The sequence below is a fragment of the Cajanus cajan genome, chromosome 6 (assembly GCF_000230855.2).
Source record: "Cajanus cajan strain Asha chromosome 6, NIPB_CcT2T_4, whole genome shotgun sequence".
NCBI classification, from domain to species: domain Eukaryota; kingdom Viridiplantae; phylum Streptophyta; class Magnoliopsida; order Fabales; family Fabaceae; genus Cajanus; species Cajanus cajan.
This window is the reverse complement of record NC_138522.1, coordinates 37,670,104-37,742,192: the sequence shown is the minus strand read 5'-3', so window position 1 is coordinate 37,742,192 and position 72,089 is coordinate 37,670,104. Positions and strand designations below refer to the sequence as shown.

The following is a 72,089-nucleotide window of genomic DNA, read 5'->3' as shown; positions in this document are numbered from 1 at the left end:
GAAGAGGTTAACTTTGATGTGTTTGATGCCATGCACTACCCCAAGGACAAGAGCAGTTGCTTCTGGGTTGATGTCATTGATGAACTTGTTGAAGACTCCAGGAAGCATATCTCTTTCACTAACTCTTTGGAAAAAGTCTTAGTCAATATGGTTGAATACCTCCATGAAGAAGAAGATAGAGAGGTTGAGGCATGTTTGAGGAGCCTTGACTCATATAAGGAGGTGACACCGGACTCAGTGCACATAGAAGATTCGAAGGATGATGGGGAGGAGATCACCCCGAAGCTAGAGTTGAAGATACTCCCTTCTCATCTAAAGTATGTGTTTCTAGATGAAGGTGGAAGCAAGCCGGTTATCATAAGTAGCTCCTTATCCCCATTGGAGGAGGAGAAACTTGTGAGAGTTCTGAAGTTCTACCAAGGGGCAATTGGTTGGTCTATTTCTGATCTCAAGGGAATTAGCCCAGCCTATTGCATGCATAAAATATTTATGGAGGATGAGTACAAGCCGGTTGCTCAACCACAGAGGAGGCTTAATCCTGTGATGAAAGAGGTGGTGAAGAAGGAAGTGATTAAGCTGTTAGATGCCGGCATGATCTACCCTATTTCTGATAGTGCATGGGTGAGCCCTGTGCAAGTAGTTCCAAAGAAGGGTGGCATGACGGTGGTTCGGAATGAGAAGAACGAGCTGATTCCTTCTAGAACGGTCACGGGGTGGAGAATGTGTATTGATTATAGGAAGCTAAATAAGGCTACCAGGAAGGATCATTTCCCACTCCCATTCATGGATCAGATGCTTGAGAGATTAGCTGGTCAAGCTTATTATTGCTTTCTTGATGGGTATTCAGGTTACAACCAGATTGTGGTGGATCCGGAAGATCAGGAGAAGACCGCTTTCACTTGTCCTTTTGGTATCTTTGCTTATCGGAAGATGCCATTTGGATTGTGCAATGCTCCTGCAACATTTCAACGATGCATGCTAGCTATATTCTCTGACCTGGTGGAGAAGAGCATTGAGGTCTTCATGGACGATTTCTCCGTGTTCGGGTCTTCATTTGACGAATGCCTGATTAATCTTGAAGTGGTGCTTAGAAGATGCTTGGAGACCAACCTTATACTCAACTGGGAAAAATGCCATTTCATGGTGACCGAGGGGATAGTTCTGGGGCACAAGATTTCTCACAAGGGCATTGAAGTTGACCCAGCCAAAGTGGAGGTAATAGAAAAACTTCCTCCACCCATCAATGTCAAAGGTATTAGGAGTTTCTTAGGGCATGCTGGCTTTTACAGGCGCTTTATAAAAGATTTTTCAATGATAGCCAAACCCCTGAGCAATCTCCTAAACAAAGACACTCCTTTTTGTTTTAATGATTCTTGTATGAAGGCTTTTGAAGCTTTGAAGGCTAGACTCACCTCTGCACCCATAATCACTGCACCAGATTGGAAACTGGATTTTGAACTCATGTGTGATGCTAGTGATTATGCGGTTGGGGCAGTCTTAGGCCAAAGAAGGACTAAAATTTTTCATGCCATTCACTATGCTAGCAAGGTTTTAAATGAGGCACAAATCAATTATGCCACTACTGAAAAAGAGTTGCTAGCCATAGTGTTTGCATTGGAAAAGTTTCGGTCCTATTTGATTGGTTCCAAAGTGGTTGTGTTCACAGATCATGCAGCCATTAAATACTTACTCACCAAACCGGATTCCAAGCCAAGACTCATTAGGTGGATTCTTCTGCTTCAAGAGTTTGATTTGGAGATAAGAGATAAGAGTGGCAAGGAGAATCTGGTTGCTGATCACCTCTCGAGGCTCATAAATGATGAGGTGACCCTGAAGGAGAGGGAGATCTTGGAGGAATTTCCTGATGAGAAGCTGTTCATGGTGCAAGAGCGACCCTGGTTTGCTGACCTGGCAAACTTCAAGGCAGCTGGAGTAATCCCTGAAGATTTCACATGGCACCAGAAAAAGAAGTTCCTCCGTGATGCTACCTACTACGTTTGGGATGACCCTCACTTGTTCAAGATTGGTGCAGATGGCCTATTGAGGAGGTGTGTCTCAAGAGAGGAGGCCAAGAGTATTTTGTGGCACTGTCACAACTCCCCCTATGGAGGTCATTTCAATGGAGAGAGGACAGCTGCCAAGGTGCTTCAATCTGGATTCTATTGGCCAACACTCTTTAAAGATGCCCATAGTCACACCAAGCAGTGTGACAGTTGTCAAAGGGCCGGAGGAATCACAAGGAAGCATGAGATGCCCTTACAGAACATGCAGGAGGTTGAGGTGTTTGATTGCTGGGGCATAGATTTTGTTGGTCCACTGCCTTCGTCCTTCACAAATGAGTATATTCTCGTGGCGGTGGACTATGTCTCAAAATGGGTTGAAGCCATTGCTACACCCAAGGCGGATGGCAAAACAGTGGTGAAGTTCCTCAAGAAGCACATATTCAGCAGATTTGGTACCCCCAGGGTACTTATCAGTGATGGAGGTTCACACTTCTGCAATACTCAGTTGGAGAGGGCTCTAGAACATTATGGAGTCCATCATAAGGTTGCCACCGCCTATCACCCTCAAACCAATGGGCAAGCTGAGGTCTCTAACAGAGAGATCAAGAGGATTCTGGAAAAGACTGTTTCAGCTTCAAGGAAGGACTGGTCTACAAAGCTTGATGAAGCTCTATGGGCTTATAGAACCGCCTTCAAATCTCCAATTGGTCTCACTCCATTTCAGTTGGTGTATGGAAAAGCTTGCCATCTTCCTGTGGAACTGGAGCACAAAGCTTATTGGGCTTTGAAGCTGTTGAATTTTGATCCTCTCAGCACCGGTGAGAAGAGGAAGCTGGAGCTGCATGCTCTTGATGAATTGAGGCTCCAAGCCTATGAATCATCTAAGCTCTACAAGGAGAAGGTCAAAAGCTATCATGACAAGAGAATTCTGAAGAGAGAGTTCAGGGCAGGCCAGTCTGTGCTTCTGTTCAATTCCAGGCTCAAACTCTTTCCTGGAAAACTGAGATCAAAGTGGTCTGGCCCTTTCAGAGTTAAGGAGGTGAAACCCTATGGTGCCATAGAAATTGAAGATCCTGAGGCACAAAGAAGTTGGGTTGTGAATGGACAGCGGTTGAAACCCTACTTGGGTGAAGAGGTCGAAAGACTTTGCTGTATCCTTTCTTTTAGAGACCCTTGAGGTCTCTTCTTGTCAGGCTCGGGACAGTAAACAAGCGCTTCCTGGGAGGCAACCCAGAGATCTGAACTTTGTTTTTATGTGTTTTGCAGTTACTTATTATTTTTAATTTTTATTGTTTATTGTTGTGTTATAATTGTTTGTATTACTGGTTCTAGGACTTGTTGTGTGGATATTTATGTTCTATGATATGTATGTTGTATTGTGTTGTTTGTGTTTGATATTCTGTGTTGAGTGTGTGAATCATGCTTGAGTGGATAGATTTAAGTTGAATTTGTGAGGAGTGTGAGGAGTGAAAAACCTAGGTGAAAGCTTAAGAGTTAATCACGCCGGGCTTGTCTTATCCACGCCCAGCGCACCTAGAGCATTGTGGTCTCTGTCAAGACTCACGCCGGGCGCAATTTATTTTTGCGCCCGGCCTAAACTTCATTGTAGCACTGGAACGACCACGCCCGGCACATTTATTGGCGTGCCGGGCGCATTAATGGTTAGGTGCTCCAGGGGTTAGCCAAGCCCGGCGCGCATAGCGCATTGACCACTGGAAGGTTTGAGCATTAATTGCGCCGGGCTTACCATCTGCCACGCCCGGCATCACACCAGAAAGGGCAAACCTTTGATTTTTACTGATATGGCGCCCGGCGTGGGTAATTTCACGCCCGGCGCGACCGCGCGAATGCCTTAACTCAACTTCCTCACCCACGTTTCTCATTTCACTCAGTTTTCTCAACTCTCTCTCAACTCCTACTCATCTCCTTCAACCTCCGTTTTTCCCAACCCTCCTGCCACGCGGCTTTCTGTCTTCCTCCACGCACTCCACCTCCAGTAGGTTCACACTCAACCTTTTCTTGCTTTTCCTCTTCTTTTTGGGATTTTTGGGGTGTTGTTTTGGGTGCAATCGAGCCCGGCGCGGTACCCAGGGCTGAAGCTGCGAAACGGCCCGTTCTGGTTCCAGAACGGCCCGTTTTGGACTTTGGAACGCCCTGTTCCATTTCCAGAACGGCCCGTTTTGGACTTTAGAACGCCCTGTTCCATATCCAGAACGGCCCGTTTCGGAATTTGGAACCGGCCGTTCCAATTCCAGAATGGCCCGTTTCGAATTTAAGAACGGCCGTTCTGATTTTGGAACAGCCCGTTCTGGCCATTTTTCTGAAAACGCGTACTCGCGCCCGGCTTAATTTATTTTTGCGCCCAGCGCAATTGGTTCCAGAGCGTACACACTATTGTATGCGCCCGGCGCAATTATGTTTTGCGCCCAGCGCACGCGCTTCCAGAGAGCTTTCTACACTCTCTGCGCCAGGCGCATGAATTCCTAAGCCCGGCGCAATTCACCTCTGAAACCCATATTTAGGTTGTTTTTAGTTCTGTTTTAAATTCCATTTCCAGTCTAGGGCTAGTTTCCTCTTCGGTAAAATGCACTGGTCATCCGTATATATTTTTATACTCATTCTATCTGCCTGGGATTTCTATTGTTTAATTTCTACAGATGGCATCTTCCAGCAAACGCCCGCGTCAGAGCAAATCAGGGCAAACTCCGCGCAAACCAGCTCGACCCTATTCTGATATCTTCCTCACTGAACGCAACGAAAAGCATTTTGAGTCAGTGAGTGCAAAGAAATTCATTCTTGAGAGAAGGGTCGAGTTAGAGCCAGGTGAGGCCCCTGAGTTTCAAGCAGAGATACGCCGACGCCGATGGGGAACGCTTGGGTCTTATCCACTTCCGGCGAACATAGCTGTGGTCAAGGAGTTTTACACTAACGCTCTGCGACAGGAGGGGCTTGCCCCATTCACCAATTATGTTAGGGGTGTGCATGTCCCCTTTGATGCTCGGACGATAAATGAATTTTTGGGGACCACACTGAGGGATGATGAGCAAAACGAGTATGGCAACTACAACCACACTGCGATGGATCCTGCTGTGGTCGAGGCTGCCATTTGTATGCCAGGACGTGGGTTCCATAGGAACCGAGCTCAGCTACCTCTGCACGTGAAACGCAGAGATCTTCTTTTGGTGGCTCGCATTTGGTCAGCTTTGGTGCATGCCAACATTCTCCCGTGCTCCCACGTTTCTGACCTACACTGGACCCGGTCCATGCTTATGTATTGTATCATGACTCAGCGGACCGTGGATCTGGGGGCCATCATTTGCATGGAGATAGCTGGCTGCGCCAACTCCGCACCGGGGTCAGCACTAGGACATCCATCCCTCATCACCCAGTTATGCCAGTTGGCAGGTGTGGATGTCCACTCACCACCATTTGAGGGTCCTGGCAGGGCCATTGACAGCAGATACATCTCTGCCTATTGCCAGGACCGCGCGCCAGCAGCAGCCCCTGCCCCTGAGCCTATTCATATTGCAGAGCCCCAGGAAGACGTCCCCCTGGATGATGCTGCTACCTCCGACCCTCCACTCACTTTCCATCAGCTACCATCTTTCTTCTTGACTAAGAGTACGGGTGCTCCCAAGGGTGATACACTAGGTCTCACAAACCTCTTCTCCAACAAGTCTTCTATTTGTTTCTTAAGCTCCACTAACTCTACGAGTGACATCCTATAAGGTGCAATAGAAATAGGTCCTGTTCCTGGTACTAAGTCTATGGAAAATTCTACTTCTCTTCTAGGTGGTAAGCTAGACATATCATCAGAGAAGACATTCGAAAAGTCACACACAACAGGCAGTGTTCATTCACGAAAACATTACTCTCAGAATTCAAAGAAGCTAACAACATGTACACTTGGGCATCCTCTTGTAAAGATACCTTAACTTGGTTGGCAGTCAAATAATCCTTACTCACTTTTTCAACAGGCTCACCAAAGACAATATATTTATCAGCACAATTCAAAAGGACATGATTGGAAGATAACCAGTCCATACCCAGAATAACATCTAGCTGACTTAGAGGTAAACAAATTAAGTCAACCATAAAATCTCTACCATCAATAATCAAAGGACACTTTAAACAGACATTAGAAGTAGACATTGAACCACTAGTTGGTGTCTCTACTATTAATTCAAAAGACAAGGAAGAAACAGGTAATTTTAATTTGGACACACACGCATGTGATATAAAAGAGTGAGTCGCACCAGAGTCATATAAAACAATTAGAGGAGTTCCATTAATGAAACACATACCCTGGATTAAGTCTTTGGATTGTGAAGCTTCAGCACCACTCAAGGCAAACACCCTTCCTGTCGCTCGAGGTTTGCTAGCACTCCCTCCAACATCTGTTGTTTCTTTTCTATTCTGGGGGCATTCACTAGCTTTGTGTCCCATCGCTTGACATTTGAAGTATGTTATAACTCTTTGCGTCTGACACTCAACTGCCCTATGACCTGACTTCCCACATTTAAAGCAGTTGTTGTGTGGAACAGAACCCACACTTCCCCCTCTAGAAGTTTGGTTAGCCGTTGGGGCTTGGCTCCTTTGTTGCAAAGAACCTTGGTTATTCACCTTAGAACTCGAATCTCCAACAAACTTGGTGTAAGGCTTACCCTTACTAGATGAACCAAACTTATTATTCCTCATGGGTCCTCCACTCTTATAATGAGTTACCCTAGCACGGTTGTCCTCATCATATACTCGGCACTTGTTTACCAATTCATGATAGTGAGTGATCCCTTGATAATTGAAAACTTGTTTAATCTCAGGACGAAGACCACTCACAAACTTCACACATTTTTCCTCCTCATTGCCCACACCATCATACATAGGACAAAATCTGACCAAGTCTTCAAACTTAGTCACATACTCAGCCACATAATTTTCCCCTTGCTTCAATTCAAGGAATTCCACCTGTTTCTTATGTCTCACATCTCGGGGAAAGTATTTCTCCAAGAATAGCTGCTTGAAATTCTCCCAATTCACTTGGGTACCTGCAGCTATCATTCTTTGCAGAGCATCTTGCCACCAGATGCCAACCTCTCCAGAAAGCATGAAGGCAGCCAAAGTCACCTTCTGTATCAAAGGACATCCCATAGCTTGGAATATCTTTTCTACTTCAAAAATCCAGTCAGCAGCTCCATTAGGATTATAACCCCCACGGAAGCTTGGCGGATTATTTCGCTGGAATCTATCCAACCAATCTATCTCTGGTCGTTGGTTCAAATTACTAAGAGCCTGAGCCATCGCTTGTAGAGCATCAGCGATTGCACGATCGTTCCTACCTCCTGCCATTACTTTTCTAATCTCCAGAAAAGTTGTCAATTATACTATAAGTAAACAACAAACTTAATCAATCATAACACTAACATATCAACAAATTCCACAATCAATCATTCCATCAATTATCTATCAAACAAGCATAGTAGACTCATAACTCACGGCCGATTGGATCGACCTGCTCTGATACCACTAAATGTGACACCCTTACTATCCCAACACATATATTGTAATAATGAAAACTTACAAATAAATGTTTTTCAATTTCGGTAAAAGGGTTCACATGAGAATCTTCAAAATTATCCTTCAATAACCACAATAATAAAAATGAAACGCAAGAGTTTATAAATTATCTTCAAAAATAACATTTACAATTCCAAATCCAAATAAAAACATATGTTCAAAAAAAAATCTTCTGCCCCAATGTCACAATATCAGAGCATCCCCACAATTCAACTGTTGGCATTCTAGATGCCACTCGAAGCCGGATCTTCCTCACCTAAAACATCCACAATTTGTACGGTGAGAAAAGAAAACATCCATATGTAAAGCACATACACAACAATGTAATCTCATTACATAATAAAATATTTACAAGCATTTCTATATATCATAACTCTATCAGTCATGCATCATTTTCACATCTCAATTACATCAATCCATCACCATCCACACAAATCTTACAATTAACACTATGCCAAGGCCACGCCACAACTGACATAAGTGATACAGGTTAATTGCCTCACTCATCCCACACCACGCCAAGGTCACGCCCTCCCTGTAGAATCACTTACCCAGGGGTCGTGCCATCCCTGGTCATTGATATGAGGAACCACAATCACATCACAATCCACACAATCTCTTGCAATTAACCCTATGTCAGGGCTGCCATAATTGACATAAGTGGTGTGTGTTAACTGTCTTACTCATCCCACACCATGCTAGGGTCACGCCCTCCCTGTAGCACCACTTACCCAGGGGTCGTGCCATCCCTAGTCACTGATGTGAGACACCACAATCACGATAATAATCACATCCATACAACATCTCATCTCATAATTCAAATTCACATCACGTACACAATTCCACCTCACATACACAACAGATAAGCCTAACAAAATAAGGGTTTACACACCCCTCAAGTAATTCACATCAAGATCATTAATTCTTATCAATCAATACAATAATAACATTCATAAATTAATATAATTTCAACATAACGGTAAAACCCTCAATTGTTCCAAAATCTAGCCCACAGGCACTTTTCTACCGTTTCGTTCTCCCTCTCAGATCATCATTCTTACAATTTAAATATATATTTCTAATCCTCAACACATACAGAATCTAATGGGATCATCAATTTCTCAAACAAAATTAATCCAATTTTTCCAAAACCTAACTTACAGGCACTTTTCTATAATTTCGTTCTCTCTCCTAGAGCATCATTTTTACAAAAAAATCATATATTTGTTGTCCTAAATATATACAGAATCAAATAATGCCAATAATTTTTCAAACAGAAATAATTATAAAATTACTCATAATCCTAAGGGCTCTTCTTCTACCCAATTCTCTCATGTAACTCCACATATAAATAATCCCCTTTTCCCCGTACCTGGATATGTAGACGCTGAATCTAGATATGTAGAAGCTGAATCTACACTAGATCTGGTTGATCTCCCTCGCTGGGTTCCCCTCAGTCTGAAGCAGAAAGTAGAGGAAAGAAGAAAGAGAGCAGAAGAAAAGAAATCAGGAATGAGAGGTGTGCTTTTTGGGAGTGGCAAACAGCTCTATTTATAGGCTTTTTACGCCGGAACAGCCCGTTCCAAATCCGGAACGGCCCGTTCCGGACCCTTAAACCATGGCTAAAAATCACATCCAGAACGGCCCGTTCCAAAACCAGAACGGCCCGTTCTGGTGTGCATTAATTACTCCCAACGACCATAATTTTAAGAACGCCCCGTTCCAAGCCCGTTCCCATTTAGGGTTAAAGGCAAAATTGATAGTCCGGAACGGCCCGTTCCAACTTGAGAATGGCCCGTTCTGGGCTACTAATTCACACTTTCACTGGTAGTTTGGAACGGCCTGTTCCAATTCCGGAACAGCCCGTTCTAAGCTACTAAATCACATACGTTTTGGTAGTTTGGAACGGCCCGTTCCAAGCTACTAAATCACCCTTATCACCTTTATAAAATTACCAAAATACCCTCAATTAAAATAAAATAAAATTGAAATAAGAAAAATTGAAATAATTTTTTTTAGCGACCGATTTTAATTTGGTCGCTAAAATTATTATAAATAATAATTTTTTTAATTTTTTTAGCGACCGATTTTAAATTGGTCGCTAAAATTATTATAAATAATAACTTTTTTATTTTTTTAGCGACCGAAACTGTTCTGTCGCTATTTTAATCAACAATTATTATCTTAGCGACCGATTTTTGCCACTAAAAAATTTGGCCGCTAAATTGGTCACTAAATAAAATTTGCAACCAAATCAAATTCGGTCGCTAATTATGTCTGTGACACCCTCTACCCCAACATACATATATAGTAATTGTATAAAATAATTAAAATAAAATACAATTCTTCAACATAAGACGATCAAATCTCCAACGACATAAGGGTAAAAAGTTCACATTCATAAACTTAATCCAAATAACATGTAGAGAAATTACAAGGAAATGAAACTGAGTTTTTTCTTTTCAAAATGATTTAATAAAAATAACATTCCAATCTAATCCTATTTAAGCCCCGATGTCACATGTCCTATCAGAGCAAATCCCAACATAGAAGCCTAAGCTTCATCACCAACATTCTCAGCCTCATGCTGATAATAACCTGTATGACAGTTAGAGAAAACAACACAAGAGAAAAAGGGAGTGAGAAACATCTCACTCTGACTCACAGTGTAGAAATCTATGCCAAATAGCCAAACACAAACAAAAACAAGTATAACATAGATAAATTAATAATAACATCACACTCATCCAAGACATAAACCATTACTTTATCATATAACATTAAGAATGCATATGCATGGACACGGACTACATATTATCATACATGTGGCGCCAGTAAAACATCACATGGCATATTGCCGCTAGCAACACACGAAGAGTAGTCTAGGAGTACATGCCGGGTCACACCCTCTGCGCACTCTCACTAGAAGGATATACTACCAGAGTCTCGTCGGGATAGCTAAGCCGCGCAAGATACATCCCATGCACACAATGGGCGAGACTGGGACTTCCAAACCGAGCTATCCCCAAGGACTAATCCCCAAAGCTTTTACACTAGGGGGCCTTCTCTGGCGGTGTATTCCATATCGTACCCTTAAAACACTTATGCAAATGATGCATGTCAATCAAGACTCTATGCATTCTCATATCACATTATCATTTCTCATTCCCATATCACATTATCATGACTCATTATCATTTTTCACATCATCTCATCATATTCACATAGTCATCACTTTTCACATCATCTCATCATATTCACATAGTGTCTACAGAGCACTCAAAATCATATCAAAACTGATATATTTTCAAAAATAAACACATATTTATACATCTCATTCAACAAGGAATACATCAGAACAATCAGAAAGCAAAACAGAAAACATTCATATTTTGCCTGTTTCTCATAGCGTTCCCACAGAAACCCACAGAGCACTCTAATTCATATCAAAACTTGTTTATTTTCAAGATTATATACATATTTACACTCAGCAAATATCAAGAAACACAACAGAAAACTCAGAAGGTAAAACAGAAAACATTTAAAATTTGCCTCTTATAATTATTAATGCATTCCCTTAGGGTTTCCCACAGGAACCCATAGAAATATCCATTCATACGATTAATTACATATAAGAAAACAATAGGCAAAACAGATACAATTGGGAAAAACCCCTCATACATAAGCATACAAAAAATGCAACAAACACAGGATTAGGGGCCAATCCCACTACCCAGCATACAATCCCACACCCAGAGCGAGGTTTCTCACTCCCCCCTTACCTCGATAAGCAGGAGCCGAATCTTGTTGGTCGCCCCCTCTAGGTTCCCCTTCGTCTTCAGAGAGAAAGGAGGAAGAAGATTAGAAAATGAAAAAAATGAGTTTTAGAGAGTGCAAAACGCTTTATTTATAGGCATCAGGTCGCGGCCAAAGCGGCCCGTTCCGAATCTGGAACGGCCCGTTCTGGGCACACGGAATACGTACAAAAGCCTCTCCCAGAACGGCCCGTTCCAAAAGCAGAACAACCCGTTCTGGGGTTTCCGGAACGGCCCGTTTCAATGTGGAACGGGCCTTTCTGAGTCAAACTTTGTTCTTTTAAAATCACATCCGGAACGGCCCGTTCCCAAAGTGGAACGGCCCGTTCTGGGTTAAAATTTTACCCATGCATGTTTGATTTGGAACGGCCCGTTCCAGAGCTGCAAAAATCCAGGACTATTAATTAATAAATAATTAATTAATATATATATATATATCAAATTAAAATAAAATATCAAAACAATTTAAAACATGATTTTCTTCAAATAATAATTATAACAAAAATATCATAATTAATAATATTATACAAAATAATTTTCATAAATGATTATTATTAAAAACCTTTAAAAATTCAATCAAACTCATTTAATTAATCAAAATAATTATAAGGAAATAATCTTCATAAATACAAAAATAAATAATAATAATTTGTAGTATTAGTAGAAAAATTTGGGATGTTACAATGTCGCTATTAGCGATGGAAAAAAATCGATCGCTAATTTCAGTGGCTAAATTGATTTTTTTTTGTAGTGCCACTTAGTTGGAAAAAGCTTTTGTTGTTATTGATGCTAATAATTGTTTGACATGTTGCTCCTTTAATCTAAGTAACTAAATTCTAAAAATTCGAGCAAGCATAATTTTGGAATAGAGATAAGTTGGACTGATAATTAAGAGGAAACATAAATAATGTTCCGAGTGAAAAAATAATGTTCTCATAAATATTTGAATATTACTTATGACTTTAATATTCAAACTTAAAAGTGTAAATATACAGTAGTTAAACACAATTTCATAACAAATGACTAAATGTACAATACAAGACTATGAGTTATTATTAGAGACCATTATGTAACAAAAAAATATATTAATTATGGTGACACATAACAAAGAAGTCTGTGACAAAGAGGAGGAGATTCATAATTTAATTTTAAGGTTTTATTAAAATAAGATGGGTCATGATTTAAAAAGTTGAAAGAAAATAAAATAAACTATAGATAAATGAAAAGAGAAAATTAAAGGCAACTCTTGTTTATTATTTTATATTAATATTTATGAAATTTACAATAATAAAAAAAGAAAAAGAAAAAAAGTCAATAATGTATCGCATTTTTCTCTTTATATCTAATATTATTTCATAATTATTTTACTTTTTCTAATAAATTTTAATATTTTAATTATATTTTTTATATTATATAAAAAAGAATTTATGTTCTTCCAATAATGGAGTTTTGAGTAATCATCCCATCACTTCGTGTTTAGGCAACACTATTTATAGAAAGAAGTAATTTTTAATTTTATCAACAATCATTATTTTCGTATTTTTGTAAGAAAAGAATATTCATAAGTCTCTTTTCGTGCAGTAATATTAAAAATAAATCTACAATAATAATTATATAGTTTACGATTAGGTTATTCAAATTAGAATTAGATTAATAATAAAGAGATTAAGTAAGTTATATGAAATTGTAAGAAGTAAGTTTGACAATTAATTTTATTGTCATCAATACAAAAACGAGAAAAACAAAGGGTAACTTTTACTTATAACTATTATTATAAATATATAAAATAAGCAGTAAAAATAAATTGTTGAAATGGATAAGTTAAAGTGCAATGCTTGCTTTAATTTATTCTATTTAGTTCCATACTTCCATAAAGTCTGCATATATAGCTTTTTTATAGTGGATGAAAAAGAAAACTGTAAAGATAAATAGATGGGGTTTAATTATATCCATGCTCCTTATTAATTGCCCTCGTGGAACTGATCATTTTGTAGCCTAAAAATATGTGTATGATCATTTTGTAGCCTAAAAATATGTATATGTAGAATAGTACTTCATTTTATAAAATTAAAAAATATATATTGTTATTAACCTTTTTACAAAAGTTTGGATATTTTTGAAGTCTTGTGAGATTGAAGATTGCCTATGTTTCCAAATTGACAGATTCATAGCACAATTCAACGATATAAGTTTCTATCCACACTCTTATAATTGTATCCCAAGACCTACATAGCTACATATGTCAAAGATAGTGGCTATGACTAGATGCTATGAAGCAACGAATATTGCTGCAATTTAAAGAAAAACATTAATAATATATAATTTATGTATTAATTAAAGGTTAAAGAAGAAGGAAAAGATGGGATTGGGAATTACATGAGTGTGTACATGTGTGACACTTGATTTGGATGGTGAATTCTACTTGACTCATACATAGAAAGCTATCGTTCGCTATTTTATTTTGTACCTGCCAACTGCCGGCACTAGCTAATTTAAGTTTTAACTAAAATTTTGGAGGTTTTTTTAGTTTATGTTGTTCTAGAAGAATGACACACTTTGTAAGCAAGAAAAACTATTTAAAAATTAAGTGGCTAATTGATTTATATATATATATATAGAATTGTTTATTTTGTTTTTAAATTCATTTATTATTGTACTAATATATCATTTTATAATAGATTTAATTTTTTTAATTCTTAAAAATATAGTGTTAAGTTGATTTTACTTCTCTAAATTTTTGTTGATTTTTTAGTTTATAAATTTATATTCTTATTTTTCTTAATATGGTCATGCATTGTCATTATGTAGTAGTAACTTAACAAGCATTTAGTCATGTTACATCAACAACTATATTAAGGTGACATGTGACATGGAATGTCTAGATGTATACTACATATTTGTAAATGTAAATGGTGATAAAGACTATTTAAAAATCTAAATAAATTTATGATGATTAAAATTTTGCTTTTATTTTTTTACAAATAAGCTTAATTTAATATTTAAAAGAACTAAAAAAATGTTTATTTAATTATAATATATCATTTTGGCATCATCTTATATATTATTATATTATAAAGAACATATGAAAAAGTATAACTGTTTTTTATCTCCATTTTTAATGGATTGTTGTGCATCTAAAAGAAAAATCTCTTATATTTTATAATTAATCACTTAAAATCACTCTTAAATTATTTTTCTTTAAGTTTAAAAAATTAAAAGACACGAATACTCTTTTTTTCTATTAGTATATATAAAAATAATTTATTATGTCACATTTTATAACTCGACTTTATTTAATAATACTTTTTACATTTTAAATTAACAAAGATTTTGTTAGACTTGAATTTGATTTAAAGTTGATGTATTTCATTCGTTGATTATCATTGTCATAATTTTTTTATAAACAAAATATATCATCGCAAGTTTTAGTGCATACATAGATGTGAGTTATGATTGGAAATCAACTTGATGAACTTATAATCGAAATTAAACTAATTAAATTAGTTTAAAAAAATATTTAAAATTTGAATCAAACCAATTAAATCTAAATTATTCAATATTGATTTATTCGAATATTAAATTTATATAAAATTTAAATCAAATCAAACTATCAATTAGTTTATATATTATTTTTATTTAATTATTAATAATTATTATGTATTTGTCATTTTAATTATTTTGGAGATATTTTTTGTATTATAATATATAGACTTTTTCATCTCTTTTCTCAAAAACTCAAATAAACCAAGAGAAATTATATTGTAAATATCTATCAACTTAGTTAATTTTTGACAATATATTAAATTAATTAATATTAAAAAAATCTATTTATTTTTGAGAAAAAATTGTTATATATAAGCGTATTCATTTTCACACATCTTAAATGAGTTAATATTTTAAAGATTTTAACAGCATGTCATTGATTTCTTACAATTATGAGATGTCATTTCCTATTCTAATTAAGTATTTTAACTTTCAAATGTAACAATAATTTTTATCTCATTCTCATTTTCAACTACTCTCACATATACGTATACTCACGCATAAATAACAAAAAATATTTATTATTTATGCATAAGTATATCAATAATGGTGAAAAATAGGGTGTGCTATATAAAGAGATCACGTAGCATTTCTTTAGAAGAAAATATATGGAATTGAGTGACATGTAGAAAAATGATAAGTCCTCTATTTTTTTTTTTTAATATTATACTGTTGTATGAAATAAATAAATAAATAAAAATAGCAGCACATAAATCAAAATGAAATATATATATATATATATATATATATATATATATATATTATATATATATTATATATATATATATATATAAGTATTTTTCCTTTATTTGTTGAAAAAATACATGCAGCGAGCTATTGAATAATTGAGCTGTATATTTATCTACCATATAAAATATATTCATTTTGTTTATACATTGAATATTATGATTTGCTTATTATATCCGATTGATCCGCTGCCCGAGGTGGTGAAAATTACAGTTACCATACAAAGAAATAACCTTAATTAAAACGCGTATAATTCATGTGTAACTTAACTAATTAAAGTTATTTAGTTTGTTACATTTTTCTTAAGATATCACATTTTCATTTACTTGCTCTACCTTTGAGTTTCCAAACATTCTAATATAGGTTTTAGTTTTGTATCTTTCCCTATATGTCATCTTGTTATGTATATATATAATAAGGTTTATTGACACTAGCGAGGATGTTTATTTTGCCAATAGCACACTTGTACCATTTACATTCTGTGTTTCCTTTTGGACAAATATAAGTGTGAAATAGATGCCTAAGTCCATCAATTGCTTACGCACGTTTAGCATTAAAGCAAAAACTTATTGAAATATATGGTTTTAATTAACTTTTTTAATAAGAGCTAATTATCTATACATTATCAGTGTAAAAATTTTTACACTAATAATCAATTATATCTTTTAAATTATTTTATTTTATTTTTATTTTATTAAATAAGTAACTAACATTATATTATTAAAAGATATGATTAGTTGTCAGTGTAAAAAAACTTTAAGATGAGTTGATAATTAACTCTTTTAATAATGCAGCCATATTGAAAACACCTATATATTAATTATTCATGGCCTACTAGGCTACTACATTACATATACCTTTTTTAATTTTCACACTCCTGCATTTTGTTGCCATATATCCAAATTGACAGTTATGACATCATTGTTTGATTTCAGTGTCCATTTTACGTCAGACTTAATATTCCAAGAATGGAAAATATTTGGGTAGTTGCAAGATACATAGTATGAAATATATGGATCTACTTAAGCTACGTAGCTGCCCTCCAAATCATGTTTTGAGAAAAAATTTTAATTATATATTTATTTATTCCAATTAATTAAATTTACACGGTAATTGTTTATCTGTTCACTAGGAATGTAAGTAGGTTAGATTAGACCGGATTTAGATAAACTCGTTACTTGACCCGATCAAAATTTAATAAGTTGAGTTGGGTTGAATTTATGTAAAAAAGAAAAAAATTAGAACTCAATCCAACCCAACTTAATCACGAACATGTTGAGTTGGATTGGGCTAATCGGGTTAACATAATTATATTTATTTATTTTTGTAAAAATCTTAATATTTCAAAATAGATGTAAATCATTTGATTCATCTTTACAAATTCTATATTATCACCTTATAAAGAAAACAATGATGCAAATTAAATTTTAAAATAAATTTATTAATTTATTACATTATTATCAACTCAAAAAAACTAACATTAATTAAATACAAAATAAAATTAAAATAAATATACAATATTTTTATAATGTTATCAACCTAAAACACAAAACTTTATTACTAAATAAGAGTAATAGTGAGTATTATTCTAAATAAATGATCATTCAAATATTATTATTATTATTATTATTATTATTATTATTATTATTATTATTATTATTATTATTATTATTACTAGATTGGGTTGGGTCAATAATGGATGGGTTTACGCGATATGTACAATATTAAATTTTGATCGGGTCGAAGTTGATTCAAACACTGAAAAAAATTCAATCCAAATTCATTAGGTTAGTTTGGGTCAGTTCGAGTTCATGAATTACTCATATCTACTTATACCCTTATTGTTCTCTTCATATATATATATATATATATATATATTGTGAAAAAGAAACCAAGTTAAAACGCATTACAATTTAACCTACTTGAATCATAAATAGTAATTAAGGCATCTTGGTATTCGATCGAGGAGAAAAAACAGAAAATAAAGTGATATAAAAAACTTTTTTGTAAATATGATGGATAAAAGAAATTCTTACGAAAATAATAATAATGTTAAGGATAATTGTATCAATTTTTTTTTACATAATTTGGGGGGGGGGGGGGGGGGGGGAAAGAAAATCGTTACTAAGTTTTGTATACCAAATTCATGGTTTGGAACGACTTTATATGTATCTCTACTTAAACATTGTTAGGAAAAAATAATTATTTTAAAATAAAGTTACCTATTCTCAAAAATTATTCCAGCACACGAAATTAATAACCGTGTTTATATAACAATGAGCTAGGCATATTATCAACAAAAAAAAAATTATAATTTTGGCGCGCAATGTATATTCTAAATTCTGAAATCTATCTATTATGAATTAGTTTTCAACCAAAGAAATTGCGTGTTTATAAATAGTATATAGATACGAAACAACAGCTAGCCTCATGAAAAATGAAATGATAATTTTGAAATCTCGAGCACATGCATTCGGCAATACTAACAAAACATGTAATTAAAGTGATATCATTTAAAAACCATTCTGTGTGATTATAATTAACCTAATCGTACCCAGTGGTTCTCGAAATATAAATAAATAAACCACATATATAGCATCAAAAACAACTTTGCTATACCATTTAAACTCTTTTACGAACTTATTACTTTCCTAATATAAGATTCTACAGCAAACACATGCATCAAGGACTAATATTTCGTCATCATCAATCTCGTGAATTATTGAGCAAGGAAGAATTAATGCATGCATTGCATTCATTAAGAAGTTACACCTACACTCCATTACGTTATCCTATTTAGTAATTTATATGTATATATATGCTACGATGACAGAAAAGATAGCTGTATCAGGCACCATTTTTATTCTTCGTGAGAGCTTAGAATCGAAGTTGCCATTACATATATAGAGACAACACATTTCAGTCAATGTCTGCAAATTTTCAATACCACCTTCTGCACTTACTAAATACTCATATATAGAGCTCCAACTCCAAGCCACGCGCAGCAAACGTGTATCTCTCACACTAATCACTACCCTTAACACCTTAACAAGATCATCAACACTCAAGGCTTCAATCCTCAGACGAGGACAAGAAAAATTAAAGTTATGAACAAAATAAGTTGGAAAATTTTCACTCTAAACACAACCTGAGAAACGTCGAAAGGCCTCATAATTACGAGAGCCTTCTGCAGATACAAACTAAACTAGGTACGAGCTAGAGACATGCTATTTGCTAATCGCTAGAATTCATCATAATGGTGGGGTGAAAACTAGAAAGCTAATTAAACTAAAGATCATATAAGAAGTATCATTAACATAGGAAGTTAAATAATTAAACCCTTCATTGGTTGTCATTATGATGAAGAGACACCCACACCAAGAAAATCAATGAAGGGAACTTCTTTGGGCTCGGTATTGGTCTCATCTTCATTTGTTTGTTGATGATCTTTCTCCAACTTTGAGAATGTGGATGAGTTATCCCCGAAACTCATCAATTCCCTCTTTATCCTTCCAATTCCATCATCAGAAGAAGCGAGGAAGCCAAAGGGACTTGGCACAACCCTCTTGTAGTTTGGAAGCGAGAACGCAGGATTCGGATAAATTCTGTAAAGAAAGGACCTATCCGAGGTTCTGGAACATTCCGAGAGATAAATATCAGAAGAAGCACTGTTGAAATAGTCTCTCCCTCCTTTTCTATCCACTACAGTAGAACCGTTTGTGGTGGTTGGCACAGAAGCAAAATTCCAAGACGCCAGAGAACTAGATGGAGTATCTGCAACTATCCTATGATTATGATTATTATTATTATTATCCTTATCCTTATTATTGTCGAGGCTTCGGAAGTCAAAGAATCTTCCATTCTCCAACCCGAATCTCGTACTGAACAATAGGTCTTGAGATTGCGGTGTTCTCTTTTCCAGGAACGAGGAAGTGTTGTTGGAATCGTTGTAAACGTCTTGGAAGCTTCTCTTACCACATAATTTGGACTGTTCCCTTTGTTTTCTCGCCATTATAACATGCCAGTGGTTCTTCACAGCATTATCAGTTCTACCAGGGAAGAGTCTCGCTATGAGTGCCCACTTGTTCCCATGAATGCGATGAGCTGCGAGTAACCTCTCTTCTTCCTCTTCCGTGAATGGTCTTCTGTTGATTCTTGGGTCAAGCTGATTGAACCACCTTAACCTGCAACTTTTCCCTGCAAAACATGATCATGTGATTAAGATTAATTAATTAATCACACACAGATACAACACATGATTTTTATGCAAACAATATAAAGTGCTTAAGGAATCATCTTGGTTCTAGCTAGCTAGGTGCAATAGTATTAATTATTCAAGCTAATTAATTATAAACCCTTGAATTAGATCCTCTACTATTTCACTAAAAATTTTAATTAACAAGGAGGATGGTAATAATTAATCCAACTTAATTAATTTGATTATTTATGTTGGAAATAGTAGCTAGAAAGATCGATGAAGGTTATGAGATGAATTAGTATGCAATATAAATTGAGATTAATTTGTAACAATTTATACCTGATCTTCCTTGGAGCTTCTCAGCGATTGAATTCCAGTTTTGGGCACCATATTGTTCAACAAGTTGTTTAAGCTTTTCATCCTCAGCGGGTCTCCAGTGGCCACGAGGACAAGTCTTGGTGTCTTCACCAGCTGAAGAATCCTCCATGGAATGATCGAAAGGGTACTGTTACTGTGGATGCAGGGTCACGGTAGCGATATTATGGAGGCGACAAATCTTGAGCATCAAGCACACAAGAGAGAAGTCTCGAACAAGATATATAAGAAAGTGGAGGGAGAGGGTTGGTTTAGGGTTGTGGATGGTAAGTCACTTTTGTTGTCTTCACACGACAGTGTACATGTACTTAAATAGAGACCTTATTATATGTCATTGGCCCTTGAACTTCTTTATCAAATTCCTCTTTGCTTTTTCACAAGAATAAATACAAATAAAAAGAAATGAAATTCCTATTGCCGTTCCTTTTCAAATTCCTTCAATTATTATATAAACCATCGCACCACGTTAATAATCAAATCCACTTGTTTGGTTACCGTATAGTTTTTATTAAAGGGACGTCTCTCCTTGATCGAAGACTGTGGTTGATTTCCCACATCAGGTAATTGCGACCTTGATAAAATGAAGCAATTTCTAAGCAATATCGATAGATATATAAAGTTGTTGGAGAATTGTCGATCTTAAAAAGTTATTATTATGCTAAATAAAATCCTTCCAAGAAATTATTTCTACAATGGAGATACAATATAATCAACATGTGATCAATGCGTATTAGTGTATACGTACCCTCTTTTTTTTTTGTGTTTGTACGGGATAGGGTAGCACATTTGTGTCTGTACGTATCTTGAAAATTTTGTACTTCATTCTATTAAAAAAAATTAATATGGCGATTGTAGATTGCAATTGAAACGATATAAAAATGAATCTAATTAGTAATTGGGAGATAATATTCTCCTATATTTTCATATAAATGAAATTGAATTGCCATCAGTTTAACTTTGCCCCCTTTGATTCATCCGGCTATATTAACTCTACGAACTTGTGCAGAGGATGAAAATTAACAAATCACATATTCATTAGTTAATGTAAAAGAAAGTTGGTAAAGCCAAAGTCATCATGTTCTAAATTAGAAACATGACAGTATTGAATTAATCTGGTGATATAAAAGGTATGCACATTTAGGATGGGTGCGGTTTAGATGCACAAAATTATTAAGTATTTTGTTAATAAGTTTTTATTAAATTATTAGAATGTATTTATAGATTAAACAGTGAAACTTTTTGAAAAATTTAAAGAAAGCTTATTAAAATAATTAAAAACAACTTATAAAAATATTGCATATGTACTATTAAACTCTTTCAGATACCCCCAATTACCTCGTCTTGTTAGTTGTATTGTAAGAGCGATTTGCTTGCTATACCTTAGCAAAAATAGATTGAGCAATGATAATCAATTTGTAGGATATATGAAATAATTCAGTGAATTCATTGACAATAAATATCTTGCAGACGGATCAGAGTAAAGATTGAAGTATTGCGTCTATATGAGTAAGTTTTGTTATCAATTTAATTCTTCATGGTAGAGAATTTCTGAATATGTAACCAAAGATGGAACTAATGTGCTGGCGGTGACATATATGAGCATACCTGAGGCACAAAGCACCTCTTTAAAAAGAACAATATTTTCGTACACTTCATTTTTAAATATATCATCATCACCTTTCAATGCTTTCATTATTTTCTATCTCCCTCTTTTTTTATAACTAAAATATTTTTCCCTTGAAAAACTAACATGGTGTTGTTTTTATAAATTTTCTTGAAACATTTAAGACTTTAGATTTGTATGTGAATCCCTAAAAAATCAAATTAATGTAATTGTCCTCTCCTCCCCCTTCCCCTTCCTATAATATATATTTAAATAACCAAAACTATAATATTTAAATTCGTTCTGCCTATGTTAAGCCATTTTTATATATAAAAAAAAGGAGACAGATAATATTCCTTTGATTTTGTTTTCTTATTGTAGATAAGACCTAAACCTTTAAAATTGCCTAATTTCCTTGTCACTTTACAATATTCAATACCCTAAACATTAAAATAGAATAACATCCCCTTAAAATGAATTGTACAAAAATAAATGGCTTCAGCCACTTTAATTCAAATTTTCCTTTCCTCATCTTTATTTCTTCAGGATTTATTGTACCAAGGATCACTCTACGTAATCTGAATTATGCACGTTGTCTCGTATGAAAACATCAAGGATTTGTGAATTGTGATCCAAATATTGAAAGAAAGAAAAAACAATGGACGAGGTATCACAGGAACCAATTGGAGGAGGGGGGTTGCTTATGCTCATTTATAGTATTGCAGAAATTTTATTTAACAGTGCCTTTCAATAGTTTTCTTTTTTAGTTGGTTCAAGCAAGTTTTTCACCGTTAGGTTTCAAAATCTAATAATTGTGACCTCAATAATTTTGACCTTGGACGAGTAAATTAATTTATACCATTTTTCGATATGAACGGGAACAATCAAGTTGACAGATTAACACCTATTCTGATGTGTCCATTAATTCTCTTTTTGCATCTTGTAAAGTACAGCCAGAAATAGAAAGAATATGTTTCCATTTTTTTCAGTTCACGGTAGGACTTATCATTAAAGTGGTCCGGGAGAAAAGCACATGAAGCTCAACGGAAAAGAAGGGTAAAAAACAGAAGAAAAAAAATAATGAGAAGAATGCATTGCTAAACTTTTGATATGTAAGAAAAAAATTAGGATTAAAACCTTATGTATCTACTCCAAATTTCATCATTAGAGTACTAGACCTTAATAGTTATATATTAAGTAATTAAAAAAAAATTATTTTGTCACAAATATTTTTAAGCTTATTGAACTAAAGATTAATTAATTCATACATTTGATTTCTTGTAATCTATAACAATAATAAAGGTAATAAATAAGTCTTTTTCATATATATACACATTTCTTGAACCATTTTATTCTTTTATAACCAGTTCTAACTTACAACAAATAAATTCATTTATCTATCATCCATCCACAAATAAATTCATCTAATTCATCTATTATAATATAAAAAAATAATGGATCAGATGTAATTTATCTATTTAACTTTATGGATTATAATATGAGGTGTTTATTAGATTGAGATTTAAAAGATTATTTTGGCATAAAAATAAGTCTTATAAATTTTTTAAAAAAAAATTATATATAAGAATGTAATGATTTATAGAGAAAAGAGAAAGAAACAAAATATTTCAAAAATAAAAATTATTTAATTTTAAAAATATTATTTTTATGAATGGATCGGATATTCATCTATGAAAAAATTGTTAATGAATGGATTGAATGAATTTGTTGTTTTAAATAAATTGGATAGATTGATTTTTATGTGAAATTTTAATGAATTTATAATCTGTCTAAAAAAATTATTCCATCCAACCATTAATTTGTTGCTCCTACCTCACATAGATTTTACTTTCTAAATTTCTCTTACTTCATAATACTCACTTCAATATTTTTAATAATACCTACTATTATATAACTTTTATTATTTTTAAAAATAATTCAAGAAGACAAGAAGTGTGTTTTGTCCGCCGGTCAAATATAAAATACTTGCAATGTGTTACGGAAGTATGTTAATCGTTTCAGATCCAAATAGCCATCAAGTAGAGAATTAATCTATATGTGATGTAAGATTGTTTGAAAATTGTTTTGATGGCAATGCAAAATAATCTACATGTTTGGTACGTAGTTTCCTTGACATAATTATTCCTTTCACGAGACTGGTATGTTTGGTTATGTTGTATACTATTTTATTTCTCTTTTGGTACCACCGGTACTTTTTTAATGAAAATTTTCTTAGCCGTTCAAAAAAAAAAAAAAAAAAAAAAAAAGACGAGGTTAACTAGTTTAACGATACTCTAATTGATTATAACAAAAGGATATAGAATACAGCAAACCTGGTAAACACGACCTCAATTTTATTGAAATTTGTCTGCTATTAATTAATTACTGGTCATTTTGATGGCTATGAGAGAGAGTCGTCAGAGAGCTGTCAAAATCAGTTTTAATCTTAAGGATTAATTCAAATGCCGTGTAAGTATAGCATCAAGAAAACTACTTCCAAACCGTCTGCCTTTGTTTTTCATTCTTCAATTCCATGCAGATGGCAAGTCAAATAAAACATTGAAACACATAGTGAAGTAACTATTATTCTAATGTGTTTCTTAACCGATTGAGATTTCATACCCCACGAAATCAAACACTTGTCTTCCCTTCAAAATAAGAATACAGTTTGTCCGTAAACATCAACATATATGTTGATCATGTGTTTAATTACCTTATAGTTCATTGGATATTAAATGGATATCTAATAGAAATTGGTAGGTATATCCATCCAACAGTTGAATCACATCTTAAAACCAAATTGTCTTCCATATTCATAATTCAACCAGACTATACTGAAATCTAAACGAGATGGAGCTTGGATATAGTAGATAGGTTTCATCTCAAATATAGGAATTAGTTCAACACTCAAAGGAGGATATAGTATACAACTATGAGGGGGCTACCTATTGAATAAGTTCATTTTGATTATATATGATTTGTCTTAGTTAATCATATTAGGTTTGATTTATGGATCGAAAGCATATATACTGACCATTTTCCCCATGTTTTTTTACACAATTTCGATTGAGTAGCTGATAAACCCGATATATCTTCCAAATGTATAACTATTTACCAGTATACTGCAGAACAAACGAACGTAAGATTTAATAATTCTATTAGGTGCAATAGATACATTCTGAAGTATAAGTAGAAATGCTTGCACAAAACTCACTCAAACCAAACCAGAAAATTAAGTGTAACACGATTTGATTTGATTTAAATGTATTATGAAATTTGAAACAAACTAAACTAATGTTTTCTAGTTAGGTTCAGTTTTTGTAGTTTTAAAAATTTGTTATTTAAAAATAATTAAAAATATGTAATATTGTGTTATTTTTTTTAAGATCCTTCTGTTGAAAATAAAATTAAAAATATAGAAATATTGAAAAAAATTTGTCACTAAATATATTTAATATTAATTCTTATCTTATATTTTAATGAAAACACATTTCTTTAATACAATTTTAGTTATTGTATTAAATATTTCTTCTCATATACATAGTTGTCACCTAAAATAAAATTATTTTCAAATGTTATAAATGATTCATAATTCTTCATTCCAAAATTTAGTTTAATTATTGAGATTTTGTGACAAAGGTATCAAGTTTGTTGTATTATAATTTTGAAGTATGAGTTATCAATTCTATACGGACTTGGAAGATATTTTATTATTTCTAATACTTTAATTAAAACTTGTAAAAGAAAGATGTACAGTTGAATATAAACATATTGTTTAGCTAATGAGCATTATTGAGTGGATAATAAATAACATAAGTAAAATAATGAAAAATTTACTACATTACTATTTTTAATATAAATTATATTAATTAGTTTAATATGATGACAATACAATAATTACAAATAGTAGTGATAGTCATGGTGTTGGTTACAAAAGTAATAGTAGTGATAGTGATGTGGTAATGACTTTAGTGGTCAATGATGATGGAATTGGATTAATTTTACATTGGTGGTGGCAACAACTCGAATATGATGATAACAATAACAACAATAATAATGACAATAACAACAACGATAATAATGATGATAATATTGAAAAAAATGGTGAAAAAGAGTCAAAGAAAAAGAAAATATATAATATATAATTATTAAACAAGAAATAAGCATAGGTATGTTTATCTTTTGAATATTTTGTACTTAAAAAAAATATTTCATGCATGATTTATTAAGTAACAAGTTAATTTATGACATGTCAATTTTTTCTTAATTAGTATTATCATGTGATTTTTTTTCTTAAATCAACCACAAAATAATTATATATATTTATGTTGTCCATAAAAATAAAATACTCTTAAAGTAATTATTATTTAAATAAAAAAAATTTATCATACATAACAATTTGTGATAAGATAACAGTGATAGTGTCATACATTATTCACGCATATTTTTATTATATGTTTTATATAGATCACTCCATTTATTTTAAGTTTTTAACTAAAACTCTAATATTATGTTTTATAGTTTCCACAAATTGAATTTCATTTTAATGTAAAAAAATTTCAACTAAAACTTTTTTTTTTTTTGGAAGTGTTTTGTTCACAACACGATTTGATACTAAATGCAAGTATGTTAGAATTCAAATATTAATTCACTACAATATGAGACTAATCTCTTCTGCTAAACTTACACATTTTTTTTTCCAGAAATATTTTGTTCAGAACAGGATTAGATACTAAATATAAATATCTTGGAATTCAAACATTAATTTACTACATTATGAGACTAGTTTCTTCTACTAAACTTAACCTTGATTGGTATATACACACCAATATATATTAAAACATGTAAAATTTGAGATGATATACAGTAGAGGCACAATAAATATTAGATTTCTCAAAGATCTACTTTTAATTATTTAAATTGAAACCATTTTTATTTAGATTGATTATCCAAACTATACATCCTATTTATTGTACTATTTTAAAACTTATTACAGTTTTTATAATTAGGAAAGATCGAGATTAAAAAAAAAGGATTTATAAAATAGTAAAATAAAATGGGATAAGACAAAAATAAGTTATATATAAAGAGGTATTTAAAAAGTATATGCAAAAAGATATTATTCATCCATCCGCAATAAAACTATCATTGGACGTCTGGTATGGAAACAGTTGATTTTGACAGAAAAACATGGTAACTGTAATGGGCATATACATATTGAACAAAAATCCTAGCTACAAACAATTATTTTATAGAAAAATCTTAGAAAAGATATTGGTCTTCCTTTGTCATTATTACGAATTGAAATGCTGCACATAACTAACTGCTGGAGTAATCGCTTATGCCCGGTCACAAGTAAGACTAAGTCTAGTCATAAATAATGTGTTAATCCTGGTCATAAAGTATTAATATGCAAACTTTTAATTCATAATCATAAATTAATCCTTTCTGTCACCTTACATTTGAACAATTTTTCATGAATATCATATAGTCAAAGCAAAAAATTGACTGTTTCACCCAATAACATTCTTGCATATACACCTGAAGACTCTTCCAGTCATACATTTCTTGGTGCATGCGATCTCAAATATGTAGGTTATTATTTATATATTAATTTTTTCTTTAATCGTTGGAGTCATGTTAAATTAATATAATCAAACTAATTAATCGCAATTGTAAAGATGACCCGTCAAAATTAATTGGGTATGGACTATTACTTAGCTAAGCAATTAAGAAGAAAGTGATCAATTAAGTTGAGGTAGTCTCTCAATTTTGAAACTGACAGCAACAGATAAACCCTTGAAGACTTAACTCTGATGGATCATGAAATGCAATCTTAAACAACCATAAAAAGAGGACGGGGTTAATTTAAGATATATAACAACACGACAAAACAAAGTTTCCCAAAATAACCTTAATTAATACTTTACTCCTGTTGGGTATTTATTCTACATCGCAGTGATGATTTAACAGATATAGTATAAGACGATTTTTCATGATAATTTGTTAGCTGGCATTAGCAGTATACATCATCATTCATCAACCTTAAAACAAAGGGAGCCAACTTTGAGAATGCCTTGACTCCAATTAATTTACACTGCAAAAATTCATTTTATTATTCCGTACGACATTGCTAGCTATTAGTTACAACACAACTAGAATAATCCGACAAACATTCATTCAATCAAATAAACTTTGTGGTTGAATGTTGTAAATGTCATGTTAATAAGGTGGAACGTACTATCGTGTCACATATATGTAGTGTAAAAGTAACTTTGTGCCCGAGGTCACATTTTAGAGAAGCTGTTTGTTAAAGTAATCACAAGAAGAAGGTAACAACATGGTTGTGCCATATGTGTATCTTTCATGAATTATTTATTGTTGCTTGATTCAAACAAAGCGAAACATATGTATGTGGCACAACAAGAGAGAAATAGACCGTTAAAATGATGCGAGTGTGTGGGAGAAGAAGGAATAGAAGGGTTTGAAATAGCTTTCAAACAGTGAATGCAAACTTGCACAATTTCCTTCAACGGTCTCTATATGAAAACCATAACACCTTTTTTCTCTCTCTCACCTTCCCACGTAACCTAAGCAACCCACCATTTTCATCATCATAACCCACACCGTAATTAATTTGACATCAACAGTACCTAAAAAAAAAACCTCAACAAACTACTTTGACTCTTCCCATCCAACTCTTTTATCTACGCATGGCACATAGTATGATAGTACCTATTATTATCGTACATGTGTATATATATAGACACATTTTTGTGCAGTTTGCACGCCCTAACTTTCCTCAGCTTACCCTTTTTGTCAATCTCAATAAATATATTCTGTTACAACGACGATGGCTTCATTTAATTCAAATGGCGCAAAATAGTATTCCAAAGTTCAGCACTCCTCCAATTGGACTTTCTACAAACATAACAAGAGTGAGAAAAAATAAAGTAAAATGATATATACCAATCTAGTTATTTTTGACATGCTTTTCTTGCATGAAGAAATAGTTGGCTCAGTCTAACTCATTGGTGCAGCCATAGATGGTGATTAATTAAATCAACAGGTTCATAGAAAAGTTGGACGTGTAATTAATCCGATAAGGGTGAAGTAACCCATAAGAATGCATTTGTGCGTTGAACTTGAGTTTCTTGCTCTCGTGGGCATACATATTGATATAATACAAATTAGCCTTACTTAATTAATAGCATATAATATGATTATCAAAATTATTGAGTGTAGAATTTAATTTGAATATAGGCCCACCCATGAACGAGGTACGGTTCGTTGGTGAATTAGTGGGTTTTCTTTGTTTCTTGTGTGGCAGTTTGAGCGAAAAGCGACATATCCTCATTCTGCGCTGTGATATACATCGCTCCAAAATGGTATACTTAGTGGCACCAGATAGTGACACTTCACCTACCTTCACAGCTACCCTCTTTGTTCCTTCTCCCTTTTTGTTTCACTTCATCAACGCTTAAATTCCTTCAACTAATTATTCACCAATGTTTAGTCACAACATGTGTGCAACTTCCCCATTCTGGGCTTTCATTATTCCTTGCAACTACAAGCCCATAAACAAAGCCCAGCCCAATTAAATTTCACCATTCCAAGGTTAGATGCTGTTTGGTTTCTGTATTGTGTTACAATTACCCACTTGATCATCTCTTCATTGTATAGCATGTTTTATCTAGTAATACTATCTTTTTCTTAATTATATAAAAAAAAAGTTGTACATTATTTCTGTTAATGTCGACGTTGTGTTTGAAACCTAATCCAAATAATGGCCCTGTGCTTTAAAACGTGATGGGATGTTCAAATCAAAGTCGGTGAACATTTGAACTATTTGCCGTCATTATGTTGAACTAATTAAGGATACTATTTTATCATTTGTTCAAACCATTTTTAAGTCCTGGTTGCTTACTTGAAAGTTGAAAAAGGTCATGTGACTAGTTATGTACACAAGGCATGCTTCATGCCTTATCTTGTCAACTTGGCAGGGAAGAATAAGTGAGAAATTACTTTTGTATAATAAAATAGCACATATTTTTTAATTACGAGAGGCATAAAAGAAAGAAGAAAAAAAATTATCGTAAGATAGATGTGATAAAAATTAAAATATAAAAAAATATATTATATAAATAAGATAACTTTAAGCAAATTATTAGTGTAGACTATTGTATAGCATGCAATATAATGACATTTTACCTACCGATTCTTAGAACCCATTTAGGAACGCAAATTAAAGCATAGCTGTTCCATACTAACATCATTAATGTACAGAGATTGTGATAAACATTACATGTATGTATACATAGTAATAGTTAATGAACCTACCACTTGCTATTTTCCACGCAAATTAAAGTGATGCCGCTAATCTCACATTGATTGTTTCCGCTGAGTCATGAGTCTGTCTAATCATTTTGGGTAAATCAGCAGATGGAGCAATTAAGGACCAGTGATCAGTATTAAAAAAAAATGGATAACCATTGATCTCTTAGGACAATGGTTAACAAATTAACAAATGATCTTTTTTTATTAAAAATTACAATAAATTATATGAGTAAATGTATAAATATTTTTTAATATGAAATTTTCACTTTTAATTCTTTAACTATTATTGTAAAGTCACTGATTAGCATTTTCCAAAAAAATAAAATTAAAAATAAAAAATGGGAGAAGTCTTTGTGGGACAATAAAATCATAGGCAAAAGCAATGATTTTTTAAATATTGTGACATTTACTTATTTTCAGTCAAATCAAGAAAATCTAGTTGTTTTAAGAATTTATTTTTAATTGTAATTAAGATCCTTAAAATATTTACCAACAGGTATTATCATTTTATAATTATCGAATGGATCAGAGTCGGGTCAAGAAGGCAATTATGTGTATTTGGGCTGGTTTGATCCGAAAGTTTTATAAATCACTTATTTTATAGTCAATGTATTATCTCATCATGTCAGGTAAAATTGACTCATTTTGTTTCTATTTTTATTTAACTTTTGCAGATAAAAATACTAATAAAATATTTGTCAGTTTTGTGTTTAGAAATTAGTGCTACGATCTTGCCTGATTGATCCAACGGATCCAATTAAATTGACCTAATTATTTTTTAAGTCACTTATTCATAAAAAAAATTTGATTTTGCAATTTTTTTTCTTCACAAGTATGAAAGCGTGCAATGTTAAAAAACATATTTTAAAGAGTATCAATATTATTGAAGAGGACACGAAGAAGATTATTATTATATATTGTTATTATGGTTGTTATAATATGCATAACTAACGATGTTTCCATGATACTATGAAGTAAAGTCAGTGTATTTTTCAGAAAAGAGTTACAGTGATTCGTTGGTGGAGCTTTTTTTATTTATTCATCAAACGTGGCCGACAAATAAACACTCCAAATACTATTGACATTGTACAGGGACATTCATAATTAATATGCTAGCTAGACTACTAGTAGAAACTCATTTAGAAAATCGTAATACACTCTTAACCGATAAACAGTGTTAATCACAATTATTTAATTAGTTTAGAAAATCTCACAAAAACAGTTACATGTACTCACAGAGAATAAGTAATTGTAATCTTGAGATTCTTTGGATGGTAGTTAATCTAGAAATGATGATGATAATATTCGGGGGAAAAAAAAGACTATAATGTTAAGTTAGGAAGTAGTCGGAACTATAGGATTATGTTTTCTCATATTCATTATTTTTTAGGGAGTACATGAATATAAATAGTAGAAGGCATGTTACTGTTCATATGTATTGAATGATAGAGTAGAGAGAAGAGAAATAGAAAATTTGTAAAATGTGTAACTGATTCTCATCATTTTACACTAGAGCAAACCACTTATTTATAAAGCAAAGTCACCTATAACAAACTAACCACCCGAGAGTTAGTTTTACAACTGGTCTCTTTATAGTTCACTCACATACCCCCTCACAAACCTAAGTTGGGTGAGTAGTAGAAGATAGCTCAACAACTCTGAGTTTGTCTCTCAAAAGTAAAAATCTAGCAAATGATAAGAGTTTTGTTAGAGCATCAATCCATTGATCTTGAGCTGGAACATACTGAACACTAAGTTGCTTGGCAAGAACTTTTTCTCGAACAAAAAAAAGATTGATCTCCATATGTTTGGTCCTAGAATGAAGAATAGGGTTGTGAGTTAAAGATACTGTGCTTTGATTGTCACAAAAGATAATTGGAATAGAGAAAAGAATTCCCAATTCATGAATAAGAGTTTCAATCCATAGCACTTCAGCATGCAGTTGTTTGAGCCAGACTTCGATATTCAACCTCAATACTTAATCTGGTAATTACAGGTTGTTTTCTAGACCACCATGAGATTAGATTAGGTCCACAAAAGATAGTTGCACCAGATGTTGACCTTCTGTCATCAAGATTAGCAACCCAATCAGCATCCCAGAATGCATAGAGCTGAAATGTTTGACGAGTTCTAGCAACCTGAAGGTGTAAACCATGACTTAATGTACCTTTAAGATATACCTTAAAATCCTCTTAACTGCATTCCAATGACTCTCAAAAGGACTGCCGATAAACTGGCAAACTTTATTGATAGCAAAACTTATTTCAGATCTGGTTATTGTGGCATATTGTAGTGCTCCAACAACTGACCTATAGAAGGTAGAGTTAGTCAATGTATCAGACCCATGTTTAGATAGCTTGGAAGTAGAGACAATAGGAGTTGAAATAGGTTTGGCTTCAAGCATGTTGCTTTTCTGAAGAAGGTCACAAATATATTTGCTCCGTGTGAGGAGAATAGAACCATTTTACTGGCGTTGACCTCTATTCCCAAAAAGTAATCTTACTTGCCAAGATGCTTTAGAGAAAAGATAACATTAAGTTGACAAATAAGGTGTTGAGTAAATTGAGATGAACTTCCAGTGATGATAATATCATCTACACAAACCAAAAGATAGACAACATTGTTATTTATGTGATAAATAAATAAAGAAGGATCACATTTGTTAGCCTTAAACCCAAATTGCAACATAATAGTTTGTAATCTATCAAACCATTGCCTGGGAACTTGTTTTAGGCCATATAAGGCTTTTTTTTAACTTGCAGACCATAGTAATGTCAGTCTCAAAACTTGGAGGTTGTTGCATATAAACAGTTTCATCAAGAAGACCATTTAAAAAGGCATTATTAACATCTTAATTAATGAATTTCTCAATTATTTGTAATAGTCAAAATGAGAATCAATCTAATAGTCACAAGTTTAATGACAAGAGAATGTTTCATTGAAATCAAAACCAAGTTGTTGATGAAATCCTTTAACCACCAATTGGGCTTTGTACCTGTTTACAGTACCATCAGGATTTTCTTTAATTTTGAAAACCCACTTGCAGCCTATAGCTTGCCTGTTTTGTGGAAGATTAACAAGTGACCATGTGTTATTGTTAATCAAAGCATTATATTCCTGTTACATAGTTGCTAACCACTTAGGATCCTTCAAGGCTTGCCTAACAGTCTTTTGGTTCAAATTCAATGAGAAAGATAGAAGAATGTAATTTGGGTTTTGAAATACCAGATTTAGACCTGGTTTACATGGGATGAACATTTTGAGATGTGATAGGTAGAGAAGACTATGTATTGAGAGGAGGCACGAAAGAACTAGTATTGTTAGATAAATTTATGATGGGTGAAGGGAAGAATCTATACTAGAATCATGAGTGAGATTAGTGGTGACAACAAGAATATTAGAATTGTGTACAACAGTTTGTGGAGACATGGTTTTTAGGATAGGAATTGAAGCTGAAGTAATATGTTGAGAGGTGTCTATCGAATGTAATGGTGGATTGATATTATTGGGAAATAGGTTATAGTAAGGTAATCTATATTCATTGAAAAAAACATCTTTTGATATAAAGTTCCTCCCTGTTGGAGAAAAACATTTATAAACTTTGTGAGATCGGTGGAATATCCCAGAAATACACACTCATGAGACCTAAAGTTTATCTTGTGATTATTGTAAGGTCTAAGAAGAGGAAAACATGCACAACCAAAGGTTTTTAGAAATTTGTAATTTGGCATTTGTTTGAACAAGACATTATAAGGGACATCAAACTTGAGAGAGGTAGTTGGTAATTTGTTTATAAGATAAACATCAGTAGTGAAGGTTGAATCCTAGAATTTTAAAGGCAGGGAAGCATGACTAAGCAAAGTTAAGCCAAGTTCTACAATATGTCTATGTTTTCTTTCGATTACCCCATTATGATGATGAGTATGAGGGCAAATAAGTTTGTGATTAATCCCTAGATCTTTCAAGTATTTAGCAAAGGGTCTAAATTCACCTCCCCAGTCAGTTTGGAAATTTTTGAAAGGAGTATTAAATTGTAATTCCATCATGGCTTTAAATTGTTTAAAGATAGTAAATGTATCACACTTATTTTGCAGCAAATATAACCATGTAAAGCGTGAATGAGCATCAACAAAACTTAGATAATATTTGTAATTATTTGAGGATTGTATAGGGGTTGGTCCCCACAAGTCACTATACACTAATTCCAGAGGAGTATTATAGACAGATTCAGATAAAGAAGAAGGCAATCAATGTGCTTTTCCAATACAATAAGCAGCACAAAAGAATTGGTCATTTTTATTCAAAAGGAACATTACATTGTTGTAGAACACAAGTTTTTGAACATGAGAATTTGGATGCCCTAGTCTAGCATGCCATAAGGCCTGAGAACTAGGCCTAGAATTATACAAGGCATCAACATCAGTATTTACATCATTAGGAATATTCAATACTAAACATGTGGTAGAAGTGCTTGGAGTAGCTTGAAGTTGCAGACTAGAGAAGTAATAGAGACCATCATGACCCACTTTTCCATGTACCAATACTTCGTTGGTGACCTGAGATTTAACAAGACAGTGAGTAGAATGAAATTCAAAGAAGATAGAGTTATCCTTGGCAAATTTACTAACACTGATTAAGTTTTTGGTAATATTAGGAACATGCAACAGATTATGTAGGGCTAGAGAGACTATTGGATTATATTGAGAGAGAAAAGAATGAAGAACCAAAAGAGTGGATAGGCAAACCTTGACCATTGCCAATGAAAATCTGATCAAGTCCTTCAAAAGGATTGATTTGTTAAATATTTTGTTGGTCTCCTGTTACATGAAATGATGCACCAGAATCTGGAAACCAACTTGTAGGACTCGATGCATTATTTGTGTTGGTTACCATGGCACTAGGTTGCTAAGAAGTTGACCTGTTGTTTTGATTCCATTGATTAGAGACTGATTTGGTATTTTGATTCCATTAACTTTTGGATCCAGAATGTGCAAAAAATTGTTGTGATTGAGTAACATGACTCTATTATTCGATAGTTCCATTTAACGAGTTTTCATGATTCTAAGAATAATTGCCTTGAAAATTGTAGGTGAAGACAGGTTGATAATGTTGCTCAAAACGATGATAACAATGTGTTGCAATATGACCAATTGTACAACATACTTGGCACTGAATGTCTGAGTATCGTCCACCGTTGCCACGATCACAACGAATACCACGACCACGTTACATATTTCTTCCACCAATCATATTTACATCAACACCTTGTGAAGATTGACTAATTTAATTGTCAACACCACTATTTTTCTTAAAATTAGGATTCATATTAGGAGCTTGTGTAAGATTGACCATGGCTAACTTTGATATAAGTTTCTTCTTGTACTTTTAAGTGTGCATTTCATGTTCTAATAGCAACGCTTCCACTTCTTCTATTGAAGGAGCATCGAATTTGCTTTGAATAACATATATGATTGAACTATAATCTTGCGATAAACCTTCAAGAATCACATCAACATGTTCTTGTTGTGAAATTGATTCTCCAATAGATGGAAGAGCATCAATCAAGGCTTTAATGCGAAGAAGAAATTCTTTCATAGTTTTTTCTTCAAGTGAAGTCGATTGCAACTTTGTTTGTAACTATCGAGCCCTAGCTCAAGTTTGTTTGTGAAAGTAGTCATGGATTTTATCACAGACTTGGTAGGAATGAATACTTCCTAATACTTGCGAGAGAATCGCAGGAGATAAAGACGATTGCAACCACGACATGAGCATTTGATCTTGTTGCTCCCAAGATGTATATTCTAGATTGATTCTTCCTTTATCTCGATCAAATTCGTTTACGAATCGCAAAAGAATTTTCAGAAAAACTACAAAATGTTGAGGCGATGAGCCTTGATGACCGGCTTGATTTGTTGACGCCAAATCAAAAAGTTCGTTTCATCTAGTTTCGTTGAAATCGTATGCACGAAAGTGATTGGTGCAGAGGAAGAGAGGTTGAGGGATGAATCGACCATTGAGATCATTAAGCTCTAGATACCATATTGAATGATAGAGAGAGAGAGAGAGAGAAGAGAAGCAGAAAATTTGTAAAATGTGTAACTAATTCTCATCATTTTATAGTGGATCAAAGTCACTTATTTATAGAGCAAAGCTACCTATAACAAACTAACCACCTGAGAATCAGTTTTACAACCGCTCTCTTTACGGTTCACTCACGATTTGAAAGTAATAAAGAGTATTTAAAACTTTTAATTACCATGTAACTGTCAGACGTTACTTCCAATGTTACCTTTGTCATGGATTGGTAGTTTTTGACATATTGATAACAATATATTTAAACTTTGACATCTTCTCGGCTGCCAAATAGTATTCTCTTTGTTCTTATTAATCATTTAAAACTTATTTGTTGAGATATAAACAAAATTTTATATCAATAGAATAAAAAGAAAAACAAAAGTTTATAAAAGTACAAACATATTCCATAAGTTAGAAATCTTTTGAGTGATATCCAAATGCAAAATCTCAAGGGTATAAATTCAAGATAGGTAATATCTTATTATTATAAAGTTATGTGTATAAAATATCTTGATAAAAACAATAAGATATACAAAATAGTCCCTAACACTATCCGGTACACTTATCTAATTAAATCTTAACTACATCATATGAGAGAAAATCAAACAAATATCTATAAAAATATATGAAAATTAATTTCAAATTCTTAACTACTTTTATCAACTTATACTATGAGTAGAGTTTTCTCTTAAAACAAGATTGGAGAAAAAATTGTACTACGGTGATAATTTCTCTGTCTTGCATTCCAAAAATATGTTCTTAAGCTTGAAATATAACGGTGAGGTGATGAAGGTCATCTATATATGACTCTGGATATGTTTAGTTACATGTTTAACACTTGTAATCTTAATTAGCTGGTCTCAAACCTAATATGTTTAGCAACTTTTTTCTCTATTCCGTTAAATGTTAATTAGAAACAAATTTCAGCTAAATCAAAAACTAAAAAATTATTAATTTTTTTTTAATTGATTTAAAAATTTAAACTCACCGAACTTAACTTTCTAATTATCATCCAAATACATTCTTAGGAAAACAAACATTTAAACAACTCATGAAAGTAACACACCTCAATTGTAGTCCTTGGCCCATAAAATCTTCATAATCTTCCTCTTGGGCCTCAAGGGTTTTAGAGTATCAGAAACAGGGTGAAGTGGACTAGTAAGCCCACTATTAGTGGCAATTGAAAATAGGGGATGGGAGAAAAATGACTTGTGGTGAAACCAAACGGGGATTTTGCTTATTTTTTGGTCCATCACGTTCTTTTAATTTTACGTCAACTTCATTCATCAGACTTGTGAATATTTGATCCTAATCAAAACAATAACCTTCGACGTGCGAGTGCACTTTTGACTTTTGTGTCCAAAAAATAAAATTAAAAAATAATAATAATAACACGCGTATACTTTGGATCAGTGCTCATCATTGTCACTAATTAACTCACCTTATATGCAAAGTGTCTGCAAGATATACAGCTTTTCATGGTCAGATGCAACCTAATTTTCATGTGCTTCTTTCTTTGTCAAGAGGACTTTTATTTAATTAAGCAAAGTGAATGCTGGTTTAAGTTCAAATGTGGTTGGTTAGGTACAACCCAAATCTTGAAATTTTAAGAAGACTAAGGTTTTGAGACCCTACTTAGTTATTAATATTGCTGCTGATGATGAAAACTCTTCTCAAATTCTCTATAATGTTTTCTAAAATCGAAAAATATGCATATTCCTCAGAATTTTCATTGTCATCAACCCTAACCAAAAGCAACCCATATTCCAGCGGATCAATAGCCCTAGCTTCCCATTACATTAACATCTGTCTCATCAATAAAATCCAACACAATTAATTGATAGATAATTAGTTTGTTAAATATCGTACAGAGAATATTTTGTTAAAAGAAAAACGTAAACTCGTTTTTTTTTAATTACATATATTAACAATTACATATTTGGTTTACAAGTGTTTTAAAACATTCTAAATAGTTGGACTAAAATGTATTTATTTAGTTGCTTTGAGCTGAGTGGACTTTTGAACACTTTCAACATCAAAACAAACATACCATATGTGTCTTCTTACATATCTATCACAAGTTGTACTTAAAAAAAATTGAATGATTAAATATATTTTTAGATTTTAGACAAATTTTTACTAGTTTTAATTTATGAATTTTTTTATCGATTTTTACAAATTAATGATTAACATTTCTGATCATTGACGTCAAGATTTTTAATTATAAAGAAAAAATTTAGGAGCTAAAATAAAATAAAATATATTTAAAACTACAAGGCAAAGAATCCAAAATCATATTTAATTCAAAATAAAACAACTACTACATGATTTGATTTGATTATTGATCCCATCTTGTGTAATGAAAATCCTACAAGTAAAATCAAAGAATATAAATAGCAAGTAGCAATGATATAATAATAGAGACACAAAAATAATAAATGGGGTTTTTATTTTTAGTTAGTTGTCATTATTTGCTTATTTTGCAATCCAACTCCCCTGATTTGGTTTATTTGGATAAGATGGGGACAGATGATTGGGACTTGATATATATATTATTAAAAAGTAGAAGTAGTGGGTATTACTCGTTGGAGTCATTCTGCAATTTCAACTGTATCATCATTCTTGTTAATTATTCCTAACTTCTCATTCATGACTCATTTGATTCGTTTCATACACAAAGAAGAAAAAAATAAACTACTGCATACACTTTCCGTTTTTTATTAAAATATATGTATGAGAATTTAATAATAACTAAATCATTTAAAAAGGAAAACCAAACCGCCCAATAAAAGTTTCTTTTTTTTCAAATTAAAAAATGACTTCGATTTTATTGTGTCTTAAAAGTAAGTTTTTTTTATAACTTACCACACGTAACTAAAATATAATTATATAGATAAGTAGGGTTTACATGTCTTTGGATGAGTTATCATACACAAATAACGTGTTACTTTACCATCGAGTGTGTAAAAACATATATAGAATTGTTATAACTTAATAGTAGTTTGAAAATAGTATAGAATTTGATACTTAAAATTACTTCGATTCAAACTCAACTTAAATTCAGAATCAATTCATTAACTTGAAATGATACTGTAAATATTTATCTAAAATCACATTAATTATTATTTTAATATAAATGTAGACATGTATATGGTTTGTACATCTTTCACCTTCTGTGCTTGTCCACCACTGTTTAACTAAAGACGGGTTTGATAAGAAGAAATGAAATAGGTGAAAATAGAGTAAAAATAAATGGAAAAGAGAGAAATTAAGTAAACAAAAGTAGTGATAACTAAAAAAAGAAACATGATATGAAAGAAAGAAAGAAAAGCATATTTCAATCAATTAAATTTGAATGTTATTATAAATGAAGAAAATAGAAAGAAAAAATAAAATAAATTTCATTATAAATTAAAATAAATTATATGTAAGTTAAAACAGAAATACTTTTTATTAGAACTCATTAACTTTTGATTTATCTTTATAAACAACACCAATTTTTTTACATAAACTCTATTTTCACTCTCTATACTCAATTTCATGACTATTTTTCATGTATTAATTAACAGAGTACAAGTGAAATGTTAATATCTTCTCTCAAGTTAGACAAGTAAAGTCAAACTACAGAAAGAAGATTTGACTTTGTCAACGGGTATAAAATCCTGCTCATTTTATTTTACTTTTTCCTTAATATTTTAGCCATTATAATAGAAAGTTGTAACACTTGTCGCCATTCTTGCTTCATCACATCCACGCCTACAAAAAGAATAGTGACCTTATATGACGTAAGATCATACGTCATCAGTAAAAATGCTATAATTTATATGTTCTATATCAATTCTCATATAAACATGCGGAATTTGACCGTGTCTTAAGCAAGTCCCAACATATTTGTATGAAAAGACCTTATTGCCACTACATTTAAAGGGGTTGTCGGTGTCGCACAGAAGATTCATTAGAAGTTGGGAGGACAGTGAAGGAATTTCATATGCCCTTTGCACCAATGTCTACTAGGCTTGGCAACCGGGCGGGGCGGGGGTGGGGTCCGTCCCCGTCCCCGATAGTTGCCGGGAGTAAAATTTGAGTATCCATCCCTGTCCCTGGCGGGGTTCGGGTTTCCCCGCCTTGTCCCCGCTCTTATTTTTTTTCTTTTTTTCTTTTAAATAAATATAAACAAATTTTAAAAAAAATAAAAAAAAAGTAAAATAATATTAATTTTTACATATAAATATTTCTAATTTTAATTTATATATATATATAAATAATTTTTTAATTATATTATTAAGCGGGGCGGGGACGGGAACGGGGGCGAGGCGAGTATTAACATCCTCGTCCCCACCCCCGCCCCGATTTTATCAATCGGAAAAAACTCGAACTCGAACCCGAACTCAATAAACACGAGTTTTCCCCGTCCAAATCGGGGTGAGTTCGGGCGGGTACCCACGGGGCGGGTTAGGTTGTCATGCCTAATGTCTACACTTACATATGTGCACATAACGTTTGAAGTTGGTATTTTTTTTCTTTGAAGCTTGTAAACAAATCTTACGATAAAAATAAAAAATAAAAAATAAAAAAATGTATACATGTCTAACCACTATTTCAACTTAAATAAAAACAGTCGACAGAGAGATCTACAATGAAAGAAACGTAGGGATAAAGGTAGAAACAATATTGCGGCAAATTCAACAAAGTGTTGTTAATTTTGGATGAAAGTCTTTGATCAGTTTTCCACTTGCTTACCACTTGCGAATTCCAGAAGCTCGGGTTTCTTTTAAAGTAAATCACAAACCAAAGTCCTGTTAATAAAGAGACTTGTTAAACAAACAAGAAATGAAGATATTTCTTAACAAATATTCTTAAGATGCTTATTAGGAAACACCTTGGTCTTTCATACACTTGTACTTGCAACTATAAGAGAAAATATGTATAGAGGAAATGAAAGAGAATAAATAAAAGTATAGATATATGATAGTAAAAAATATGATAAATAGAAGTATTATTTAGATGTTTACACTGTAACATGTATCATGTATCTTTACTAAAAAATGAACTCCACCTAGTTTCTAATATCATTCTTTCTCCTAGTTACATGATGGTGTAGTGGCTAAAGAGGATCCAGGTCAGTTAAGATAATTTCTTTGCTTTTATTAGTGTGAATGAATATGACTAATTTTCCTCCTCTATATTATAACTTTAAAAAATAAAATAAAAGTTTAGAAAGTCTCAAACAGTGTATCTTAATTCTTAAACTTTATTTCGTTTTTTGAAGTCTTAAATTGCCAATTAGAAAAGCATATTTTTAAATTTAAATAAACATTTTAATATAATGTCAACATATTGTTAAAGAAATATAGAGTTTAAATTCCCCTGTTTTTTAATTAGGTTTCTGAATTCCTCATCCATTTTTTGGTCCAATCATTATGAGATACAAAGGTTGTTTTCTTCTTCATTCCTATACAGTTATATAACTGTGTATATATAGGTTCTCAAAGCTCCCTCTTGTTAATCTTGGCTTTTGTCTTATGTGTTGCATTTGGACCCACCTGAGCTCCTAATCCAACAACTTTTTTATTTAGAAAACAAACAATTGGTGGTGTTGTCATTTGGCTTGGCTATATCTCTCTGTCACTTGTCAAATACCTGTGCCAAATTTTCTTCTCCTACTAGACACAATTCTGAGCTTCATCCTCATCTGTCTTGGTTCAAAATGAAAGGGTAGAAAGACTGATATGGTCTGTCTATTTCTTAGTTTCTAATTGCACCAGGTACACTTCCTCCATGGGGTGATTGATCTTTAATTTCTACCTTCAGAATCTAGTTTAAAACTTTCTCCTTGTGGTATATGGTACTATCTGTTGTAGTCCTAGTAAACTGATCAGCAGCATATGATATGATACATGTTATACTATGATTCATGTGATTGTATGATTCCTGTGGTAATTCAATGTTCCAAGGAAGTTTTTAATTATCCCTTGTAGGTCTCTGTTCCCAAAGGTTTTGTTTAGGCTTTTCTGTTACTATCACCTGATCTCTATCTACTAGTATATTGGGCTGCAATTTCAAACAAGAATTGGGTTTTGGCAGGGAGTATTGTTTTCTTTGGTCTTAAAAATATGCTGTTTCTTTCATAGTGGATTTTGTTGCTGGGAGATTCTTCCGGCTAAGAAGTCAAATAAAGATATAGATGATATCCAAAGGGTTTTGTGCATGATTATCACTTTTATCCGAGTAATCAAACTGAATTGAAACCTAGTTGTTTCACGAGTCTCTTAATAATTAACATCTTGAATAGTATTTGCAGTAGGAGTTTCATTTTAATGTGATTTCTGGTTAGTGTTAATATATCATATTTGGAGAGCAAATGGTTTGCAAGGTTTAGACATTTTTATCTTCAATGTCTGAAGAATCATAGATCAATTTTGACTTTTTTGTTTATGGAGCATTTAATTTGATTTCAAGAATGCATTTTGTTATGAGGATTGGATTCTAGTATCTGCAGATAGAAGATCATAGTGTAAATGGAAAAATGGATATAAAGCACACAAGTGGTTTTTAATATTTATTTTACTTTTCCACCAAATACAGTGAGACCAGTGGCGACTATGTCAAGTATAAATGTATAATGGTCTTTGCTATGCTAAGGTGGAACTTTAACTGCCATGTCAACTCATGTTTGACTGAATCTAATAACTAACTTCTATTCGAAAAAAAAGTTTGAAATTCATTCTCTTGGTTGGCCAAGTGCATCATATTCAGTTCTCAAACAATTTCAATTTCAACCACGGTGGCTCGTCTGAGAATCAAGTAGCACCAAATTCTCTTTCCATTAAATATGATTAGTTCAACTTCATAGATGAGATAAGATACTAGCGCAAATTATGTAAGAGATGTGTATAATCTGAAGTAACCCTTATTTTTTACTGGTACAAAAAGTTTGTGAATTAAACATGGTGAACTATTTTTATCTGTTAACAGACTAACTGAGACCACAAAACTCAGTAGTGTATCTAGTACATATTTTTCATATTCATATAGATTAACCGTTCTACCAGAAAAGTTCATATAGTATCTAGTATATATTTTTCATATTCATAGAGATTAATAGTTGTACCTGAAAAGTTCATCTAAGTTTGTTTTCTACTCCTTTTGTTTCTCTCATCAGGGCGCAGTTATCCTAGAAGGTTCAACGAGATTACATCACTGAGTGACCCTACCTGTTTACTACTTCTCAAGGTGGGAAAGGAAAAAAAATTATGAATCTGGGTAGTTTTAATGTATTGCAGACTTTATTGCATTTGTTTCTGGCTAATACGTCAATGTTTCTTTACAGTCTAAAATTCTGTGTGAATTGTGTAACAGGTGAATCATGTCATTGGTTAGATCTGCTGATCTAGCTCCTACATCATATGAAAATGCTAAGCTCTACTCACTAAAGGGAACTGATGTTAGACCAGGCTTGTCCTCCCAAATTTTTGGTCCTGATAAGCATAGAAGCACATACATGACAGATACTTGCTCCCGCGAGAGTTATGAGAAGTACTTCCATGACTCACAAACAGAAGAACTGATAGAACCATCTAGTTCCAGCATCTCTGGAAGCTCAATTCACCCTGATGCAGCCTCTTCATACCAGCTCAGAGCTAGTTCAGGAGCTTCTATGGTTGCTAATAACCCATTTGATACTTCTTCCATGTCTACTAGGCATCATGGTGGTTATCGATCTAACTTTGGATCAGATTTGATGGAGAATGTTAGCCTGGATTCACGTGACAATGATGGTCAAATGAAATTAAAACTACAAGCATTGGAGAGGGCATTGCTTGATGATAGTGATGCTGAGGAGGAGGAGGAAGAGGAAGACATATTTGAGGCTACTCAAAGCATGGAAATAGACCCTGACATTGCTGAGTGGGCTGATTCCATGCAGAATATGCTGCTCCATGATTCACCAAAGGAGTACTCATCTTCAGATTCCAATATTAGCAGCATCAGCAGCACCAAAGAAACGTTACAAACTTTTCATAACCCCAAGCAACTGCTTTATGAATGTGCTATTGCACTTTCAGAAGGAAATGAAGAGGAAGGGTCATCTATGATAAACAATCTCCGGCAGATGGTCTCAATTCAGGGAGAGCCTTCTCAAAGAATTGCAGCCTACATGGTTGAGGGGCTTGCAGCTCGCCTCGCCGAATCCGGAAAAAGCATTTACAAAGCTCTGAGATGCAAGGAACCTCCTTCTTCAGACCGTCTAGCGGCAATGCAGATACTGTTTGAGGTTTGCCCTTGTTTCAAATTTGGATTTATTGCCGCTAACAATGCAATAACAGAAGCAGTGAAAGATGACATGAAGATTCATATAATAGACTTTGACATCAATCAAGGAAGTCAGTACATAAATCTAATTCAAACACTTGCTTCAAGGTCAAGTAAGCCACCCCATGTTAGATTGACAGGGGTTGATGACCCTGAGTCTGTGCAAAGATCTGTTGGAGGCCTAAAGATCATAGGACAAAGACTAGAGAAACTCGCAGAAGCACTTGGTTTGCCATTCGAGTTTCGAGCAGTGGCATCAAGGACTTCCATTGTCACCCCATCAATGCTCAATTGTAGACCTGGTGAAGCACTTGTGGTGAACTTTGCATTCCAGCTTCATCACATGCCTGATGAGAGTGTTTCAACGGTAAACGAACGCGACCAGCTTCTGCGCTTGGTGAAGAGCTTGAATCCAAAGCTTGTGACAGTTGTGGAGCAAGATGTGAACACAAACACTACCCCCTTCTTGCCTAGATTTGTTGAGGCCTACAATTACTACTCAGCTGTGTTTGAGTCTCTTGATGTGACTCTCCCTAGAGAAAGCCAGGACAGGATGAATGTTGAAAGGCAATGCTTAGCAAGGGACATTGTCAACGTTGTTGCATGCGAGGGCGAGGATCGGATTGAACGGTATGAGGTTGCAGGAAAATGGAGGGCAAGGATGACAATGGCTGGCTTCACTTCATCACCAATGAGCACAAATGTGACTGATGAAATCCGAAAACTCATTAAGGTGATGTATTGTGACAGGTACAAGATAAAGGAGGAAATGGGGGCACTTCATTTTGGTTGGGAAGACAAAAACTTGATTGTTGCCTCAGCTTGGAAGCTACCAAGATAATTAGTTATGTTAGGCCACAGACTCATTCTAGTATTGGTAATGTAGTGTTTGCTTGCTTGCTTGTTCAGTCTGTAGATTACTTCCGATATTCCTTTTGTAGTGTTTGTTTGCTTCTCCACATGTATACTAACGTGCAATCTTAAGCTAATAACGAATTTTCATTTTATGCAAGTGCTTTGCTTAACGTGGCTGTAGGACAAGGGAGCATAAAACAATGATGCTTATGCTTAAGCCGACAAATATTTCCAAATTTGATAATTTGTTAAAATAAAAGAAATCAAATGATTGATTGATATCTAAGCAACCTTCTAGTGTCGAGAAACCAACAACAACGTCCTGTTATGTACTAACCAAACAAAACAAGACATGCAATGAAACAAAAATATAAAGCATACCAAGGTTCCTATAGATGGTACATAGATACAGATACCCAAAAGGTGGAAAGTATTCCCCATAAAATTAAAAGCCCAAATTTCTTCACATAAGAAAAACAACCATTGAAAACATAAAAATTGTTACAGATAAATAATTATCTAAGTTTGTTTTTCTGTTAGATGATAGATGTGTTGACGGTTATATTCAGTTTTCAATCCTTTGAGAGTCTCTTTTGTAAATAAAAAAGCTCTGATACTATCTTAGAATAGTGGATCTAAATGATTTCTGAAAAACACACGAGACATTGAAAAGAGTGTCAAGCTGGCAGTACTCGCTTGAGTTCTGATCATTGCTCTGGGATCAAGTTTGATGTAAAGTTCCCTACAACGTTGACCCCAGAGAAACGAGCAGAACTCAAGCGAGTACTACCACCTTGACACTCTTTTCAATGTCTCGTGTGTTTTTTAGAAGCCATTTAGATCCATTATTCTAAGATGGTATCAGAGTTATCCTAGATTCTTAAAAATGGGTCACCTACCATTCATTAATACATGCACCATGGGCATGAGGGGGTATATTCAAGTCTCATCCAGCCACTTACCATTTATTGATACATGCACCATGGGCATGAGGGGGTGTATTCAAATCCCATCAATCCTAGTTCATTAAAAAAGAGGTGTATTGGAAAAAACACAAGTCTCACATCGACTAGAGATTAAGCAATTAAATAGTATATAAGTGGAAAACAACCCTCACCTTACAAGCCGGTTTTGTAAGGTTGAATTAGACTTAAATCTACTATTCTAAGAAAAATGAATATGATCACTCTGAAAATAAACTAAACAGACAAGCATTGTGGAATAGCAAATGCAAGCAAAGCCTAAAGAAAGTTTACATGTGATCCACAGATATTGTAGACTTGCAGCATTTCTTCTTGTTGTTGTCACAGTTGACAGATTGTATCCCATCTCTTATTGTCACCAAGCGCTACTTCTGAGACAATTTGTCAAGTATCAACTATGGTTTTATTTCTTATTTTTTGATTCGAAAGAGCAAACACGTTTTTAATTTGATGAACATCCTTTAGCAATGATGGGCCTATCTGAATTAGCTGAACCCAAAAATCCAACAATTCTAGCTTGAGATTTGTCTCGTTTTTGTTTCTGAACGTAAAACTTGAATGATATAATATAGGAGTTAATCACTTATATACTGTCAGTATAAAAATTTTTTACACTGATAACTAATTATATCTTTTAATTGTGTCATGTCACTGTTAAAAATAAATGTGTTTACAATGACATGACACAATTAAAAGATATAATTGGTTGCCAGTGTAAAAAAATTTTACACTAGCAGTGTATAGGTGATTAACTCATAATATATTTATAAATATAAAATTATTTAAATATACTAATATTTGTAATTATTTAATAATTTTAGTGTATCTATATCATAATTTTAAAAAATGGACTGAACCAACCGGTCAGATTGATTCGATCAAAACCATTCCTTAATTGATTTAATTGACTCAGAAAACTATTTACAAAAAATTGGTCGTCTAGAATCCGTCAAAATAGTAAAATCAATAAATAAATAAAAATCAGTCAAAGTGATTTTGAATCTGTCCAATTAATATTTAAAAAATTATAAATTAATAAATTAGAATAACTTCTTTTTAATACTTAAATATAATTGAATCATTTATATTAGTTTACAATTTTTAATGTCTTAATTTTTTATCATTTATATTATATTAATTTGATATTTTTTATTCTAGATGTAAACTTATTACTATTAATAGATATTGTTATATTTTATTAAAATTTAAACTTAAATATTATAATATATTTAGTTTAGGATTGGGAAAATATACTTTTAATTCATCTAAAAAATTTCAAATTGACTTTTGGTCTTCCAAATTTTTTTTATTATTAAATTAGTCCCTCAAAAATTATAACATAGTAAGGCCCATCCTTTTATAACTCAAATGTGATGGTGTCGTATATGACAAACGAAAATACATATGGAAAATGAAAAGAATACTAATCACTCTAAAAAAATTTAAATTCACTTTTGGTCCTCCAAATTTTTTTTTATTAAATGTTAAGAACTTATAAATAACATTTTATTTTAATTTTTAGTGTTATAAAATTATGATATTATATTCATTTAATATTATTTTTTATTATTAATGATAATAATTATTATTTTACTAATATTAGTTTGATCACAATTCAACTACGGTTAAATTATTGAACCTTGAACTAGTACATAGACTAATTTAATGACACTATCGCAAAAATATCATTTACTGGTGAACTTTCTATGTCAAGCGTTATTCACACAATATAGAAAGTAATGCAGTGACATACTTGTAATTGTACCAAAATTTTCTATGATGGGTGTTGATTTACCTAGCTATCATAGAATGTTGTTTTTATGATCGGCAAGTCAATACTCGTCATGAAAATTGTTGGTTAGGCTTTGATTCTACCCTTTCTATGACGGGTGTTAACTTATTTGATATAGAAAAAAAATTATATAACGAGTAAATCAACACTCAACATGAAAAAAAAAATCTATTATAGGTGAATTAACACCTATCATAGAAAGTCGTATAATTAAGATCCAAAGCGCGAATTTAGTTCACACTATCTTCTTGATATTGTTCCAACAACCCTACTCCTATTTTCATGCTTCATTCTCTCTAACAACCAAGAGCAACACAAACTCCACCTTCTCTGTTGACAACACATCCTCTATTATTTGCACACTTGATTGTAAGTTTTATAAGGTTTTTTATGTTCATTTATTTGTTGCAGTGTGTTGATTTGTTGTGGCATTGGAAATGAAATTTTGGGTGTTTAGGATTTGCTTTGTTGTTGCTCATTATTGATGAATATAGTTGTGCATGCTAGGTGCTTGACTAATTGTCTAGAACACTTGGCATGCATGAGATTATATTCATCAATAATGGACGTTGATTTGAGATTGATATGTGTTAATTTGGGTCTGTTGTAGGGATTGGTTTGACAATATTATAAGGTAGTTGTGAGTTTTTTTTTGGCACTTATAATGGGAGGTTGTTTTGGTGATTAATATGACTATTTTTGTGTTTAGTTACGAGCTTTTTTAGAATTCATTTAAGAGCTCTTTAGTAGCAATAATGGAGTTTTGTATTGTTCTTTTATAGTATGTTTGAACAATTTAACAAAATTTAGAAAATATTATATGTGTACATCTATAATGTACATAATTAAATAAACTCATAAACATAATTTGAGTTTATTTAACATTAAAATGTTTATTTTAGGTACCGATAAATTTAAATTAATTTAGGTATATATCCATAAATTTATATTATTTTAGGTACCATAAATTTATATTATTTTAGGTATCTATAAATTTTGGATTATTTTAGGTACTCATATAAATTTAGATTATTTTAGGTACCCATAGACAATATTTATTTAAATCAAATTTAAATTTATTATTGAGTTAGTTTAATTATATGTTTTAATTATATTATAGTTATCAAGATTGATCGATTGTAAATGAATCTTAGTTTCTTGTTTGAGATTGAATACAATGCTTACATAATTAATGTATAATCATTGTATTAAATATTAAATTTTCCATTTAAATAGTTTAAAATATATATATATCTCTCTGTGTCTGTGTGTGTCTCTGTGTCTCTGTGTCTCTGTGTCTCTGTGTCTCTGTGTCTCTGTGTCTCTATGTCTGTGTGTCTGTGTCTGTGTCTCTGTGTGTCTGTGTCTGTGTGTCTGTGTCTGTGTCTCTGTGTCTGTGTGTGTCTGTGTGTCTGTGTGTCTGTGTGTGTCTGTGTGTCTCTGTGTCTGTGTGTGTGTCTGTGTGTGTCTGTGTGTGTCTGTGTGTGTGTGTGTGTCTGTGTGTGTCTGTGTGTGTCTGCGTGTGCGTGTGCGTGTGCGTGTGCGTGCGTGTGTGTGTGCGTGTGCGTGTGTGTGTGTGTAAGTTAAGTTTCATTTTAAATTTGATAAGATTTCAATTGATTACATTTCTTATTAATCTTTGGGTACATACTTGATTGTGGTGAATTTGATATCACCACTTTCATTTTGTGTACTTAGCAACCAATAAAAAATGCTGTCAAAATTTTGTCAAATTTAATATATGAGACTTTACCTTTATGTATTAATCAAGTATAGAGTTATGTTTCCCAATAAGTAGAGTCACACTTATATTAAAAAATAAGGTTGATACAATTTATGTCGGATAAACACACTAATGAATTGGAGTTGAATAATTGTTCATGCACAATTGTTGAGTATAAGAATGTAGTGAAATAGTTTCTTCAATTTACTCAAAAGAATGTTAGAGACAATAATAAAAAATTCTACTAATATATATTTCATTAAAATAATTATATATATATATATATATATATATATATATATATATTAAAAATCATAATAATTTATAATATATAAAAATAGATTATAGGGATGGCATGTATCAACTATCAAGATATGTCACATCGTATGTTAAGTTTATAAGTCACGTAAATGACATATTTAGATAACTAAACATATGTTACGTAGTCACTAGATAGTAATAGAAAATATTTAAAAAGAAAATAAAATTATGAAGATCAAAATCATAAATATAAATATATATATATATATATATATATTCAAATTTGATTTTGTTTTACCTTTTTTAAATTTGATTATATTCATGAGAACTGAAAATATATTTAATTCAATTCACGATCCTTTAAATTGTTCTCTGCTTTAAATGAGCTAAATTAATGACTTCAACTTAACAAATAATTTTTTTTAGTTTGTTAATTACTACTATTTTTATTTGAGTGAGGAGCCCTTTCAAGTTATAAATATGTAAACTGTGCAGTGTGATTAGTAAATAATTTTATCTTAAATACATGATTTTAAGTTCAGTTGCTTTTCGTGTCTATAAAAAAATTTGTTGAAGGTCAATTTTTTAGAAAATATCTTGATCTACCAAAGATAAAAAGAAAAAACAAGTTATGAAAATGCGTCGTTAGTCCATGAGGGAATATGCACTTAAGGGATTGGAAAGATCGTTTAACAAGTACTTAAAAAATCACTAATTTCCTCAAATAAAAAAAAAATCATACCAAAATAATTGGAAATTAATTGCAACCAAATATCAACCTCAATAAACCCTAAAAAAATTATTAAAAACCCAAAAGAAATTGCTTATTTATGTAGGCTATTTGCGGCTACGTAGCAACATGACATGGTAATGTAATGTCAAACATCAAACAAATAGTAATCTACTTGAAATATATTCAATAATGCAGGTTGACATGTCGAAATTAGACTAATTTAACAAAGCTTTTTTTAACTCTTGATGAGTTAATGGTTAATTGCATTGCATTATATTCCTTTGACACCACTAGGGTTAACCTAGTGACTAGTAGTTGGAGAAAGGGGATGAGATAGATAAAAGTATGATGATTTAGGGTTGATCTTTATTGTGTTTGTTTTTGTAATTTTTTTATCTTAAAAAAAAAATTCCATCTGCCTTGTATACAATTCAACAAAATCTTTCTGTAAATTGTGAAATTATCATGTTAATCCACTATCGACAACTTGTAAAAAGCCTTGGACATTGGTTATCAATTAAGTTCACCCATTACAGATAAGGTCCTTCAACTTCCAATTTGTCTTCCCATGAAAGAGAATTTTTCATAAAAAGGAATGAGAGTATGAACCTTTCACTCTTATATGACTTGAGCAGAAAATTATTGAGTAGTTGTTTATATGTGAAGTGGACCACATCAGCTTTATGCTGCATTGTTGAGTGGTCTGGTCACAATCATTTGAGGAAGTTGAATTCGATGTACATTTTTCTAAATATCAGATATTTGCTTTTTGTATTCTTCAAGACAAGAATTCTGAAATTATTGGCCCCCTCTTATTATCATGCCTTGCTGCCAACAGCTTTAAGATCCAGTCAATTATTTTTCCATAAGAAGAACAGAACTGCAACTCCAAAATATATCATTATTATTAATAAAGATTTATACACCAATTACATGGAACAAGTTCAGAAAAATTGTTGTTGAATATAGTTAGTAACTTGGTATATATATAGATGATACGCTCTCAAGTTCTTGATAGACATGACATGAGATACACACATTCATGTCGAACTTACAAAGATCAAAGGATGCTATATATATACTCGTGGCTTGATGGATGTTCATTGTTCATAAATAATAAGTGGAATGAAAACTGTGAGTGTGGATTGGTAGATTCTGATCTTAACTTAGGTCTTGAGTCCTGACATTGCATTCCCGCATTTCAATTGACAACCACACGATCTCGTGGAGGTGAAATCACATAAATTCTAAAAAATTATTTTTTTTGAAGTGTTATGCAAACAATTATTTAAAACATGTGACCGGTTTTCAATTTTTTTTTTTTTTTTTTTTTTTGCATTTGTATGAGTATGTAAATGACATTCTACCATTATTATCCTATAATGTTGATAATAATAAGAAGGAAAAGAAACATAATTTAGTTTTTTATATTCTCTTAAAAAAATTGTATAATCATGTATTGTTAATAATAATAAAAATTATGTAATAGATAATATTTTGTTTAACATGACATTATGTTTCTAAAGATATTATTAATTTTAAAATATATGTTATAAAGTAGAATATCTTAACTTAATTTTTTATTTATTTTATTCTTAAATTTGTTAAGATGGTAGTTATGTCAAAAAAGATTAAGATGATACATTAAAAAGTTAGGTTAGTTGGTGCAGTCTTGTTAGGGTTAATTTAAATTCAAAGAAAATAATCCAATAGAAATTTCAAACTGATAAAAGTAAGAATAAACCTATCACAGTCCATCTTTATTACCCCTTGCAAAAGTTGAGATTGAAAAATTAAAAGTCCTAACAAAAAAAAAATGGAGTAAAATATTACTTGAATTCTTAAAAATGTATGTTCCTAACACTTTTGTAAAATAAGAAAATTTTGAATAAGTGTTCAAATCTCTTATTCTTTCATTTATCTTCCTAAACTTAATCCCATATTGTTATTTTAACCCTTAAATATATTATTTTGAACACACTTTTTTGAATTTTTGGATTAAAATGAGTAAAAAATTGAATTTTCATGCTTTAAGGAATCAATGTGCTTATGACATCTACTTTCAAGAATCAAAATAGAGTTTTACCCAAAAAGAAAAGAAGAATTAGAATACTTTAGTCAAATATAATATATATATATATATATATATATAGGTTTTTTTATTTCTTACTTTTGGGTAGTTACTTAATGCTCGCCACCGTTTCTGGTTTTTGAGAATTTTGGACTAAGTTGTACTTTTTAGTGGGATAAAAAAGTTGAGAGATTTGAAACATAAATGACATCCACATGAATTTGAGCTTTCTTAGAACCTCACAATCTTGTAATAATATCCACATGAGGAGATACTGCATAATCAAACCAAATAAATTGAAAACCAGCACAGGGCAGGTGCTTATCCACAAGTATAAGAGTGCATTCATTTTCCACACTGTTTGTCTAACTAAAGTTACACAAAAGCAACATGGCCATGGAGAACTGTTTAAGACTAACCACTGTAGCCACAACCACACCCCAATGCCTCTCTCCATTCTTTCCAACTTCAAGGGAAAAGCTTGTTTTCCCAACTCAAACAGGTTTCAAGAAATCCATGCTAAACTCAAAAGTGTCATACCCATCATCTCTTTATTCAACTGGTGCTACCTACAAAAAATCCCGTTTTGTTTGCAAAGCTCGTGAAGCAGTAAATGAAGGTAATTAACTAATTATCCACCAATTTGCTAGTCTCCCCCATTAGCTTTTTTTAATTCATAGGAATTACAATGACAATCACAGGATCTAAATCTAAAATTATGTAAATATTATTCCAACTCTTACCATTAAGCTGATTAAAATGGCCCGTCTTCCCATTTGCTTGATATTGTACTAAAATTATGCTGGAATAAATTTCTCGATAAATATTTATAAAAATATTAAATAAATAAAAATTCTCCCATAATACGAAATTAATTTGTGCACAAATTAAAATAAATTTTAAAATTAAGTAAATGATAAAAAATTCTATAATTTCAACTTGTGGAAACAACTTGGTTTTTTATGATTTTTCCTATTTATAAAGAAGTTTAGTAGAGCCTGCATAACTTTTTTATGACATGGTTTTCCAGTTTAAGTCTTCATTATGAAATCCAGACACCCTTAAAATGATGTGAAGTAGTAGTAGAAGGTATTAACCTGGATACTCTGGTTTCAAAATTTTCAACAGAACGTGTTAAGCTAGACTTATACTGAACTTTGCATTACAATTCAAACTAGTGGCATGCGCTTTGAGAAGAGCGCCAAAACAAATTACAACTTCACGTACACTCAGGAATGTCATGGCAGTGCCTGATTTCATGCATACATTTTTGTGGCCATGTACATGCATGTATAAAGTAGCAGAATTATTTTCTAATTTCTTCTTGAAATTAATGTACAAGTTTGTTTGTTTCCTTGTACTGAATTCTGAATTTGTTTTCCCTTAGTGAATAAGAACATTTACGTAGTTGTTCTAGACCACACTAGCTTTAACTTTTAAGTGACTTAACCCTCTATGTGGTGTCTTGTCTGATGAAATAATACATATGCTCAAACTTGGCAGTTAAAGTAGTGAATGACTCAAGCTGGAACAACCTTGTCATTGCAAGTGATACCCCCGTGCTTGTGGAATTTTGGGCACCATGGTGTGGGCCATGCAGGATGATAGCACCTGTTATCGATGAGTTAGCGAAGGAATATGCTGGAAAAATTGCATGCTACAAGCTCAACACAGATGATTCTCCAAACACAGCAACACAGTACGGCATCAGAAGCATACCAACAGTTCTGTTCTTCAAGAATGGAGAGAAAAAAGAAAGCATAATTGGTGCAGTTCCTAAGTCTACTCTGTCAGCAACAGTGGAAAAATACGTTGATTCATAAACTGAGAAAATGATAATAGTGGCCTGCATTACAATGCCAAAAATGAAAGGACGGGAATGAGAGAAGTGATATTACTGACGCTGCAAATTTCATTCTCTTCCATTTTTTTCCATGCCATATATGGCTGTTTATTAGTTTAAGGACCATCTTTTCATCTATAGTTTGACACATGAAGTAATACTTGTACCCTTTTTTTTCATTTTGTAAAGGTTACATTGGATAAACAGACTTCATTCAATGTTTGAATGTTGATTACTTCCTTGTGCAAAGGAACTTTAAATTGATCATTGTTTGGGACAATATCTAACTATTCCCCCAACAAACAGTTGCTTTTTGTATTCCAAAACTTGTCACCTTCCTCGTGTGAGTATATCAAGGATGATGAGTTTGTGAAAGCTCATAAGAAAGAAAAATTAATATAAAAAGTTACACTTGAATTCACAAGAAAAATCAGCCCCATCAGCCTCACAACCAGCCAACAAATTTTCATTTCTTATATAGAGAATCATATATTGGCACAGTGGCCTATGCCCTATCACTACCCAACCCAAATAAATACTTTCTGCCATCAAGGGCCGAAGGCAATACCATTGCAGCATTGCTCATGTTGCATGAGCAGCTGTCAAGAACCACAACATTCATACCATCTACAAAGGCTCTCAAGGAGAAGGTTTCCAATCAAATTGAAGATTATTAAAACCATTTACTGCCCCTAGCCCACTAAGTAGTTGGTTTGACAAATCCTGTTGATGATTCATAGCTTGATCGCGAGCAAGAGATGCCATTCCTCCCCTTCCGTTCATGATTGAATTATTTACCATAGCAGTTCTGATTCCATTAGGCATAGTGGATTGACCAAGACCCATTGTGCCATAACCACCAACCCCAACGCCGGAATTACTGTTCAGTGCACCATTACCCACCAAGCCATTGCCACCATTGAGGCCTGTATTGGCACCCACTGGCAAAATACCATTTACATTCTTCACGTCATTTCCTAGAGATCCAACGCCAACCATTCCACCTGCGCCACTAATCTGGGAGGACATCATCATCTCATGTATGATTTTCTGGACTGAGCTCTGGGCATCACTAGGGTCAGGTTCACCAGAAATAGATGGCTGTTGCTGTTGCTGTTGCATGGAAATATTAGCTGGTGAATTTGTAGTACTCATGTGATTGGCAGATGTTAAAGCAGGGTGAGATGCTTGTGGGGGGTTGTTCGAAGAGGATGGTGCTGGTGATTGAAAAGAGGATGAGTTTGGCTGGGCCTGTGGCACTGTATTGGAGGAACCTGGGGATGGAATCTGAACAGAATTACCTCCATATGGACTGCTTGCATTGTTCATTGAATTTTGTTGTCTAGAATTCATCGAGTTCTGGTGGAGAAGTCCAACAATAGTGCTTGTGGTGGTAGATGTGGATGCTGCATTGACAGAGTTATTTACACTAACCATACCATTGCTAGAAGCTATTTGCATGGCAGCAGCTTGTACTGAGTTTTGATCACCATTTGAGTTATGAGCCACCATTTGTTGTTGCTGTTGCTGCTGTAATTGTTCTTCATGCTGTTGTGCTTGACTACGAGGTCCCGATGAACCACTTGTTCTCCGAGGGAATTTTGCTAAGCTCTCTAAGAGTTGACAAAAAATAAAGAAAAGAAATTCCATTATACACTCTTATCATGATCAAACAGCAGGCAAAAATTATTAATATTAGAAAACAATATTTCCATAACAAGAAAAAAAAATCCACCATTTTAGTTTATCTCTAAACTTTCCTCTAGTTATGTAATATGAAAAATTACAGAACAATAATGGACTGAGTTATAAGTCATTTTCCCAACTAGGTACAGAGATCAAAGATATAACTGCAGAAATGGTTGCCCATAAAAACAATGTCATGTAAAAAATGATTCCATACTTGGGACAGAAAAAAGCACAATATAGAAAAGTTTTGCTCCTAAAAGAAGTTCAGTCAACTTTCATCAGCATCTTGACCTCAAACCTACCCATTAATAACCTTCCTGTCCGCAAATATTAAATGAGTGATTAATTACACATCCTTGACCTCCAAATAGACATGAGGGTATCCAAATATTAGAACACATCAAAGATATTCCAGGCTACAGAAAATGGATTTAAGTACAAAGTAAAACAGATAATAAAAGGAGATGTGTTTCCTCCCAAAAATTAGTTTCAACTCTCAAGTAGTAATAGCCTAATAGGTAAGCCCCAACAAATAAATCATTAGGGGAAGCATTATGAACTCTTAATTGTCCGCTCTCGATTCCCTTCAATATCTTTTTTTTTTTTTTATCATTATTGGCATACTCATAGCAACCACATCTTCCAAAGCAGAAGACCTTGAGAAACTACATTGCAATTTCTGTAAATATCTATAAATCAGTTGGACAGTGTATGCACAAATTAGCTATTCCTTCATAGTTAAGTAACCTAGGAAATTTGTTTCCTTCTCTCCCAACTATAAATAAAAGGCATAAATTGCATGCCACTCAACAAGACTGGATTCCATCTCACATAACTTCCAAACTATACACTTTTGTTAAACTTTAATAAATCTTCAATAGAATCCATTTTAACATTTAACAAATACACAGTGGTTGAACAACTTGAGGCTCCAAGACCAAGTCTTTAACCAGATCATGAACAATCTTCAATCCGGGTATCTTTAAGACCCTACTTTCATCAAAAGCAGCTGCATCTGGAACTAATTCCACTACTGGACCTAGCTTAGAAAGGTTGGATGCAAGCTACCCAAATATCAACCATGTAGGATAATGTTGAGAGAAAAATAATATCCAAAAACAATTTCTAAACAGTGCTCATTTTTATTAGAAATGGCAAATAAACATTGGAACACTAAAAGGAACAGCTGTTCTATTTTTAATAAATCATTATTCATACACATTAATATCCAAACTTGCAAATAAAGAATAATCAAGTAAATAATTAACTTACCCATAGGTCCAGTTCCAGTTTCTCTGCTGTAATCTATCAAGTCTTTCATACTATTTACCACTTCTGATATCTGCAATATCAAAAATGAAACAATAAACTAAGTTTGTTCACTTTGTTATATTCACTTTATTTATGAATAGAGTTCAATGGAGATTATCCTCCTAATGAAATTCATTTTTTTCTGATAAATGTATCATTTACTCTTATATACAGAATCTATACCCAAAAATAAACGATGAACTTTTTTTCTCTTTTTGGTCAAATAGCCATAATTCCTGATTTATTTTTCCCTTGATAATCACACTTCCAAAAATTATAAAAAGCCTATTATTTACCAAAACAGAAAAACACCACCAAACATCAGCCAGCGATTACTGCACCCCAACTCCCAAGTCCCCTCTATGGAAATTTTATTACAAACATGAATATTCAGTCACATTGAGAGAAACAACCAATTAAGGTTTCCCTATTCAAACAACCAAGGAAAGTGGGGTGTTCTGTTCAAAAATTTCACAAAATAGTATTTCAACATACAGGGATATGATGGTAAAACAACACACATAATAGTTCCAGAAAAAGAAACCAAGTGCAATTTGTAACATTAAAAGGAAATAAATGCATAATTTCCAACAGAAAGGCAAATTAAGATTAAACATTGCAAATATGTGGTATGCAATTTCTCAAAAAGGGAACACTACCTGTAGGCAGCGCACATATCTCTTCGTATATCCTAAATCATTAACCAATGGTACTTCTAAGGCTTTAGCCAACTGACGGGCTGATGCAACAAACCTGGAAAAGAAGCACATAAAGTTATTAAAAGAAAAAACAGAAACCTTCATAAAAAGTAAACCTAATTAAGTTAGACCAAAAAGAGATCAAGAAAAAGAACAGTGCAATCTTAAAGGGTAGACAGTAGACGCAACCAACAGAAAACAGAATATACAAAAATAGGAAATGCTGTGCAAAGCATGTAACACATCCCTGAATGCTGTGACAATGAGACTCACATGCAAAGCCATCACTACTCCTCACAGCAGCAAACACCAAATCCAGACCTCACATATTAACCAAGGGAGAAGATTTTCATTGAGAATGAAAACAAAATCAAAATATACAAAATTATATGCTAGAAATGGATCAAGCATAACTCACTTCGAAAAGCTAACTAAAGGGAGGAGGATTGCCCAACTCTTATTCAGAGTATCCTGGCCATATTCCCAGCCAATGTGAGACATCTAAACACTATTTTTCAAGAAAACAGATCACCAAGGTATCTTATATACAAGAGGATCGACAACCAAAATGGTCAAGAAACTAAAGAGTGGAACAAATTGCAAACTACATTTTACTAAGAGCATCTCCAATCCCAAACCCATCCATTGGTTCTTAACCTACTTTCACTGGACCTCAAATTGCCTCATCATATTTAAGAATGTTTGTGTAACTTTTTACTCCAAAGGTGGACTTTCAAAGAACTTAAAAAGGGTCCCACATCTTCATATTTTTTTTATATTTATTATTATTATTATTATTATTATAAGATAATAAACCATTTATATTTTAATTTTGAAATAATAAATTTACCAAAAAAGCATTTCAATAATTTTTTCATAATAATTTTGTCGTCAAAAAATATATTAATAATTTAGAAATATTTTACAAGCCTCAAAAAAATTAAAAGGGAAGCTAAAAAGCAAACTAAACAAAAAGTTTCAGATTTATACAGCAAAGATTAAAACTAGTACCAGTCACTCGGGCATTAAAAACTTGCCTGAAAGAATGTTAAAAAAGTCACAAACATTAACACAGAAAACGATAAAAATAATTACAATCCCCACATAAAGAAAACACATCACAACAACACAGATTAGTCACACCCAAATCATGAACAAAATACAAAACACAAATCAGTCAGTGAATCGCTCAAATCAATTGTTAGGTTGCAAAAAATGGAAAATCGAGATCTGAGGACAGCAAAGGCAGCAGATTAGAAGCTACAGGAGAAGTGGAGGGGAAGGTCATCAAAATGGCTTCAGAGGAGAAGTGAATAGTGGAGAAGAAGGTAAATGATAGCTATATCCCTAAAATTGAATCTGAAAAATACAAAACACACAAATCGAGAAAAAAATACAAAACACATATTGAGAACAAGTGAATAGTCACACTCACACGCCTAAATCAAGAAAGAGGAAAAATGCAAAACACAAATCAGTCAGCGAATTGCTCAAATCCATTTCAAGATTGCGGAAAATGAAAATTTAAGATTTGAGAACAGCAATGGCAGCATCACAGCAGGGAATAAGCCAGTGGAGGAGAAGATCATTGAAACAGCTCCAGCAGAGAAGGTAAATGATAGTTATTTTCCAATAGTTGAATCTGAAACTAAAAAAATGCTTTTTAATGACAAGAACGCAGTTCTTATGTAAGAACCATTCTTACACATGGAGTCCAACTTGTTGAGCTCCAATGAGAAAATCTAGAAAGAACTGATTCTTAATTGTAAGAGCAGTATAGAAGCAACTCCCATTGGAGTTGCTTCTAAAGGAGATAAGCATGGTAAAACATTCATATGAATCCCTATTCAAAAGGAAGTCATGGCCCTTTCCACAGTCTTGCAATAAGAAAGTTACTAGATAATAAACACGCATAATAATCAAGTTTTAAAGAAAGCATGCATCAGTAAAAATAGAAAATTGATAAGACTCAAAAATTAACATAAAAAATAAATGGAAAAACGGGCTTACATATTGCAATTATTTTGTAGTTCTGGAACAGATACATTGGGTGTTGCATTTTGAGTAAAAGCCTGGTATTTTTGAGCAACCGCTACAAGTTGACTAACCTGTATATAATAATAATAATAATAATGATAAGATAATAAATAACCATAATGTAATATCTAAAATGCATATAAAATCAGTGATACAATAGGCATTCCTAACAAAATAATAATCACAATACTAGGCAACAAAACCAGGAATCCATAGATCCTAGCAAACATCTCATCAAATGACAATCTCAAAACTTACAGTGGACCTACAGTGGTGGATATTTAAACATCTCATCAAGTATGTTTGTCTATGTAAACAGAGCATTTAATAGTTATAATTACAAAGTCCTCTCATAATTCAATTACTGTCAACCTGTGGTATTAACAATCTCCTGGGGATGAGCTCCTCATGGCGCCGAGCACAAAATTCCCAAGAACATATCTGCAATTGAAATAACAAACAAGAGATGTCAATTAATCTTTCTTTCATTATTTCATATAAAGAAAGTCAAAAAACACAATAACATATGAGCATTTTTCATTTAATATTTTGAATGTTAATATTTCTATTTCTATATATAACCTTCAGGTCTGGAGAGAAAACTATTCGGAGTTGACCATCACGAACAACACGAAGTTGCTCAAAAACACTTTCTTGTATTGCTTTTGCATAATCTAGAACAATCTGACCAGAAGAATTATGATATTCGCGAGGCATGTCAACATAAAGAAGTTCTTCCAAAGTACCACTTTCATACTTTATCTTGAAAAGCCGGGGAAGAACCTCGACAGTTGCTTCTGGAAAAAAAAAACAAAAAAACAAAAAAAAAACATTCAGAAAGAGAAAAGCACAACACAATCACATTTGCATATATTTGACAAATATTTTAAGATGCCAACATTCAAACAGTGAAGAACCAAAAATAGACTAAACAAGGAAATGCAGAAAAAATAATCCCAAAAAAACAAAACTTACCAAATCCACGGCCAGGCTTGCGATTACATATTTCACAGTGCCATACATCCTGAAAATATTTAAAGAATTCATCCTTTAGGTTAAACTAGAGTTTAGCATCAATTGAACAACTATATGAGGTTCCTGGAATAGCAGAAACCATTCACAGCTACATTTAAGGCAATAGTTACTCACGTCCTGAGACATTACAATATGGCAATTGAAACAACAAAATCCAGATGCCAATTATAGTTCAATCAATCATGCAAATAGATAATTAATTCAATAACTTAGATAAGGTTATACAGGATTCAGAATTAGTTTATTAGGTTTTCTCTAGGAACAGACCTGAGGGAAAACTCCAGTTGGTTGTCTTACACTTCCATACATAGAAACACACCATTTTTTCTTGGCATTAGGAGCAAAATATTCAGCAACAAACTTTCTCCAGAACTCAATATTGTTATCCTACATAAAATCAGTGTGAAAATATCTCTTAATAAGACATGTGATATGCACACATCAAACAAGGTCAATATATAGATTGGTTCTTACTTCAGGTCTATGTTGTTGCTGATACATGTAATGTGTCAGCCGCCTAGCACACATCCCCGGTTCATACACTGGTTTCACAGGAGATCTCATTGGCATATTCTGCTGTTGAAATTGCTGTGGTAGTTGGGACCGTTGCTGAGGCATTGCCTTCAAGAGTTGTTGCTGCTGGTGTTGTTGTTGCAACTGTAAAAGCCTGTGGTGGCGCAAAAGATTGATTTGGGCAGCAGCAGCCTGAGGTGATTGACTTGACATGTGAAGGAGCTGTTGTTGTTGTTGTTGTTGTTGTTGCTGCTGCTGCTGCTGCTGCTGTTGTTGTTGTTGCTGTTGCTGCAAAAATAATGGTTGATCAGAATGTTGGGGCTCCATTTTAACAGGTCCCAATGTTCTCATTGTCTGCATTTGTTGTGGTTCCAATTTCACTGAAGCAAGATTCCTCAATGGTTGCAACTGCTGCTGCTGTCCAAGTTGATCATTGCTTACTTGGGGCTCTAGCTTTACTGGTCCCATACCACCAATCCCTCCTCGAATTGATTGAAGATGCTGCTGTGGCTGTGGCTGATGCTGTGTATTCAGAGGAGCAGAGAACTGTTGCATTGACTGCTGACCATGTTGGAAATTTTGAGGTTCAAGCTGTTGGGAATGCTGTTGATCTGGCATCAACTGGTTACTAGAAGGGTTTGAAAATTGCTGACCCTGACCTTGGCCAGAGGAACCAGCATTTACTATATTTGACTGTACAAACGTTGACGAAGAATTATTGAAGCTCATTCCATTGCCAACGCTGGAAAGTGGATCTGTTTCAGCTCCAGTATCAATCCCTCCACGCTGGCTACTTCCTGGAACTCCAATTGGGAAAGACTGATTCAGTATGGAACTAACATTGGACATATTTCCTAGAATGTTCATGTTGTTGAATTGAGTGCGCGGCGACACAAGTGAAGGGAAAGACGTCTGCGACGGCATGGGACCCCCTTGATTTCCTAACATCCCTGAATTCGATCTCAAAAGAGAGGGTGAAACAGACTGGGCACCACCAATGGGAGTGGGTGGCCCCGGAGGCACCATCTTTAGACACCGCGGTCTTCAAGCAGTCACCTAAGCATAACAACTAAGTTACATAAACACGAGTTCAACAAACTACACAATTACACAACAGCTTGGGAGAAACTGGGCACATTCACAATGCTCAACCCATAAAGTAGTACATCTACCCAAAGTTCAAGGCCAAAGTCTTCACTGTGATCCAACATAAGCATATGGTATTGAGTTTTACCAAACACAAGCCATACACCAAAGAAAACCCAAAGCAAGAAACATTCTTTGATTCTGAACATTACAATTGCGCTACCTCCCTTAAATGAGCAACCTCCAAACAGCTTTGGCATGAATCTCTGTACAACACGTGACTTCTCAGATCCAACCCATCAACCAGCGCACACAATAATAGCCAATAAACAAATAAAAAGAAGGGGGAAAATCACACTAAACCAAAAATAAAACAAAAATAAAATTAAAATAAATTAAAAGAAAAACATGAATCAAATTAAGACACACATCTCGCACAAAAATCATTAAAACCCCAAAAAACCACTTCAAAATTACCATTTTTCAAAAAGTTCCAGCTCAATTGAAAAAGAAAAAAATAAAGTGCAAGACATAAACTTCATCAAAGAGGTGAAAAAAACAGCAGCCGATCGAACCGCAGCTGAAGCGAATCAACGATCCAGAGCTACAAATGAGACAAATGGGGTGCAGTAATTGAAGAAAACAGAGACAGAAACATAGGCGAAAGGGTCAAACGTTAGAAGCGTCACGTTAAACTAGCCATGACTCACCGCGAGTTGAAAATTGCGAAATTGAACAGTGACAGAATCTGGGAACTGATCAACGAACTGAGAAGGGACGAAAAGACTCAAACTTTCTACTTGAATTCGCATCCACTGAGAGTGTGCCTAGGGTTTTGTCAGTGCAAGAGCAGCATCGTGTTTAATCGCAAGTGAAAGGCACTACAGTTGCTGCTACTTCATGCTGAGTTTCTAGAGAGAGAAAGTAGAGAGAGAAAGGGTCATTGCGGACGTCAAGATTGTATTCGATCTGATTGAATTTTCTTCATTCCTTGGTCCTTTCTTTTCGCTTCTATTCTCTCTCTCTCAATACATCATACATGAAGTCAAATCCCATTCTACTTCTCTGCGCCTCTATTATGCACATGCACCATGTTCATGTTGTTTATCATGACTCATCATCATGTTATCTCATATCTCTCTGCACCAGTATCATTATCCCTAGCTCATAGGATTAGTTTCTGCAATTACGGATATGCCCTTTCTTTATTCTCTTATTTATAAAACTAACCCCCTCTTCCATCTTTAATTGCTGTCCTGCGTATGCGTGTACCAATTAGGTGTGATAATAGGTTTCAACTAACCTCCTTAAACCTTAGACCAAATTAATTTAGTCAATGTCTTTTTTAATTTATTTCCATACTTGTATTTTTCTTTTCAATGTATATCATATATATAAAGATGATACTTTTTCTTAATTTCATACTTTTTTATATATTTATACTTTATTATTATTTTTTATTATTATTATCATATCTTTTAAAAATAAAATAGAAGAAAAAAAATATATATACAAAAAAATTTATTATCCACTTATCAATAATAATTTCCAACTTATTTGTAATTATTTTTATTTCCATTTTTGTTTAATATATAATTTATTTTTTTATTTATATATTATTTGACTTTATTTATATGATATAATTTTTATTATATTATTCTCATATAAAATTGATAGAGTACGAACCACTTTTTTTTCATTGGTATAAATTATATTAAAATTAAAATTTTGTAATAAATAAGTCTTTTAAACATATAAATTATATTTTATATTTATGATAAATTAACATTTTAATGTATATAATGAATAGAGTAAAATATTTATTTTTATAATTAAAATTTATAATAAATAAATATTTTAAAAATATTATATATATATATATATGTATTAGAATAGTTATCTAAAGAGACATTATTTAACAATAGTACATTTTTAGGAAGTTTTTCTTTAAAAACAATTCCTTAAAATATAATATAATTTATGTGTAAAAAAATATTTGTTTATTATATTATTTAGTTACATAAAATAAATATTTATCTTATTCACCATAGGATGTAAGATAATAGTTTATATAAAAGAGAAGGTAAAAGATAATTTATGTTGAGATTGAAATACCGAATTCTTTAACGATTGATAAATTTTTTTAAAAAAAAGACTAAAGTATAATTTAAAAATAAAGATAAAAAATGATATTTTAAAAAAATTAAAGGCACAGAAAAAAAAAATACTCTAGTCGAAAATAAAAAATTAAAAAAAAATTAAAAAAAAACTCATAAAAATGTTCTTCTTAGGTAATAATCCCTAAAAAAAATCTCATTCGAAATAAATATTATAATTTATATCAATTTCTATGTATTAAATATGAATTACTAACCACTAGGGCTAGTCTAGTGGTTGAGTAGGGAGAGGTTGGGATAGTTAGAAGCATGAATACTTAGGTTCAATCTTTATTGTGACTATTTTTGTAATCTTTCCTATCCTTACCAAAAAAAGAATACGAACTACTATGTAATATACATGTTACGGGTTAAAATACTATTTTATTTTAAATATTTATAAAAAAAAAAATTATAGGTACCACACAATAAGATGATATTATTAACAATCATGAGCAACACTAAGAAGGTCAATTAACCTTTTAATAAAAAATAAATTGTTATAATTGATCATATGATAACCATAATTAAAAATAATAGTTCTAAATTTTATAGGGATGAAAAAAGATATAGGAACCAAAACCAAAATTTAATCATTTTACATTAATTAAAACATATGTAAATTTATTTTTAAACATATAAATTATATTTTAGATTTAAGATAAATAATTACTATTGAGGTACAAGATTGTTTTTAATTATTGATAATTTATTTTAAAATATAAAAATTTAATACATAAATAATTATGATAAATAAAAATTAAGTTAGATAAGAGATTATAAGGATCCTAAAAATATTCTCATCAAATAATAAGCTCTAAAAACATTATTACACAAGATAACCGTTCGTGTTTAACATATAAGAATTGATAAAAATCTAATTCATAATTAAATATTATAAAAAAAATTAAATTAGATAAAAAGTTATAAAAAAATTATAAAAATACTCTCATAATAAACTCAAAATATTTTATAATTTATAATAAATACATATTTTAAAATTTGTAAAATGTAAAAATTTAATTTATAAGCAGTAATTTGAAATGGCAAAGAGATTTTTATTTTCTTAATTACATAGGTATGTGAATGCATTCCTAGTGAGAAAGACGGTATAAATAATTTTTAATTGAGATTAAAAATAGTGAATCACTCTTCATGTTAGTTATTATAATTTATCGGTAGGTTGAGTTATTTTATGTCTTTGTATATTTTATTTAAAAAATAAAATAAGATATAAAAAAATAAGAAAATGAACTCAATATAATAATATTGTAGTAATACATGTTAACAATAAAAGAGATTTTTTTATTTTGCATTTATTTTTATCTTTCTCATTTTTCACTTAATAACCGTAGATAACATCTAATAACTATTAGGATAAATTTATTACTTTTCTATTTTTTAGCGGTTTTTTCCCACTAGTAACAATATTAAAAGAGTTGATTCGATTTATGTAAGAATAATTAAGAATAATGATAAATAAAGGGAAGTTACATTTATTAAAGGGTGAATGTCTTAAGAAAATTATAAACCAAAAATTGGTATTCTTTTTATCTTTGTTAGAATTATAAATTATAAATTATGAGTTTAACTCAATCTTACAAAATCAGTTTGTAAACCGTGAATTATTCTCACTTATAAATTTTTTATTTATCTTACCTCTAATTGGTGTAAAATTTAGATTTTTTCAATAAATCTTCTCTCATTTAGTAGGGGTGGCAAAATGAGTCAGTCTAACCCATTTAAGCTCACCCACCCGTTGGTCCGTAAAAACTAAGTTGGGTCAAGTCGGCTCGTCAAATGAAAACAAGTTAGACATCCTAACTTGCTCCGCCTAGCTGGCAGCCAAAAAAAAATTAAAATGAGTCAGACTAACCCATTTAAGCTCACACACCTGTTGGTCTATAAAAACTAAGTTGGGTCAAGTCGGCTCGTCAAATGAAAACAGGTTAGACATCCTAACTTGCTCCGCCTAGCAGGTCAGCCAAAAAAAATTTTAAAAAAATTGTAATTTTTTTAGGTACTCCTTCCAACATATTTATTTCTCATTTTCTAAAAGAGCTAAAGAAATTAATGTATCTAAATAATAAAAATAAATTTCAAGTTACAACATATTTGATTTAATTTATTATATAATAAATATCAAATTTGCCACATTATAAAATAGATATGTAATTGTAACAACAACAATAGTAGTAGTAGTAGTAATAATAGTAATAATAATAATAATAATAATAATAATAATAATAATAATAATGATAATAATAATAATAATAATAACTCTTCCAACAAATTTGCTACACAAAAAGTCTTAAATTATATATAATAAAATAAATTAAATGCATAAATATTTTTTGCACAACAAATCACTCTCAAAATAAATCTCATATAACTTATTCAAACTTAATATTAAAATAATAATAATAATAATAATAATAATAATAATAATAATAATAATAATAATAATAATAATAATAATAATAATAATAATAATAATAGGAGAGTTGACGAGTTAATCCATCCTGACCCAACGGGCTGGTGAACCAGGTGGGGTAAGTTAAGATGCCCAACCCAGCTGCCAATATTTGGCAAGCCCGCTTTGCCATCTCTAACATCTAGTATTATTGGACTTAATATATGAATTAATGGTAAGTGAAATATTTTAAGAGTTAATCACCTATACACTGTCGGTGTAAAGTTTTTTTACACTGACAACCAATTATATCTCTTAATTGTACAATGTCACTGTTAAAAGTAAATGTATTTACAGTGACATGGCATAATTAAGAAATATAATTGGTTGCTAGTATAAAAGAATTTTACACTAGCAGTGTATAAGTGATTAACTAATTTTTTAATGACTTAGGATAGGCAGAACTTGTGTACTTAAAATTGCATATTTTTTTAGGCACTTCTCCCAACATATTTCTTTCTCAATCTCTAAAAGATCTACATAAATTATTGAACTTAATAATAAAATAAATCTCAAATTACAACATATTTGGTATGATTTGCTACACAACTAATCTCAAATTTTCTACACAACAAATCTCAAATTTTCTATATGATAAAATAGATATGTAATAATAATAATAATAACAACAACAACAACTCTTCCAACAAATTTTCTAAAAACAAATCTTAAATTATATATATTAAAATAAATAAAATGCATAACATAATTTTTGCACAATAAATTACAAATTACTCACATAATAAATATTATGTGGCTTATTTAAACTTAACATTAAAAATAAAAAATAATAAAATAAAAATTAGGCATGCCAATGGTCAAGGCGAGGCAAGACAGGCTAGGCTAAGATGTCCAACTTAACTTGTCATTTTTTGGCGGACCTGCAAGCACTACAAGGAAAATGATAAATTGCGACAAACAAATTGCGACGGTTATCTAAAAATCGTCGTCGCTTTGATATTACAACCCTTCAAACGACAATTTTTCAAAACCGTCGCAAAATTGTTCAACATTGAGACGGTTTATCGTAAACCGTTGCAAAATTTGTTTAACATTGCGACAGTTAATCATAAACCGTCGCAAATTTTTGCGACAGTTAGTCATAAACCATCGCAAACTTTTCAGCATTGCAACGATATTGCGACCCTCATACAACAGTTTTTCAAAACCGTCGCAAAATTGTTCAACATTGCGAAGGTTTATCGTAAACCGTCGCAAAATTTGTTTAACATTGCGACAGTTAATCATAAACCGTCGCAAATTTTTTTAACATTGCGACAATTAGTCATAAACCGTCGTAAACTTTTCAGCATTGCGACGGTTTATAGTAAACCGTCGCAATCTACAAGACAATTTTTTTTTTATTAGAATTTAAAAGTTTTTTTTTTTGAAGTATTATGTATATTATCTTAATGAACTTATATTTTATTAACAATTTTATATATACTTCCTTTAACATGAGGTACACGATTTTTTTTTTCTTTATATAATTTCAAAATCGTTACTAGAATATAAATTTATCTTTCAACAAACTTATGAATTTATCTTGTATGTAAGATGTGTTAGAGTATATAAATAAATATAATTATCATTTTATAACTTAATTTTTGAGTTATCAGATCACATATTATTGAATAATTTACAATGTTAAATTTTATAAATTTTATTTTAAATGTCCATCTTTTTAACACTATTAAAAATATAAAAATAAATATGTTAAATTTTATAAAAATCCAGTTTAATTTATTTATGATATAAATATGTTTTTAATATCTAATATATATTTTTAGATGATAATTTATTTTAAAATATATCTTATAATAACAATTTTAAATGGAACATAAATCTTCTGATTTTTCTTATTTTGGTTTTTTTAATCAATATATACAATTTTACTATTTTGATTTTTTCAATCAACGTATACAATAAATAAAAAACACAAAAGAGAAACATGCATGGTACAAATTTTATTTTATCAAAAAATTAATTATTTTAATATATTACATTATATGTGTGAATATTAAGACATACATATATATATATATACATATATATATATATATTATAATTAAACTTTTTTAAAAAATTAATTCATTATTAAGAAAAAAAATTTATCACATGAGAATTAATTTCTTTGAAAAATTTGACAGATATCAAATAAATAAACATTTTTTCTGAATCTATATTTTTATTTTATTAGAATATAATTTTTATTTTTTTAAATATATTATTTTTTAGATAAAAAATTATGTATATGTCAAATAGTAGTGGGGGCAAGTGCCCCACTATTTCAAACGTGCATCTGTCCCTATATATATAATATATGTATATATATATATATATATATATATATATATATATATATAATATAGGGGGTTATAATTATACCAGTGTAACTTTTACTAAGTATTATGCCGCTCAATAATTTTATATTAAATGTGAATTTTGTAAATCCAACCGTTAAATTGAAAGTTCATATCACTTTATAAGTGTATATCAAATTTTGTTAAAATTGAACAACAACTGGAAGGTAATCAAAGTGTTTTATATTTTAGTGTATTTTGAAATGAATATATTACATCAATTTTGTTTTATAAAAATGAAGTATCAAATCATCTTGGATTAATATAAAGTTTTGTATATATAATCTATGAGAGATATGAATTTTCAATCTAACAGTTGGATTTACAAAATTCAACCGTTATATTGAAAATCTTTTACTCTTAAATCATATATACAAAATGTTATATTAATCGAAGATGATTTCTTATAAAACAAAATTAAATCTGTCAGAAAATTTATATTTTCGATGAGAAAATTTTTGTAGGAAAAGCTATATTATTGATGAAATATTTCAGAAAAATTTATATTTGTCGAAAATGTAAGAACTGATTTTAAATTTGATATGAAAATATTATTATATAATTAGATAAGATTTTAAGTTAGTATTTTATTAATGGTTGATAATTAAAAAATACAACAAGGATAAATACATTTTTTGAATTTTATATGTTTGATTTAAGATAACTTACAAAGTAACTCTTGGTAAAGTTATTCCGCTCAATAACTCATGGTGTGTGTTGAATTTCATCAATCCAATTAATTGTTAATTTAAAAGTTATTAAATTAATTAGTTTTGGAATAAATTATTTGTTAATTAACAATATAATTGAAACATTAATTATTTTAAATTATTTAACTAAAATCTTATTAACAATTTACTATATGATCTTAATATTTTTGTATAACTAATATCTAGTTTTAAATTTGATATGAGAATATTATATATAATTAGATAAGATTTTAAATTAGTATTTTATTAATAGTTGATAATTAGAAAATAAAACAAGGATAAATACATTTTTTTGAATTTTATATGTTTGATTTAAGGTAAATAAATATATTTAATTAATTAATAATTTATTTAAAATATTAAAGTTTAATTTATAAGTATGTAATAAATAAATATTTATAATTTTATAAATTATATTATCATTATAAATTATAAAATTAAATAATTTAAATTATAATTTTAAATAGAAATAAGTAGATGTTAATTATAAAAGTAAGTACATATAAATAAAGAATAACTAAATATATTATTATTATTATTATTATTATTATTATTATTTGCAATGTTGTCGGTAGTTCTAACCGTCGCAATGTAGGTCATATAATCGTCGCAAAATCGTCATTTTCTTGTAGAGAGGTAAGGGTCTATTTTGTCATCATAACGTCTAACAATATTGGACTTGCTACATGGATCAATAATAGTAGGTGATCATTTTTATTGACTCAGGATAGACGAAACTTGTGTACTTAAAATTACATATTTTTTTATGTATTTTTCCAACATATTTCTTCTTTTTTCGTTGGTCTTTTCCAACATGTTTCTTTCTCAATCTCTAAAAGATCTACAAAGATTATTGTAACTGAATAACAAAATAAATATTAAATTACAACATATTTGGTTTGATTTGCTACATAACAAACCTCAAATTTGATACATAATAAAATATATATGTGATAATAATAATAATAATAATAATAATAATAACAACAACAACAATAACTTTTCCAACAAATTTGCTACACCAAAAATCTTAAATTATATATAATAAAATAAATCAAATGCATAACATATTTGTTGCACAACAAATTATAAATTACTTGCATAATACACCTTGTATGACTTATTTAAACTTAATATTAAAAATAAAATAATAAAAAATTAGGGGTGACGATGG

At 31.8% G+C, this 72,089-nt stretch overlaps 4 protein-coding genes across 7 annotated transcripts; 2 read left to right on the top strand and 2 right to left on the bottom strand.

Annotated features, from left to right (window-relative positions):
• Positions 1 to 18,521: 18,521 nt before the first annotated feature.
• On the bottom strand, positions 18,522 to 20,585 carry LOC109797469 (uncharacterized). The gene is made up of 2 exons (XM_020357519.3): positions 20,220 to 20,585; positions 18,522 to 19,879 (listed from the first exon to the last, which is right to left on the bottom strand). Exons 1-2 carry the CDS (start codon positions 20,365 to 20,367, stop codon positions 19,038 to 19,040), a joined length of 990 nt encoding a protein of 329 aa, XP_020213108.1. The 5' UTR covers positions 20,368 to 20,585; the 3' UTR covers positions 18,522 to 19,037.
• A 21,191-nt stretch (positions 20,586 to 41,776) lies between these two features.
• LOC109797021 (scarecrow-like protein 1) lies at positions 41,777 to 45,595 on the top strand. Its single transcript, XM_020356902.3, has 3 exons — positions 41,777 to 42,035; positions 43,433 to 43,503; positions 43,630 to 45,595. The coding sequence occupies exon 3, from the start codon at positions 43,637 to 43,639 to the stop codon at positions 45,422 to 45,424; it is 1,788 nt and encodes a 595-aa protein (XP_020212491.1). The 5' UTR covers positions 41,777 to 42,035; positions 43,433 to 43,503; positions 43,630 to 43,636; the 3' UTR covers positions 45,425 to 45,595.
• Positions 45,596 to 53,307: 7,712 nt separating this feature from the next.
• LOC109797357 (uncharacterized) lies at positions 53,308 to 55,079 on the top strand. Its single transcript, XM_020357371.3, has 2 exons — positions 53,308 to 53,620; positions 54,505 to 55,079. Exons 1-2 carry the CDS (start codon positions 53,392 to 53,394, stop codon positions 54,822 to 54,824), a joined length of 549 nt encoding a protein of 182 aa, XP_020212960.1. The 5' UTR covers positions 53,308 to 53,391; the 3' UTR covers positions 54,825 to 55,079.
• Positions 55,080 to 55,224: 145 nt separating this feature from the next.
• On the bottom strand, positions 55,225 to 64,308 carry LOC109797355 (transcriptional corepressor SEUSS). Of its 4 annotated transcripts, none has more exons than XM_083077011.1 (11): positions 63,924 to 64,308; positions 63,294 to 63,479; positions 62,089 to 63,183; positions 61,882 to 62,001; positions 61,555 to 61,603; positions 61,162 to 61,376; positions 60,952 to 61,020; positions 60,553 to 60,650; positions 58,504 to 58,597; positions 57,806 to 57,875; positions 55,225 to 56,457 (listed from the first exon to the last, which is right to left on the bottom strand). In XM_083077011.1, the coding sequence occupies exons 3-11, from the start codon at positions 63,151 to 63,153 to the stop codon at positions 55,484 to 55,486; spliced, it is 2,754 nt and encodes a 917-aa protein (XP_082933137.1). In that variant the 5' UTR covers positions 63,154 to 63,183; positions 63,294 to 63,479; positions 63,924 to 64,308; the 3' UTR covers positions 55,225 to 55,483. The 4 variants fall into 4 exon arrangements, with proteins under 4 accessions (XP_082933137.1, XP_020212957.1, XP_020212959.1 ...); XM_020357368.3 differs by having other exon boundaries at positions 63,300 to 63,479; XM_020357370.3 differs by having other exon boundaries at positions 63,437 to 63,479.
• Between the last annotated feature and the right edge of the window lie 7,781 nt (positions 64,309 to 72,089).

Bases quoted from the DNA above. Each gene is read 5' to 3' on its own strand.
- LOC109797021 (XM_020356902.3), top strand. From the start codon at position 43,637: ATGTCATTGGTTAGATCTGCTGATCTAGCTCCTACATCATATGAAAAT.
- LOC109797469 (XM_020357519.3), bottom strand. From the start codon at position 20,367: ATGGAGGATTCTTCAGCTGGTGAAGACACCAAGACTTGTCCTCGTGGC. The intron at 19,880-20,219 runs GTATAAATTGTT...CATGTTTTGCAG, and splicing joins GAAGCTCCAAGGAAGATCAG to GGAAAAGTTGCAGGTTAAGG.
- LOC109797355 (XM_083077011.1), bottom strand. From the start codon at position 63,153: ATGGTGCCTCCGGGGCCACCCACTCCCATTGGTGGTGCCCAGTCTGTT. The intron at 61,604-61,881 runs GTCTGTTCCTAG...AAATATTTTCAG, and splicing joins CAACTGGAGTTTTCCCTCAG to GATGTATGGCACTGTGAAAT. The intron at 56,458-57,805 runs GTAAGTTAATTA...GTCAACTCTTAG, and splicing joins AACTGGAACTGGACCTATGG to AGAGCTTAGCAAAATTCCCT.
- LOC109797357 (XM_020357371.3), top strand. From the start codon at position 53,392: ATGGCCATGGAGAACTGTTTAAGACTAACCACTGTAGCCACAACCACA. The intron at 53,621-54,504 runs GTAATTAACTAA...CAAACTTGGCAG, and splicing joins TCGTGAAGCAGTAAATGAAG to TTAAAGTAGTGAATGACTCA.